The sequence below is a fragment of the Monodon monoceros genome, unplaced genomic scaffold, assembly GCF_005190385.1.
Source record: "Monodon monoceros isolate NGI ecotype Baffin Bay Population unplaced genomic scaffold, NGI_Narwhal_1 Super_Scaffold_18, whole genome shotgun sequence".
NCBI classification, from domain to species: domain Eukaryota; kingdom Metazoa; phylum Chordata; class Mammalia; order Artiodactyla; family Monodontidae; genus Monodon; species Monodon monoceros.
In genome coordinates, this window is record NW_021703774.1 from 89,623,823 (window position 1) to 89,695,911 (window position 72,089).

The 72,089-nt window shown below is 34.8% G+C and overlaps 1 pseudogene; it reads right to left on the reverse strand.

The window, feature by feature from the left end:
* Nucleotides 1–4,347: 4,347 nt before the first annotated feature.
* Nucleotides 4,348–55,348, reverse strand: LOC114897926 (annotated as a pseudogene).
* Between the last annotated feature and the right edge of the window lie 16,741 nt (nt 55,349–72,089).

Sequence of the window (72,089 nt, forward strand, 5' to 3'; positions counted from 1 at the left end):
TAAGGAATATAAATTAAGCCGTTCATACACTGGTTAATTATTCCTTGAGTACAAAATAGTTAATTTTAATTCCTGTATGATTTTGCATGGCTCATACCTTCTTAGCCCTTTGTACTACTACATGGAAAATACTAGGAATTGGTGGCAAAGAGAAGAGAGAGAGAAATGAAAGACCATTATTAGTAAACCAACTGTAGTCAATGAATGCTCCTCTTTGACAGTGAAATATATTTCTTACTTTGCCTTCCAGTGAACTCACAGTTTCCAAAATTGACATTGAACTAATTTCTTCCTTGGTAATAAGACCCTTCTATGTTCCCAGCTAATTTGCTTGGTTCTTTCATAATGAAGTCTAGGAGACCTTGTCTTTCAAATTTATTTCTATCTGCAAGTTCTATAATTTCAGAAAGATACTTAAAACTTAGGGAAAATGTGCCTATTCATTCACTTACTTCAACTTAGCCTAAAGGAGTAATCTTAATATTCTTATTTATCTAAAGTGCAACTAATATTAAATATACTGAGATATATAATGAAAACTTCGCTCAAGTTTCCCATATTTCCACCCAACCCACCCTCCCCCCAAAAAAATATCTCACTTGGGTAAATTTGCTTGTATAAATTCACTACATAGTTTTCCATTGCCAACCTGATCTATTATGCTTTGGCTTCAAGCCAATATTTTATTTTCCCTGTAATGTATGCATAGAAACTTTGCAATTGTACCATGTTAAATTTCCATACACTCATAGTTTACCCAACTCTTTTTTTTTTCATACTCCTAATTCACTAGAGTGTTTGAAAGAGAGGAATGCAAAGTTAGAAAGAAAAAAAAGTAACAAAGATGAAAAGCATTTTATTTCACTCTCTGGAATCAAAATAATTCTGCCCATTCAGGTTAATGTATTTCTATCCCATGTTTGTGCTAAATTAGATTATTCCCACTTTGTTACTCATTTTGTATCCCAAAATATTTTGTTTTTTTAAAATTTGTTTTAGAAATAATTCATTTCTTTTTCTATAGAAAGTTTACAATGTTGAGGTTTTTTTCCTCTGGATTATGCCTACTAATAGTTCAGCTTGATTCACTTAAACAAATGTTTATTGTCCTTTTCTATGTACCTAACAACATACTAAATAGTATACAACAAGAGTATAATGAAGTCACTGTCCCAAAGAAACTTACATTTTAGTGAGAAATATAGACATGTAAACACATTAATTCAGTTCTATAGTGTAGAAAAAGATATATGCTCATATATCAATAGCATAAAGGCAGAGAAGTAGAAGCAGGGAAGCTAATTACTGAAATGAGAACGTTGAAGAAAAGAAAGCAACAAGCCAAGGGTAGATTCCTGAAAAGCCTACATTTGAATGGGCAAGAAGAAAGCAAAGAGCTTACAAACAGTCATAGAATAAACAATCATGTAGAAACCATGAGATAAGAAGAGAGATGTGCCAAAGGAGTGAATGAGGAAAGAGTGTAATTAAGGGGGCATAGCTCAATAGAGTCAAATACCATAGAGAATTTCTGCAAGACACGGCTTTATAGGTTCATATATTGTGGCAATATGAATGCAATTGATAGCCCTTTACTATCTAAAGAACTCTCTCCCAAACGGTGGAGACAGCATATTGTTCCAAGTTGGAGGAAAAATAAGACAACAAAGGTAAACTGTGGGATCATAGATGTTGACTAATCTTTCAAAAAGCTGAGTCAGGAAGGGGCAATAAAACAAACAGAAACCCATGGATGATATTCTCTACCTTAAGGCTGAGATGCAGAATCCAGAGTCTATCAATACTTCAGGAGAAATTACACTATAATTCCCTCCTGAAATGGTCTCCAAACTTCAATGAAAATATTTATGTACATAAATGGATTGTTCTGATAGTCCTGAGGAAAGAATGAGGGGATAAGGAGAAAGAAGAGAGACCTGAAGTATTGTACTTCAGCTTTTTGCTGCCTCACATTGAGAAAGGGCATCCCTCTATCATGTGAATTAGCACCCCAATGTCCAGACAGAGCAAGGAGGCTGACACACAGCAGAGTTTAGGGAAGCAGGAAAGGACACCTGATTCAGAAAAACTCTTCAGAAAGGAAAACGTCAAGACAAGCAGCAAACAAAATGATTTGCTTAATCTTGATGGCTGATAATACTGACATGGAGAAGAAAAGTACTTGTACTACATTATGCATCTCTTTAATATCTTTGTCTTTCCCACAAAATGTTGAATACTTATGGTCATGGATCTTTTATTTATCTCTGTACCTCCAGTATTTTTACATGATAAGAAGGTGAATATAAGAATTTTTTTAACAACTTTATGGAACATAATTGTTTTACAATGATGTGTTAGTTATAATTGCTTTATAATGCTATATAATTAGTTACAATGTTGTGTTTAGTTGCTTTACAATGTTGTGGGGTTTTTTTTAACATCTTTTTTGGTGTAGAATTGCTTTACAATGTGAATCAGCTATATGTATACATATATCCCCATATCCCCTCCCACTTGCATCTCCCTCCCACCCTCCCTATCTCACCCTTCTAGCGCTGAGCTGATCTCCCTGAGCTATGCAGGTTCTTCCCACCAGCTATCTATTTTACATTTGGTAGTGTACATATGTCAATACTACTCTCTCAAATCGTCCCAGCTTACCCTTCCCTTGCTCCATGTCCTCAAGTCCATTCTCTACTTCTGCGTCTTTATTCCTGTCCTGCCCCTAGGTTCATCAGAACTTTTTTTTTTTTTAGTTTTTCTTTATTGCTAGTATTTAAAATTCTTATTGGTGAGCTAATAGGATGTTACCCTTAAAAATAATCTAACTTGCATATTGTTATTAATACAATGACATCTTGTGGTAGAGTATTGGAAAGATAAATCAAATTAATAATTATTTTAAAGGATAAAAAATGTCCTTGAAAAATAAATCTTGCTGAAGTTGGCTGATGTATTGTGATAACTGGTGACATTAACCAAACTTTGACTAAAAACAGTAAGAAACATAGAATGAAAAAATACTTAAATATTGCTTATGGTTTGAGGAAATAATAACAGAGATAACACTGATTGTTTATTACATGTCAAGCACTTTTTGAACTTTGCACTTAATAATTTTTATAATCATCACAATAACCTGAGACAGATACTAATTTATCCCCATTTACAAAAGAGGTAATAAAAGCACAGAGTAGTCAAGAAACATATTCAAGTCTGTGAGACTAATAAGCAATGGAGCAAAAATCAAACTCAAGTAATTTAGCTCCAAAGCCTACAAAATTAAACAGTATACCAATAGAGTTAAAAACATGGATATAAATTAATAAATTAATTCAATTAAAAAAATTAGAAATTAATTTGAGGGTACATACTGGCAATATTCAATCATGAATTATATGCAATTGTTTATGTCAAATACTAGTTTTAAAAGTGTGTTAGTTAAGGTTGTATGTCTCTGTCCATATAAATATGAGAGAGAGAGAGAGAGAGATTGAGATTTATTATAAGCAGTTGTCTCATTTGATTATGGAGACTGAGAAGTTTTAAGATCAGCAGTCCACAAACTGGAAACACAGGAATGTCAATATGTAGTTCCAATACAAGGCCAAAGGCTTGAGAACCAGGAGAGCTGATGTTATAAGATTTAGTCTGTAAACTGGCAGGTTTGAGACTGAAGAATAGCTGATATTTCAGTCTGAGTCTAAAGGTCAAAAAATTACCAATGTCCCAACCCATTTAGTCAGATGGGTTGGAATTTCTTCAGGAGGAATTTCTTCTTACTTAGCTTTTTTGTTCTATTCAGTCCTTCTAGCGATGGCTGAGACAGCCCCACTTTAGGGAGGAAAATCTGCATTAGTCAACTGATTCAAGTGTTAATCTCATTCAGAAGCATCCTCACAGACACACCCAGAATAATGTTTGGCCAAATATCTGGGGACCTTGTTGGCCCAGTTAAGTTGAAACATGAAATTAATCATCACTGACCTAACCCATGTCAACTTGGCAACGATTTGCACCAGTTAAACTACAAGGAAAGACAATAACAAGGTCATAATTCTCCCTAACATGATATAATGATCCTGTATACAGCTGAAAACTTACTAATCCTTTCCCCACAAGAGGAGAAAAAAGTCCTTGAATATTATTATTCTTCTCCTTGATATCACATAACTTAAATATTATGATGTAAAGTTAATATGCCTTTTGTTACATGATAAAACATTGAGAGGAAAGAAAATAAAGATATTTGCCATATGTTACATACATATACATATATTTGTATACCTAGACACACACACACAAAATATTCATAACAAAATAATGAGGACATACTCATGACAATTATAGTCCTTGTTTCCATAACTTGTTACATGGTTATAGCTGGTATTTATAACTCTAGCTTCTCCCACTACCCATTCTGTATTCTCTTTGCCTTCAGCAAGTACATCATCTCACTGTGGTTCTTTACTTGGTGGGGTGACCAATAAGTTCACCCTGAAAGGTCTCGGCAATTAGTAGTCCGCCTGGATTGGGTTTTTTCTTAAATTAATTTATTTTATTTTAGTTTTGGCTGCATTGAGTCTTTGTTGCTGCGTGCGGGCTTTCTTTAGTTACGGATAGTGGGGGCTACTCTTCGGTGCAGTGCATGGGCTTCTCATTGTGGTGGATTCTCTTGTTGTAGAGCATGGGCTCTAGGCATACAGGCTCAGTAGTTGTAGTTCATGGGCTCTAGAGTGCAGGCTCAGTAGTTTTGGTGCACGGGCTTAGTTGCTCTGCGGCATGTGGGATCTTCCCGGACCAGGGCTCAAACCTGTGTCCCCTGCATTGGCAGGCGAATTCTTAACCACTGCTCCACCAGGGAAGCCCAGATTGGGTTGTTGTAGTTTTCCACTTACCTTAATCATAGGGCAAAGTAAAACTAAAAAATGCACTAAAAGAAGCCCTCAAGGATCTCCTATATACTAGACATACTCCATTGTGGAGTAGTAGTCCAAATTCCCCTTCATAGTCAGGATCAATCACCGAGCCAGCACAGCAACTCCCTTCTTCGCCTGTTGATTCAAAAGCATGAGGGCCCCAAAGTGGCTGGACCAAAGTCTTAAATCTAGTTCAACGGAATCATTGCTGTGTCTCCTGGTGCAATCATTCCTCTTTTGGAGCTAGACCTCTAGGCTAGCAGAGCTTAAGGTTGCAGGAATAGGAAGCAAAATCTTGTTTGTGGGGCAGTAGGGGTTATAGTGAGTGGTGCTACTCCCACTTCCACTTCTGATTTCTCGACCTATGAATCCCAGCTATAGGAGAAACAGCACCATATATTGGAAGCTGATTAAGAGCATATACATCCTTCTGAAGAACCTTGCCCCAGCCCTGCAAGGTATTGCCACATAGCTGGTACTATAATTGAGTCTTCAAGAGCCCATTCCACTGTTCTATCAAGCCAGCTGCATCAGGATGGTGGGGAACATAGTAACACCAGTGAATTCCATGAGCATAGGCCCATTGCTGCATTTCTTTTGCTGTGAAATGAGTCCCTTAATAGGAACAATGCTGTGTAGGGTATCATGATGATGGATAAGGAATTTTGTAAGTTCCACATGGCAGTTTTGGAAGAAGCATTGAATGCAAGGAAAGCAAATCCATATGAAGAGTATCTATTGCAGTAAGAACAAAACATTGCCTCTTTCATGATGGAAACAGTTCAATGTAATCAACCTGCCACCAAGCAGCTGGCTGATTACCCTGGGGAATGGTGCAATATGGAAACTTTGGTGCTGACAGATTGATCACTCAGCAGTATCCTTAGTTAAGTTGACCTCGGTGTGAGAAAGTTCATGTTGCTGGGCCCATGACCTTGCCACCATGACCACTTTGTTCATGTGATTATTTGGGCAGTGATGGGATGACTGGGGAAAGAGGTTGCCTGGTATCCTATCCCTTCTCTGTGAAGTTACTATTTGATGAGCATTCACATAAGACACAAATATCTTCACATTTTTTTGCTCACTTAGAGAAGTCTATCCACATATCTCTTCCTCAAATTTCCTTGCAACTAATTTTCCAGTCACGTTCCTTACAAGTCCCTGATCATCCAGCCAAACCATTGGCCATAGCCTATGAATTGGTATATAATTGTGCATCTGGCCATTTCTTGTTCTAAGCAAAATGAAAAACCAGACTTATTGCTCAAAGTTCTGCCTACTGGGAAGATTTCCCTTCATCATAGTCCTTAGGGCTATCCAGAAAGTGTCTATAATGCTACAGCTGTCTACTTTTGGGCGGTACCTGCATACTGTACAAAACCATCAGTAAACCAGGCCTGTATCTTCTTTCCTCCTGTCAACTGATCATAGTGAACTCTCCTTGAGACCGTAGGTGCAAACTGAAAGAGAGAAAGAAATGTAGCAAGAGAAGGGACCAAGGGCATTTGGACCACTTCTTCATGTAACTTACTTGTGCCTTTAGGTCCTGCTTGGGCGTGATATCATATACACCTCTTCCATTTTATGATGGAAGGCTGCTGTGCATGCCTGACTAAATTTTGACAATGGGCTGGAGAGTTGATATATCCCAGAGGTAAGACACTGAACGTGTATTGCTGGCTTTGCCAGCTGAAAGCAAATAGCTTCTGAAAATCTTTATTGACAGGGATGACAAATAAGGCATTTTCCAGATAATAGTTGCATGCCAGGTACAAGGTGATGTATTAATTCACTCAAGCAATGAAATCATATCTCATATAGCAGCTGCAATTGGAGTCACCACCTGGTTAAGCTTATGAAAATCTACTGTTATTCTTCCAAGATCCATATGTCTTTGGCACAGGCCAAAAGACAATATGAATGAGGATGTAATAAGAATCACCACCTCTGCATATTTCAAGTCCTTCAGTATGACAGTAATCTTTCTGAAATCCCTCCAGAAAAGTCATATTGCTATGGGTTTGCTATTTTCTTAGGTAGAGTCAGTTCTAGTGGCTTCTCCTTGTCCTTTCCCAACATAATAGCCCTCACTCTACATGTCAGGGAGACAATGTGGAGATTCTGCAAGTGACTAAGTACGTCTATTCCAATTATGCATTCTGGAACTGGGAAAATAACACAGGATGGATTCAGGGGCCCACAGAGCCACTGTGAGACAGATTTGAGCTAAAACTCCATTGTTCACCTGACCGCTATAACCTCTTCTGACTTTAGAGCTATAGTGATGTTTTGGGTCTCCTGGAATCAAGGTCCGTTCAGAGCCAGTGTCCTGTAGTCCCTGAAAGAACTGAGTATTTCCTTTCCCCAATGCACAGTTCCACTGGTAAAAGTCCATAGGTCCCTTTGGAAAAGGAAGAAATCTTAATATACATTTATGGTAGTGTACTGGGGTCTTTCCTCAAAGAAGACCCAGTCTTCCCTTCATTCAAGGGTTCCTGGGTCTATAAACTGGCTGAAATCTGGGAATTAAGGGACCATGACTCTCTGTTTTTATGATTCAGGTTAGACTTGTGTTCACTTGACTTCAAATTTTTCTGGTTCTACAGATCAAGTAACAGTTGAATAGGCTTCCTGTCTATTCTACTTCTAGGAATACCATGATCAACTAACACCATAGGTCTGCACTAGTCAGACTATTCTGATTGCTGCTTTGACTCTGCTGTCCATTGCAGTAACCAGTCACATCTTGCCTTTGGTGGTTTAAAGCCAGCACTTGACCCCTGCTACCCTAGGACCCAATTACTACCATTGCATTTAAGTTTCTCAATTCAGTGACTGCAGTTCCAACTGTGAGATCTGTGAAGAACAATCACAGAACTCTTTAAGGATATGAGGCTCCTCTCACAAATTTATTTCTCATAGTTGTGGTGAAAGGTATGTCCTCTGGACCTACCCAATGTGGATGAGTAGGTCTTAAATGACAAATCCACCCTAATATTCTAATTTCCCTAAACCTCTGAATCCTTTTCTCTGCACTAAACCAACAAAGGTTCCAACTTGCTCACTGTGGGCCAGGTTTTGGTCCATATTTCAGTCAAACAACCAAAAGATCTGTTAGAAGGGGCTTCCCTGGTGGCGCAGTGGTTGAGAGTCTGTGGGACATGGGCTCGTGCCCCGGTCCGGGAAGATCCCACATGCCGCAGAGCGACTGGACCTGTGAGCCATGGCCACTGAGCCTGCGTGTCCAGAGCCTGTGCTCCACAACGGGAGAGGCCACAACAGTGAGAGGACCGCATACCGCAAAAAAAAAAAAAAAAAAAATCTCTTAGAGCCCTTTCTAAATTCCTGAGCTACATTAAATGCAGAATCTCTGCCATGTCAATAAATTTTGCCTGATCCAACTTTGTGTTCTTTCCACCATTATCCCACACCCTCAGTAGGCATTCCTACACATGTCCTCTGGATTTCAGTCTATATAAATTAGAAAACTCAAGTAGTTCTTTTGTAGTATAATGCACCTCCTCATGTACTTTGTACCTCACCTTTGGAGGACTGTTAGGATGTGAGTCTAATTATAAGACTAGAAGCATAGTGGAGTGATGCCAGTGGGTCCCAAGGACAATCAGTATGGTCTTGTATAGTATCTACCTGAAGGAATGCCATTATTGTTTCCCCAGGCAATATAGGGTTAATTCTCTCAGAGGAGGGTGGAGAGGCACTGGGGGGTAGGAAGGCCTCTTCCATTGGTAAGGAAAACTCATCAGAACTTAGGGACTCAATATCTCCAGCTTCATCAGAGTCTTCCCACATGTCCCTATTCCAACTTTCAGGACCCCATTTCTCCCCAGTCTGTGGATCACTTTAAGGGTAGACACACTGTGTGGCTGGGAGTTCAACTCTCATTGAAATTAGGTCAGGCAAGAATGAGATTCTGAATTGGATTTTCAGCAACCTAAGGGATGACGATGTTGACCTTTTCTGACCCTTGTGACTTCAATCAAATAAAGCTTGGACTCTGTCAACCTTTGCCCCAATTCTAAGCTGAATTCTCCTATGCTCCAGCCCTTTCATGAATATGCATGCACCACCCAAGCCCCTTCATGAGTATGCATGTACCCTTAGCTTAAAACTTCCCCAATTTTGCTGTTCGGGATATAGTGCTTTGGGAAAGATCCCTGGTGTTCTCCTTACTTGTTGCAAGCACAATACTATATCCTTGCTTCTCCTGATCTTTAGCTTGGTTGTATCTTTTGACTTGACACCTACAAGAGAAGAACCCAGTTTTTGGGTAACACTATGGTGATACTTTATATATTTCTATTGCCAGATCATGTCATATACTATCAGTTTTCTCCTTACTACTAGAAATAGAATCATTAGCATCTTTAAATCTAATCAGATTAGAGAGCCAATTCCAGAAACTCTAGAGCCAATCAGAAAACTCTTCCTTGAAACTGTATTTTTCTAGAACCATCTTAGATGCTAAAACCAATAGGGTGTGTGTGTCTGTGTAAATGTATAGAATTGGCACATATAGTTATGGAGGCTCTGAATTTCCATTACCTGTAGTCAGCAAGGTGGAGACCCAAGAAAGCTGATATCTGTGTCCACAGGCCTGAAAACCAGAAGAGCCAATGAAATAAGTTCCAGTCTGAAATCTGACAGGCCTGTGACCCAAGGAGAGAGATGTTTCATTTTAAGTCTGAAGTCCATAAAAGCCCAAGTCCCAGCAGGAGGAGTTCTCTCTTACTTAGCCTTTTGGTTTTGTTTTATTCAGGTCTTCTATTGATTAGATGAGGCCCATACACATTAGGGAAGGCAATCTACTTTACTTAGTCTTCTGATTCAAATGTTAATCTTGTCCAGAAACAGCTTCACGGACATACCCAGAATAATGTTTGACCAAGTGTCTGGGCACCCTGTGACACGGTCAAGTTGACACATAAAATGAACCATCACAGATCGTAAATATTCATTTGTTTAGTTTCAGATAAAAATAATCATGAGATAGTCTAACACTTTCTTCTTGTACCACAATAAAATATCTTGTAGTGTAGTGTAAAACTATTACACTATGCTAGACTGCTGCTCAACAATTGTCAAAATAATGACCACAACAATGTTATTGATGAAGTAGCAGGCAGAGCAACTGAGAAAAATAGTAATTGGAAATTAGTAAAAATTAACATGTGTGTTGAAAGCACATACTAGAAAATAAGTCATGTTTCATCACTGCATGAGGGAAAACATAATGATGTGAAGAATTTTTCATATAAAAAGAAATAAATCATTGTATTACAGAGAATGCATAGAGTAGAGAATGTAGGGGAAAAAATAACATGCATAGTTTTAAAATCTAGATTAGAAAGTTTGTGCAATAACCTGACTTAATGGGAAAATGTGGGGAACTTTAATTGCTTGAAAAAAACTGGTACTAGAAATGCTAGGTAACCTAAATGAATCTCATCATTCATTTTGGGAGAATTTCTTTAAATATGTAAGGCCCATTTATTGAGATGTCATTGAACACGGAAGAGCAAAATAAATTAAAGGTGGTGGGGGCAGTGGACAAAAGATAAGCTAGGCTAAAAAAGCACCAAAAAAAAAAAAAAAGAGAAAAAATATAAAGTAAAAGAGACCTATTAAAAAGGGAAAATAGGGCTTCCCTGGTGGCGCAGTGGTTGAGAGTCCGCCTGCCGATGTAGGGGACACGGGTTCGTGCCCCAGTCTGGGAGGATCCCACATGCCGTGGAGCAGCTGGGCCCGTGAGCCATGGCCGCTGAGCCTGCGTGTCTGGTGCCTGTGCTCCGCAATGGGAGGGGCCACAACAGTGAGAAGCCCGCGAGACCCCCCCCCCAAAAAAAGGGAAAATAATGTGTATGCATATAGCTTAGAATAAACATGAAATAATACTATTAGACAAAGCATTGATGAAATTATTCTAATCTCTAATTTTGGCTATTTGACTCATTTATTAATTTGAGCAGGAATTACATTAAATACAGTGGGGAAGTAAAAGTTGTAGAATGTGTTATTTTGGCCCTCATTACTTTTTTATTCCAGAAAGTGAAATAATAAATAAATAAATAAATAAATAAATAAATAAATATTCACATGCATAATTAGAGGTGTTGGTAGTAGTGGTGAATACTAAGCATATTAATTTGGAGCGGGAGTTAATTTGTGAAAAGAAAATACTTTAAGAATGAGAGAATTCAAGGATGAGTTAGCTGAGAGAAGGGGTCAGAAATTATAGCATATGATTATAAATCTCATTTTAAAGCAGTCAGCTGAATATGAGACAATTCATCCTTAACATATTCCTATATCCAACATACACTTTAAGCTAAACTGTTAGGAAGAAAGATTTCCTTGGTGCTGCCAGCATAAATTAGACTTTAAGATAAAATAGACAAATAAATGTTTTCTTATTTCTCATCAGCTGAATATTGGAATTCCTCCACTTATTAGGGTCACCAAACAGATCTAAAAAGGAAAAAATAATTAAATAAAATTATGGCTCAGTGGAAGAGAGGATTAGTACACTGGTTTTTAGTCAGATTAAAATGTCTACAATTAATCATGGAAAATCCTCCTCCAACTCCTTTATTGGGTGACTTAGAAGGCTGCAAGATTGAGGGAGCCCCAGAATAAAATAGTTTTACAGCTGTTCTAGACTGTGATGTAAGCTTCCCTGCTGCTTCTGCTCAGGTTATATGACTTAGAAGATCCAATGTTACTGGAGGAATGCATAATAGCTAGAAGTTTTTGTAAAGTCCTCAGCAAGCCTTGATAGAAGTCACAAATCTGACTCCCAGGGTTTTGGAAACAGAACACATCTCCTGATCCAAAGCAATACTATTTAAATAGCAGTTCCTGGTATGCTTCTGGGACCCATTAAAAACTAAGCATCTGGCTAGAGGACACTGACTATGAAGTCAATTGTCTTTCTTAAGTTGGATATTTGCAGGATCAATATATCATAAGGTAAAATGGATACAAAAATATCACTCTACAATGGTAAGAATATATTTGACATTTGTCCCAATCAATTCCAAATAGCACAAGTAAACTACACAAAGAGGTGGACCCAGACACCCATTTTACTTACCTCGGTTGTGCCAATGCCTGTCCTTCAACTCAATGCTTTTTGCTTGGTGGAAGTTTTCATGTGACCAGTAGGCAGGAAGGGGAAAAAAAAAGAAAAAAGAAAAACAGTCCTGGTTTAGTGATATATATTTGCTCGAAATGTAGGTATTTGCTAAAAATGAAATATCGTCACACTAGAGCCTCACTCAGTGGTGTTCCTAATGGACAGTGAGGAGTGGAAATAATTCAAATGAACAGAGATACATACAAGCAGTGTATGTGGCGCTTCCACTTTGTATGGAGGAGGAACTAGCCTGAGATAAGAAAATAGAAAATTCAAGGGCAATAATAAATGGTTTGGCTGATGGATCAGACATCTAACTAGCAGATCATACAAAAAGAGTTCTGGACAAAAAACAAGTGAATTGACCTGTAGAAGTGAGTAAAATTTCTGTGGATCTTTTCGTCTCAGTATCAAATCCCACCAGAGAGCATCCACTGGAGAAGAAGCACTCAACAACCAGGTAGATGAGATTTATTTCTCAGTGACCTTCAGTTAACTCTATTCTTAGATATGCTGATGTTTTGCAAGGGGCTGCAAATGGAGTAGCATGGTAACAAGGATAGAGGCCATGTAAGTGTTCAACAGAATGGCTTCTCTGACACCAAGACTGATTTAACTACTGCTGCTGTTGAGTGTTCATCTGGCCAGTAGCAATGAATGATGCCAATCCCTTCATATGATAACATCTTGTCAAAAAAACAGCCTGTGATTTAGAGGAAAGTTAATTACATCTGTCTCCTTCAATCCTGGATGATTCAGTGATTCATCTTTATTGGAAGTGACACTTTCTCTAGATATAGTTCTCTGCCTATAATTTCTCTGCAAATTATAAATTCACTGGCTTAGAGAATTCCTGACTTACATTCATGGGATACCATATGATAAAATCACCAACCAAGGGAGACATCTCATGATGAAGGAGATGCAAAACTGTGCATGACCACAGGATCCAATTATTTTGTACATCCTCATTCAGAAGTACTCATTCTAATAAAATAGTGAAATAGCCTATTAAAGACCCAAGTAAAGCTCCAGTTTAGATATGACACACTCTGTGAGATTGGACTGCAGTCCTCATAATGCAGTTTATACATGAATAAACAACAAATATATGATGTGTTTCTAATACTATAATACACAGGTTTGGGGGAAATGGGCTGAAACGGGATTATTTCCTTGCATCATCACTCTCTCTCAGTGAACAAACTTATTATTTGTGCTTCTCATTTGCAAAATCATGGGTCTCATTGGATTAAAGATCCTGAGAGAGGCTGTATTTTTCAGGGGAGCCTGTAAGGACACAGGAAGCTTCAGTGAACCTAAAGCTATTACCTAACTGATTAACTACTACCTGGCACTTACAGACCAGCAGACCAAGAAAAGAATTACTCTGCTGAAAGAGTTAATTGAATGTGTGGAGCTAGTGTTGCCGCAACACAATGGGGACCAAGATGAGTAGGCTAAAAATTCAGTGAATTCATCAAGATTTCTCTGTTAGTCTTTGCCTGATGATAACAATGAGCTGACATGGGCAAGGTAACTAAGAGCTTGGACTGTACAGCTTAGTGCAGTTGAGGTACTGAAAAAATTACGCAAAATCCAAGAAAGGGATGATGAGTATCAATTAGGGCTTTGAGACAAATTGCAATAATAGGGATTGTAGTTTGCTCCAATAACCACAATAGTTAAGTTTGTCTTTGAGAGATTCCTGCAATTTAAAGCTCATATGGCAGAGATTTATTGATGGAAGCATAGATTGTGGCAGGCATTTTTGCTGTACCTATCACATCCTTTCAGCTTACCATGATTTTAGCTGTATTTGGCAGCTGGTCCTGTAATGTCAGTTTCTTCCAAACTAAAATGAATACTGTGGACTTTTCCAATTTTTTCCTCAGCACCTTCTCCAAAACCACAGGATACAAGCTCACCCAAGAAAAGCCCAAAATTGATGAGGGAAAATAACAGTGTTGTAGTTAACCCTCAATTAATGGGCAAAAGGAGCTGGTGGATGAATGTCCCAGCCTTCTGCCTTTTGGAAAGACAGTGTGGAAATTATTCTATATATTTAAGATCCTCAAAAAATTTAGCCCCAACTGTTTAAAGCAATATTTCAATAATGTATCATTATTTTTTCTTTTCTTTATTAGCTGTGTCACTCTGCCTACTTCCTGCTCTATCTTTGAAATCATCATGCAAATAAACTACCTACATCCCAGTCATTGTGTTAGGCACTACTATCAGGGGACTCCAAACTGAGAAAGGCAGAGAATATCTTATTTGCCATTGTATTTCCAGTTTTCTAAAAATCAATTCCTGGTATATGGTAGTACCCAGTGGTTATTTATTTTCAAATACTAAAGATTATTGACCATAGGGGAAACAAATATTTAAGAGACCAAATAGTCTGACTAGAGTGGAAACAATAAAAACATTGTCTACATGTGTCCCTAAATTTTTTTCTGAACAGAGCAGAAATTAGAAGGATATAAAAACTGAGATAAATATAATTAGATGATAGATAGGGTACTGAATAAAAGTCCCCAAAAAACAAGAGAAAAAGAAAGGGAAGGTAGTAACAGTCCTAAAGAATTGGAAAAAATAGTGATTAAAATGTTACTCTTTAATCTCTCACCTCACCACCACTCTCTAATTTCTATTTGATTCATATGCCCGTATAATTACTCTATTCCTATGCACATCACTTTGCTGTTATTGACTTTGTTTTCCCTTGCAATATCCCAATGTGACTTTCATAGCTCTAGTTTTATATTGATATCAATTTCTAGTTCAAGTTTACAATGAGACTGTCTGAACTACAAATCTTAATTTATGAAAAAGCAAGTTTTCTTGGTGTAACTGTGGCTATAGCAGTGTGGTCCCATATCCTGCTTCCCACTCAGCAGTGTAGAACAGCAGAATTCCACAAGAACATTGGCATTTCTCTCTCTCTCTAAAAAAAAAAAAAAAATTATATATATATATATATATATGAAGAAAATGATTGCTAAAGATACTTCATAGCAAAATAATATTTTTCAATTTTAATAGTGGATCTTTATCTGTATAACTATAAGTATTAAATAATATTGAATTTCCTTTTTATAAACAAGTGATTCTTTAAAGCAATTAGTTGAGAAAATTTGAATTTCACAGCTTAAGGAAGTTTTACTTGGACTCATGAGACAGCTATACATAATTTTATTGAATCTTTGTTATATTCCATGAATATTATAACTAATATGAATGTGATGCATCATCTTTGATATGGTATTTTAAAAGAATTACAGAAAATTTGATGTTCACGTGTGTAGTAAAGTTTAATGCTTAAGAACATATTGATAATTATATTATATACATATGTATTTAATTTATATGTGCAGAAAATACCCAGCAAAAATACCAATATTATGCTAGAATTTTAACAACAACAACAAAAACCTGGTGAATTCCTTGAGCTATTCTTGACCTAAAACAGATTCTTTTTAAGCAAAATTGTATATGCTTTATGGTGGTTGGCTGGAAAATTCAAAATCTCTTTGTTCAAAAATTGGTTCATCATTGTTTCACAGCTACAAATTTTCCTGTCTATACTATTGTCAGGTCAAGAGACTTTGTATTTTATTTTTCTCTTTTTTTGCTAAGCAAGGATGACCGATTAAGGATGTTAGAAAGAAAATGTTTTCCTTCTAGAATTTAATTAGTTTGACTTTAACTCAAGAAAAGAGATTCTGCTAGCTGTCAGCTACTACTTGGATAACTAGCTAATTAAAGCTCCAAGGAAACCTATTAAAATTGTTCAAAAGTCAAGTCCCCTTTAAAAAATCTCTAACTTTGCCATACGAGTGATGGTGATATTATTGTTCACATATCTTGTTTATTGCATTTGTGTTGAAAATGAGCCAGGATATACCATCTATTTAGCTCTCCCCTTTTTTTCCTTTTTGTAAAATGCTTTGAAATGCATCAACATTTGATATACAGCATTTTTATTAGGCTGAAATATATCGTGATAAAACAGATGTAAGAGCAATTTAAAGTCCCTTTCTCTGGGACAGTTGCCAAGATATTCCATTTTGTGTATGTGTGCTTTCAGAACACTAGTTATTACACTAATAAAAAATCCTGTTAAAATAGAAAATGGAAATTATTTACCTATTTTTCTTATTCAAGGCACTATCAATTTAATAATTTGGATCTCCTGGGCTCAGAGAGGAGGCAATATCTAGAGTGAGATTTTTAAGCTTGAGACTTGTTAAGGAAATAAAATGATTTGCTGTCCATGACATTTGTACATTTTAGAGTATAGAGTTTGTCCTCTAATAGATGTCTCTGGTTTCCCCCTTGAGAAATAATGTGACAGTCTCCATAGAAAAATAAAAACATAGCTCTAGGTAAATTCACACACACACATATGTATCCTTTCCATTTTTTTCCTATTTCTACTAGTTCTGCTCTATGTTGTGGTATCTGCTTTCTACCTGGGGACATTGACTATGAGTCTTAGTCTTTGTACATGCATGTGCTCAAAGATTAATTTTTTTTTACAGTTTTAACTTCACTGTTTTAATACCATGAAATACTACAAAACATTGTACAAGTATACTCTTTACTACATGAAGATGGAATAATACATTTGTGTTTTTACCAGAATCTGTATCACCCAGTACTAGCCACTGTACCAATGGCTTTCCATAGTGACCTTCTACTACTCTTACAAAGTTTTATCATGAATAAAAAAGCTATAAATTGATTTCTATGAGAAGCTTTCCTTTCTCCAATATTTTCTGCAGGGTGATAGCTATGACTTTGAGATATTGCAGCTCTCTTTCCCTCTGAACTTACCACATGGGCTGCATTGTCTCTGGAAAGCAAGTCAGCTCAAAATTCATAAACTAACACACTAAAGAAGGCGGCTGTAAAACCCTTTCTGGCAGGAGAAATTCACTTCTATTTAGAATGACACCTGGAATCCAGTGCTTAGTGTTTTAGCAATAGAAATGCCAATATAATTTCTGGAAAAGATAATCAAACTGTCCCTAGGAATGCTGGCCAAAATTTTACTTGTTTATAACTCCATGTAAATCAATGCTTTATTCCTAGTATAGTAACAAGTACCAAGTAGCAACTTCATAAACATTGGTTAATAAAGTGGTCTAGCCTCTATGGCATCGCCAAATGAATGCTTCATATTTCATTTTATAACTGGTATGAAGGATAGCATAGGCTTCTAATTTAAGAGGGCTAAATCTGGGAGTCAGTGGTTACAAATTATATATTGATAACAGTATTTATATATATAAATTTTTTGAGAAGAGAGACAATCTTCTCTAGATTCTTAATAAAAGCTTTATTATTTAGAAATTTTTATTGTTTTAGAGCATTATTTCTTTGCATTAAAAGCCCTCTTCACAGTTGCCTAATTGGAAAGAGATAATATGCATTTTATTCACCAAATCAAAAGATGGGAGAGGCCAGCTAGTGGCCATAGGGAGGACTGGAACCAGAGACTTAAACTTTATTCTCTCTCTGTCATATCACCCTAGCCTTTCACTCTGTGAGTTAGCTTGTACCAGAAGCTCTGAGTTTAACTCTTTATAGACTTACATCCAATAAAAGGAAAAAAAAGCCCTTTCCCTCCTACAACATTGTTTTTAATCCCAGAGAAGGTTTCTGTTAGTCCAGTCTCGATCATTTACACCATGTGCAAGAATGTCTAGGGAGTTTGATACATGAAGAAAGATACTGGTCAGGTAAAATCATAAATGTTCTAAACACAGCCCAATACATATTAACTGACTATTTGAAATGATGAATATAAGAGAAGGAATTTTCTGTATTAAAGGATTCAAATTGCTAAGATAAGTGAAGTTCAAACAGTCTGAAAGAATAAGTGTAAGACGATAGTGAAACACAAAATATAGATATCTACATACAGTTGGCAACTCAGATCTGGAAATTGGATTGTAGTCATCAGCATAAGGATCGTTTCTAGTAACATGAATAGGAGTGGCATGCAAAAAAATCCACAGACTGATGATGGGGGAACATACAGCATAATGAGGATTAACAAAGAAAACACATGTGGTTAAAGAAATAAGAGAATCAAGAGAGTGTACTGTCAACAAAAGTCAAGGGTAAAGTGAGTTTCTGGAAGGCAAAATCATAAAGAGTTGCCAAATACTACTTCAAGAGCATTCTCTATACTTGAAGACTAAGCAAAGTTCATTAGATTTGTTTACTAGTGAGCTTGTAAAAAGGTTATTTTGTTAGTGAGTGTGGGGGAAAAATTGAGTGGAGTGAATGAGTACTTTTACAAAGTAATATGTGTGTATGGTGGTGGTAAAAAAACAAAACAAAACTTTTTTCCCCTGAAATTATAGAGTTATCAAGAAAAACTGGTGAAGGGGAGGAAATTTAAAAATATATTAGGGCAGAGAAATGGTAAGTAGAAGAGAGAAGATTCCAGTGAAAAGTGAAGGATTAAATATTAAAGGACAGCAAATTCTGGAAGATAAAAGAAGGAATTCAATCAAGAGGATAGATTAAAAACATTAGTATTGAAAAGCATGGCTGTTGCTTTTCCTCAAAAATTAAAAAAATACAATATTTAAATTAATAATCATCTAAAACTGATGAAAACTATGAAACCATAGTCCAGAAAAGAAGTATCTCAAGCAGAAGGTAATAAAGAAGTCTACAAATAGCTTTATGGACATCAAAGGCAGGGAGAGAAGACAGATCACCTAGAAAAGAATCACAGGTCAGAAGACATAATCTGGGAGGGAAAAAGCAAAACAAAAACATTCAATTGGAATTGTATACTCAACATACCTAAAGTTAAGGAACCAAAGTCAAAAAAATCACAGATTAAAACAATAACAACAAAATTAAAACTAAAGAAGAACATTAGCAGAAAATTTAAGAAATAAAACTAGAAAGAAAATAATTCTAGAAAGCCAAACTAGAATGCAAGAGAGCATGGTGAACAAACATGAAAGGTAATGATTAAAGTAAATCCAAAAATTACTGCCTGTATAAATAGTAACAAATAGAAAATAATAGAGTATGGGTGTGTGTGTAACAAAAAGTAACAGTATTAAAATAGTTTATAGCAATGTTATTTAAATCAGGCTAAAGTTTTATAAATATTATTTTTCAGGAGGGACTGAAAAAGTTATTGTTTGATTTAATGAAAACTCCTTTAGGTTAGTACACTTATAAACAGTAATTCTACTTCTAGGAATTTTTAATGATAATTAAGTGGAACCATGAAATGCTAAAAAAAGAAAGAAAGAAAGAAGCCTGCATGTTAGTTTAATTAGACAAATATCAAAACTATACAACCCAACATAGGAAATGGTAATTGATGTTCTTATAAAACACAATATTATCAACTATTTTAAATTATTGTAACTCAAATAATAAAAAGGGAACAAAAGTTTATATGTATACATTCATTATAACTATTATAAAATACAACAAGAATAAAACTGGTTTTCACTAAAGATAAAGACTAAGAAAATATATCACTAAGTGTATTGTACTTATCTTCACTAGTAAGACTAAGCATTATAGGTTAATTTTGTGGATGTATCTAATTTTCTCTTTAGTTCTATTAATTTTTACTTCCTGAATTTTGAAGTTTTTAAATTAGATTTATGTACAGTTAGAATATTTTAGTTTACTTAATGAATGGACATACTTTTCATTATTAATTGTCTTTATCTTTGGGTATTCCTCCTCTTGAAGTTTCCTTTTTATGAAATTCAGAGAGTAATATCAGTTTTTTTCATGCATAGTATCTGCATGTTATATTGTTTTTCATCATTTAACTTTCAACTTTTCAGTGTCTTCACACTTAAAGCAATTTATTTAGTCAGCATATTATAAGGTTATGCATTATTATGGAACCTGACAATCTGTCTTTTAACTGGAGTACTTAATGCAATTACACTTAATGTGAGTATTGAGATTGCTGGTTGTAGATTATTATTTTACCCTTTGCTTTCTCTTTTGCCTGTTTTTTTGTTTCCTTTTCCCTGTCTTAAATTGGGTTAATCAAGCATTTTTTAATATTCCATTTAATCTTATGTTTTAATCTTTTTAGCTATACCTCATTGTGTTAGTTTCCAGTAGTTATGTGAGATTTAAATGTGCTTTAAATATGCATCATTAACTTAAAATAATCTACCTTAAAATCTATTATACTACTTTACAAAAATTCTAATGTCTTTATCAGAGTCTGTTTCCATATATCCTCCCATTTTGTGCTCCTATCCTCATGTATTTTACATCTCCATAATTTACAAACGATACAATATATTGGTGTTTTTCCTTAACCAGTCAATAAGCTTTTTACTATTTTACAATATAAAAATTAAAGATGTATTAATTTGGGTACATATATACATTTCTATAATTATACATGGCCTTCTGGATATTTGGGCTTTTTCTTCAAACTTAAGAACTTCCTTTAGCATCTCCTGTAGTAAATACTCACAGAGATCAATTTTCTCAGCTTTTTATTATCTGAAAATATGTTTATCTCCTCTTTTTTTTTGTGGTTCTCCTAAATATACCCTATTACAATATAATTTATATACTTTTCTGAAAGTTTTGACAAATGTATACAGTTGTATAACAATGATCATAATGAAAATGTAGAATGGTTCTATCACTCCTCACATTTTCCTAGTGCTCATTTATAGTCAAACCTTCCCTCAATCCCAGCCCCGGGCAATTCATGGATCTGTTCTTTCTCCATATAGTTTTGCCTTTTCCAAAATTCATATAAATCGAATCATGCAGTATGTGAACTTTTCAGTCTGCCTTCTTTCCATTAATAGTATATTATTTGTTATTCAGCCAAGTTGTTGCTTGTCTCAAGAGTTTGTATTTTATTTTATTGGTGAGTAGTATTCCATTTTATGGATGACAGACAATTTGTTTATCAATCCACCAGAGAGCAATTATGAATAATATGCTATAAATGTTATCATGCAGGTCCTGTGTGAATATAATTTTTCATTTCACTTAGAGAAGTGAATAGGATTGCTGAGTCATGATAAATATGTTTTACTATATGAGGCACTATCAAAGGATTTCCAAATTGGATGAAGTACTTCACATTCCCACCAATACCGTATCAGAGTTGCAATACTGTTCTACACCCTTCCAGCATTCTCACCAGCAATTGGTATTGTCAGATTTTTTAAAATTTGATTTTAATTATTCTAATTGGTATGTAGTAATATTTCATTGTGGTTTTATTTTAAATTTTTCTGAAAATCAACAATATTGAGAATTTCTTCCTGTGATTATTTGCTATCTGTATATCTTTGTTGATTTATCTATACAAATATTTTGCCCACTTTTTAACTGGGATGTCTATATTCCAGTTATTGAGTTAGAGAGTTATTTTTATATCCTAGATATAATCACTTAGCAGATACTTCATTTCTAAGTATTCTCTCTAAATATGAGGCTTGTAGTTTCATTCCCTGAAGAGTGTCTTTTAAATAGCAAATGCTTTTATATTAGGAGTCTAATTTATCTTTTTCTTGTTTTCCTTCTGTGGATTATATTTTTGAAGTTGTATCTGTAGAATCCTTGCCTAATCTAAAATCACAATAGTTTTTACTTCCAGGATTTATATAGACTCAAGTTTTATTTCTAGATCTAGAATCAATTTATAGTTTATTTTTTCTACCAAATGAATTGGTAAAAATTATTTATATATTGCACAGGATGTATACTTAAGAATTTTTAGCAGTGTTTTTGTAATCTCAAAATTTATGAAGCAATTAAAATAATCTAGAGTTTAAGTAACAAGGATGAATTGCACAAGCATATTTTGGAAAAAATCTGACAGGAAACACATACAATATGTCACCAATTGTTATAAAGAATTAAAATATGCCAAACATCTCTATATATCAGTAAAAGTACTGATAAGTGAATCTGGACTATAAACCACTAATTAAAGGATACTATTTCATTCTGAAGATGAGAGAAGAGAATAAAATTGGGAATGTGTACAAAAAGACTTAAACTATATTTGAAATGTTTGTTGCTTAAGCTATTTTATGGTTATGTGGAGATTCATTATACTGCTTTTAAAAATTTTAAGTGATATAAGTTTGTAAAATTCCAAGGCATTAAAAAAGAAACCAATCATATATATATATATAAAATTTTTAAATGTATACATATAATATTTAATATATATTACATAATACTGAATATATAATATAATATATTAGCTATTATAAATTTGCTAATTTTAGCAATTATAGTTATCTTTCATTAGTTTCTCAAGTTTTTTGTATTTTATCCAAGTATAATATTCTAGAAACAAGTTTATAAATAAAGCAAAAATAAACTTTCAAAAAAAGTTGTTAATAATTTCTAATGTTATGTCATCCAATGAATCTAAACCCAAATATCTATAAAACAGATGGAAATTAATTTGGATTCATGAAACATTAATGTTTCTGTTAATTGGTCTATTTTATCTATTATTAGTATTTCTAAATATCTTCAATAATGAAAGGAAATATATATTGCCTTAAATTCCCTTGATATTGTTCAATACTGTTTCATGTCAGGTATAAAATTAAATTTAAAATTATAAGCATGCATTATTATGAGAAAGAATGGCATTAATTAGAAATAAAACTATGTTCTAAATTATATTTTCAGTGAAACGTAAATGACTTGGGACAGTAATTTGATAATAGCATCCTAAATATACTTGAGTTACTGAAGACGCTTAGTTAATCCTACAAGTGCTTGTAAAAAATTAATTAACAGAAATTTCAATTTCCCAGCAAGAGTTAGCCAATGAGAGACTGTCACAACCCAGTGAAAAGCCATGGACTCTTTGTTTACTATAGCCCTCTCAAATTCCTTCTCTGCTCTGTAAGAGTTCTCTTTATTTCTGCTGGACACTTGCACTTGGCTCACCGTGGTTAATGACCCCCCAATGTTGCAATTCTTTTCTGATTCTGAGAAAACACATTTTTTGGCTGAAGGAATAATTGCCAGTCTATTTGTTTTAGATAAACATGCTCAAACATTTAAATTATCAACAAAAGTCATATTTTTGGATGGCCGAACTAGAGATATAACTTCATGTAAACTTAATATTGCTTCAACTAGATCTCTCAAGTTGAGATCAAGCTGGCCAGAGGAAGTTAAAAATAAGTAAGCTAATCGCAGCTCTACCTTGATTACATTGACTTTGTTTTATTGATTGATGATAGCAACTAGGATTTTTGAATTGTCACAGATTATCATCTGAGTCTATCATTGTTGTAGTTTCTTGGAATTGTGAAGTTTTCCTACAGGTATGATTGAATACTTTTATGTGTAGCAATAAATATAGGTTTCAAAATAATGAAGTATCAAAATGAGAGTAATTTAAAATAATTTTAGACGATATTTGAGATGTATACATGCATCTTTTCTATTTTTTTGACATACATCTTTTTGAACCATTTTTTAAATTGAAATATAGTTAATTTATAATGTTGTGTTAGCTTCAGGTGTACAGTATAGTGATTCAGATTGTTTTCCATTGTAGGTTGTTACAAGATATTGAATATAGTTTCCTATGCTATTCAGTAGGTCCTTGTTGTTTATTTTATATATAGTAGTGTTTATATGTTAATCCCAAATCCTAATTTATCTCTCCCCCCACCCTACTGTCCCGTTTGGTAACCATAAGTTTGTTTTATATGTCTGTGAGTCTAGTTCTGTTTTATAAATAAGTTCATTTGTATCATTTTTTTCTTAGATTCCACCTATAAGTGATATCATATGATATTTTTCTTTCTCTGACTTACTTGACTTAATATGATATCTTTAGGTCTATCCATGTTGCCACAAATGGCATTATTTCATTCTTTTTTATGGCTGAGTAATATTCCATTATATATATATATATATAAAATAGAGCTGCAATGAACATTGTGGTGAAGGTATCTTTCTGAATTATGGTTTTCTTTGGATGTATGCCCAGGAATGGGATTGCAGGATCATATGGTAATTCTATTTTTAGTTCTTAAGGAACCTCCATACCATTTTCCAGAGTAGCTTCACCAATTTACATTCCCACCAACAGTGTACAAGGGTTCCTTTTTCTCCACACTGTCTCCAGCATCTATTATTTGTAGACTTTTTTTTTTTTTTGCGGTACATGGGTCCCTCACTGTTGTGGCCTCTCCTGTTGCGGAACACAGGCTCCGGATGTGCAGGCTCAGAGGCCATGGCTCACAGGCCTAGCTGCTCTGCGGCATGTGGGATCTTCCCAGACTGGGGCTCTCAACCACTGTGCCACCAGGGAAGCCCATATTTGTAGACTTTTTATGATGGTCATTCTAACTGGTGTGAGGTGATACCTCATTGTACTTTTGATTTGCATTTCTCTAACAATTAGCGATGTTGAGCATCTTTGCATGTACCTGTTGGCCATGTGTGTATCTTCTTTGGAGAAATGTCTATTTAGGTCTTCTGCCCATTTTTTATTAGGTTGTTTTTTTTGTTTTTTTGTTTTTTATATTAAGCTGTATGAACTGTTTGTATATTTTGGAAATTAATCCCTTGACAGTTTCATTTGCAAATATTTTCTCCTTTTCCTTAGGCTGTCATTTTGGTTTTATATTGTTTCCTTTGCTATGCAAATGCTTTTAAGTTTAATTAGGTTCCATTTGTTTATTTTTATTTCCATTACTTTAGTAGATTGATCCAAAAAAATATTGCTGTGATTTATGTCAAAGACTGTTCTGCCTGTGTTTTCCTCTAGGAGTTTTATAATATCTGGTCAGTCTTACATTTAGGTCTTTAATCCATTTTGAATTTATTTTTGTGTCTTGTGTTAAAGAATGTCCTAATTTCATTCTTCTACATGCAGTTGTCCAGTTTTCTCTTAATGAAGAGACTGTCTTTTCTCCATTCATATTATGACCTCCTTTGTTGTAGACTAATTAATCATACATGTGTGGGTTTATTTCTAGGCTTTCTATCCTGTTCCATTGACCCATATGTCTATCTTTGTGCCAGTGCCATACTGTTTTGATTACTGTAGCTTTGTAGTATAGTCTAAAGTCAGAGAGCCTGATTCCTCCAGCTCTGTTCTTCTTTCTCAAAATTGTTTTTGCTTTTAGGAGTCTTTTGTGTTTCCATACAATTTTTTAATTCAAGTTCTGTGAAAAATTCCATTGGTAATTTGACAGGGATTGCACTGAATCTGTAATGCCTTGGATACTATGGTCATTTTGACAATATTCATTTTTCCAGTCCAAGAATGCAGTATATATCTCTATCTGTTTGTGTCATCTTCGATTTCTTTCATCAGTGTAAATTTTCAGAGTGCGGGTCTTTTGCCTCCTTAGATAGGTTTATTCCTAGGTATTTTATCCTTTCTGATGCAGTGGTAAATAGGATTGTTTCCTTAATTTCTCTTTCTGATATTTCATTATTAGCATATAGAAATGCAACAGATTTCTGTATATTAATTTTGTATCTAGCAATTTTACCAAAATCATTGATGTACTCTAGTAATTTTCTGGTAGCATCTTTAGGATTTCCTATGTATAGCATCATGTCATCTGTGAACAGTGACAGTTTTAATTCTTCCTTTCCAATTTGGATTCCTTTTATTTGTTTTTCTTCAATGATTGCTGTGGCTAGGAATTCCAAAACTATGTTGAACAAAAATGGCGAGAGTGGGCACACTTGTCTTGATCCTTATCTTAGAGGAAATGCTTTCAGCTTCCCACCATTAAGTATGATGTTAGTTGCGTGCTTGTCATATGTGACCTTTATCATGTTGAGGTATGTTCCCTCAATGACCACTTTCTGGAGAGTTTTTATCATAATTGGATGTTGAATTTCATCAAAAGCTTTTTCTACATCTATTGAGATGATCATATGGTTTTTGTTCTTCAATTTGTTAATGTTGTGTATCACATTGATTGATTTGTTGATATTGAAAAATCCTTGCATCTCTGGGATAAATCCCACTTGATCATGGTGTATGACCCTCTTAATGTATTGGTGGATTCGGTTTGCTAGTATTTTGTTGAGGATTTTTGTGTCTATGTTCATCAGTGATCTTGGCCTATAATTTTCTTTTTTTTGTGGTGTCTTTGGCTTTGGCCTCAGATCAATGATGGCCTCATAGAATGAGTTCAGAAATGTTCCTTCCTCTGCAATTTTTTGAAATAGTTTTAGGAGGATATGTGCTAACTCTTCTCTAAATGTTTGATAGAATTCATCTCTGATGCTTTCTGGTACTGGACTTTTGTTTGTTGGAAATTTTTTAATTACTATTTCAATTAGAGTGCTGGTAATATGTTCATATTTTCTATTTCTTGCTGGTTCAGTCTTGGGAGATTGTATTTTTCTAAGAATTTGTCCATTTCTTTTACGTTGTCTATTTTATTGGCATATAGTTGTTTGTAGTAGTTTCTTACGATCCGTTGTATTTCTGTGGTGTTGGTTCTAACTCCTCTTTTTTCATTTCTTTTTTAAAAAATTTATTTATGTTAGTTATTTATTTTTGGCTGCATTAAGTCTTTGTTGCTGTGTGTGGGCTTTCTCTAGTTGCGGCAAGCAGGGGCTATTCTTCATTGTGGTGCGCAGGCTTCTCATTGCGTGGCTTCTCTTGTTGCGGAGCATGGGCTATAGGTGCATGGGCTTCAGTAGTTGTGGTGTGTGGGCTCAGTAGTTGTGGCTCATAGGCTCTAGAGTGAAGGCTCAGTAGTTGTGGTGCACGGACTTAGTTGCTCCACAGCACGTGGGATATTCCCAAACCAGGGATCCAACCCGTGCCCCTGCATTGGCAGGTGGATTCTTAACCACTGCACTGCCAAGGAAGCCCTCATTTCTGATTTTATTGATTTGGGCCTTCTCCCTTTTTTTCTTGATGAGTCTGGCTAAAGGTTTATTAATTTTTTTTTTATCTTTTCAAAGAACCAGACTATAGTTTCACTGATTTTTTTGTTGTCTCTATTTCATTTATTTCTGCTCTGATCTTTAGATTTCATTCCTTCTACTAACTTTGGGTTTTGTTTGTTCTTTTTTCTCTACTTGCTTTGGGCATAAGGTGGCTTATTTGAGATTTTTTTTTTTGTTTCCTGAGGTAAGCTTGTATCACAATAAACTTTCCTCTTAGAACTGCTTTTGCAGCAACCCATTGGTTTTGGGTCATCGTATTTTCATTCTTATTTGTCTCTAGGTATTTTTTGATTTCCTCTTTGATTTATTCAGTGATTCATTGGTTGTTTAGTAGCATATTGTTTAGCTACATGTTTGTGATTTTTTGCAGTTTCTTTCTTGTAGTTGACTTCTAGCCTCATAGCATTGTCATCAGAAAAGATGCTTGATGTAATTTCAGTTTTGTTAAATTTTCCGAGGCTTGCTTTGTGGCTTAGCCTGTGATCTATCCTGGAGAATGTTGCAGGTGCACTTGAAAAGTATGTATATTCTGCTGCTTTCAGATGGAATGCTCTGTAAATACCAATTAAGTCCATCTGGTCTAATGTGTCATTTAAGGTCTATGTTTCTTTATTGATTTTCTGTGTGGATGATCTATCTGACATGAATTTTTTTTTTTTTTCAGTACGCAGGCCTCTAAATGTTGTGGCCTCTCCCATTGTGGAGCAGAGGCTCTGGATGCGCAGGCTCAGTGGCCATGACTCATGGGCCCAGCCGCTCCATGGCATGTGGGATCTTCCCAGCCTGGGGCACGAACCCGTGTCCCCTGCATTGGCAGGCAGACTCTCAACCACTGCACCACCAGGGAAGTCCTGACATACATTTTTAATAAGAGCTAGTTGGAAACTGAAAAAGAGCATTGGGTGTTTTTTTCTTCTTAAAATGTCAACTTGTCAAATTAAAAGATAATTCATATAGAAAAAACTTATTTTGAAAACTATGAATGTATAGATTGAAATGTTAATTCCTAGTGTGGTAATATGATTTTCATCAGAAAAACTACATGAAATGGAATAATGAGGATAGATATTAATTATGAGCAAATTTAAAATTAGTCACAATTTTCTTCCTTAAGTCTCCCTCTCAATTTACTTATGACTCAGTTAATATGTCATATAAGGCCATCAACAGAAAAAAAAATGTTATTAAGAAAAAGTCCCATTTTATGATCATTTTAAGGTATATCCACTTATTTCTACTTTGTAGTATTTTTGCTTATTTTTTGTTATGTTTTATTTTATAAAACAAAAGATAAATAAATCTAAGAAATCAGTTTTAACTATTTCATGTATTTCACAATATTATGACCACTTATAGGAACATGGAAGTGAGAAAAATCTTAAGTTTTGAACAATACTATTGTAGCAAATTCAATTTTCTGTGAACAAGTTGCAGGATTGATAGAAAGTCGAGTGTTTGGGTCTTAATGTATCAAGGACAATAGGAAAGTTAAGTGGAGATGGCTATGTCTGCACTTATAAATGTTTACATTGTATTATTCACAATACACATGCATTTAAAATACAATTAAGTATGCACAGAAATTCAAAGGAAAATTATGTATGGACTATACAGAAGTCATTAAAGGTGGGTGTTATATACAACAAATAACAGTTATTTACTATATACTTCGATATTTTGACATACTTGTACACCTGTGAAGTCATCACCAAAAGCAAGATTATGAACATAGCCATTATCCCCAAAACTTTTTTTGCATACCTTTGTAATTACCCTCTCAAGCCTCTCCTATTCCCATGACTGATCTGCTTTCTGTGTTTTCTAGAATTTTACAAGAATATAATCTTACAACTTTGGAGATTTTAAGATTAGCCTCAAAAATGCCAATTTGTATCAGGAAGTACACATCTCAATAGTTGACTAAACTCAGAGTTAAAATTTACATAGCAAAAGGACACAAAGCCAGAGCCACAGGAAAAATGAATGAATTAGGTGATGACCAAGGAAGCCATACACAGGTTTCCACATTCTTTTCCCTCTGGGATCTCAAAGGGTGTGCTTTTCTCTTTGGCTATGAATTAAAGGGATATGTGTGCAGTATCCTTCCCCAGAGAAGTGCACCTGAGAGTCAGGGTCCAAGGTTTTTATAAAACTGAAGCTCAGAACCACAACAATGAAACCAATTAAATATCAAAAATGTAAACAGTCCTGACAAGCTGGTACAGCATGGTCTTTTGCTCCATATGTGCACAACAAACTCATCAATCATTAACATAAAAGACTTGCTGAGGTCTAGATTCCCTGAGGTTCACCAAAGTCAATCTTGGGTCCAGGTTCTCTTGGAGACATGAAGGGCTAAGCAACAAGACCTGCTGTGTTAATCCTTTTCTCACAAATACATACTCTTTTTTGTTTGGCTTCTTTCCCTAAGCATATTTCATTCATCCATATTATTGTGTTTATCCACTGTTCTTTCCATTTTATTACTATAAAACATTCTATCATATAAATATACAAAAATGCATTCAGTTGTTGATGCACATTTGGATAGTTTCCAGGTTTTTTCTCTTAAAAATAATCCTCCTATGAATCTTTGTGTACAAACTTTATCATTTATATATGCTTTAACTTTATTGAATAAATACATAAAAGTAAAATAGATAAGTCATATAATAGTTGAATCCTTAACTATATAAACAATTCCAAAACATTTTTTTCAAAGTAGTTATCCCATTTTATATTTCCACTAACAGTAAATGAGATTTACAGTTGCTTCACATTCTTACCAACACTTGGTATGGTCAGACTCTTTAATTATATTCATTCAAATAAATATTTCATTTTTAACTTGCATTTTTATATTAAAGAATAATGTTGGTTATTGTTTCATGTGCTTATTTGCCATCAACATTGTTAACTTCTTTGGTGAAGTAACTGTTTAAACTATTTACTTATTTTTTATTGAGTTGCTTGTATATTTATTATTTAAATTTTTAAAGAAGAAAACTAAACATAGTTACAGTTTATTAAGCACTTTCTGTTAACCAAGTACTAGAACAGATATTTTACATTTGTTTGTTAATTTTCTGCCCATTACAACCCAGGAGGACTGATATATATACATATACATGTATATGTATCAATAAATATTAATTTGTATACATTTAGTTGAGATATAATTCAAATCTCATACAATTCAAATAACATAAAATTTACCCATTTAAAGGGCATAATTCAGTAATTTTTATATTAATAGAAATGAGGAATAATCACCACTATCTAATTTCAAGACATTTTATTAACCAAAAAGAACCCGCATAGCCATTAGTAATCAGTCTCTCTTCTCCTCTTACCCCAGCCACTGGTAACAACTAACCTACTTAATGTCTTAATGAATTTGCCTTTTCTGGAGATATCATTATAAATACAATCATACAATATATGGTCCATTATATCTGGCTTCATTCATTTAATTTTTTCAATATCTACCCATGTTGTAGCATGTAAAAATACTTTATTCATTTTATAGCTGAATAATATTCTATTGTTTGGATATAACATATTTTTGCTTATCCATTCACTGAATGATAGACATTCGGATTGCTTCCAGTCTTTAGCTATTGTGAATAATGTTCTATGGTCATTTGTGTATAAATTATTCAAGGATACATGCTTTCATTTCTTATCAGTATACACCTAGAAGTGGATGTGCTGAATCCCATGTCTAACTTTTAAAGTAACTGCCCAACTGTCTTTCAAATAAGCTGCCATTTTACATCCCCACCATTGATGTATGAAGATTTTGGTTTTCCTCATGCTCACAAACACTTGTTATTGTCCATCTTTGACTGTTTTAATTTTGCCTTCCCAATGGGTGTTAGTGGTAGGTATCTCCTTGTGGTTTTTCTTTATTTAATTTTTATTATTATTCTTTTAACATCATTATTGGAGTATAATTGCTTTACAATGTTGAGCTAGTTTCTGCTGTATAACAAAGTGAATCAGCTATACATATACGTATACATATATACCCATATCTCCTCCCTCTTGAATCTCCCTCCAACCCTCCCTATCCCACCCCTCTAGGTGGACACAAATCATAGAGCTGATCTCCGTGTGCTATCTGGCTTCTTCCCACTAGCTATCTATTTTACATTTGGTAGTGTATATATGTCCATGCCACTCTCTCACTTCATCCCAGATTACCCCTCCCTCTCCCTGTATCCTCAAGTCCATCTTCTACATCTGCAACTTTAATCCTGTCCTGCCCCTAGGTTCTTCAGAACCTATTTTTTTTTTAGATTCCATATGTGTGTTAGCATATGGTATTTGTTTTTCTCTTTCTGACTTCACTCTGTATGACAGTCTCTACATCCATCCACCTCACTACAAATAACTCCATTTCGTTTCCTTTTATGGCTAATATTCCACTGTATATATGTGACACATCTTCTTTATCCATTCCTCTGTCAATGGACATTTATGTTGCTTCCATGTCCTGGCTATTGTAAATAGAGCTGCAATGAACATTGTGGTACATGATTCCTTTTGAATTATGTATTTTTCAGAGTATATGCCCAGTAGTGGGATTGCTGGGTCATAGGGTAGTTTTAATTTTAGTTTATTAAGGAACTTCCAAACTGTTCTCCATAGTAGCTGTATCAATTTACATTCCCAGCAACAGTGCAAGAGGGTTCCCTTTTCTCTATGCCCTCTCCAGCATTTATTGTTTGTAGAATTTTTGATGATGGCCATTCTGACCACTGTGAGGTAATGCCTCATTGTAGTTTTCATTTGCATTTCTCTAATGTTTAGTGATATTGAGCATTCTTTCATGTGTTTGTTGGCAATCTGTATATCTTCTTTGAAGAAATGTCTACTTAGGTCTTCTGCCCATTTTTGGATTGGGTTGTTTGGTTTTTGGATATTGAGCTACATGAGCTGCATGTATATTTAGGAGATTAATCCGTTGTCAGTTGCTTCATTTGAAAATATTTTCTCCCATTCTGAGGGTTGTCTTGTTTATGGTTTCATTTGCTGAACAAAAGCTTTTAAGTTTCATTAGGTCCCATTTGTTTATTTTTGTTTCTATTTCCATTTCTCTAGGAGGTGGATCAAAAAAGATCTTCTTGTGATTTATGTCATGGACTGTTCTGACTATGTTTTCCTCTAAGTGTTTTATAGTGTCTGCCTTACATTTAGGGCTTTAATCCATTTTGAGTTTATTTTTGTGTATGATGTTAAGAAGTGTTCTAATTTCATTCTTTTACATGTAACAGTCCAGGTTTTCTAGCACCACTTATTGAAGAGGCTGTCTTTTCCCCATTATATATTCTTGCCTCCTTTATCAAAGATAAGGTGACCATCTGTGCATGGGTTTACCTCTGGGCTTTCTATCCTGTTCCATTGATCTATATTTCTGCTTTGGTACCAGTATCATACTGTATTGATTACTGTAACTTTGTAGTGTAGTCTGAAGTCAGGGAGCCTGATTCCTTCAGCTCCGTTTTTATGTTCTCAAGATTGCTTTGGCTATTTGGGGTCTTTTGTGTTTCCATACAAATTGTGAGATTTTTTGTTCTAGTTCTGTGAAAAATGCCAGTGGTAGTTTGAAAGGTATTGCATTGAATCTGTAGATTGCTTTGGGTAGTAGAGTCATTTACACTATGTTGATTCTTCCAATCTAAGAACATGGTATAGCTCTCCATCTGTTTGTATCATCTTTAATTTGTTTCATCAGTGTCCTATAATTTTCTGCATATAGGTCTTTTTTCTCCTTAGGTAAGTTTATTCCTAGGTGTTTTATTTTTATTCTTTTCATTGCAAAGGTAAATGGAAGTGTTTCCTTAATTTCTCTTTCAGATTTTTCATTATTAGTGTATAAGAATGCAAGAGATTTCTGTGCATTAATTTTGTATCCTGCTACTTTACCAAATTCATTGATTAGTTCTAGTAGTTTTCTGGTAGCATCTTTAGGATTCTCTATGTATAGTATCATGTCATCTGCAAACAGTGACAATTTTACTTCTTCTTTTCTGATTTGGATTCCTTTTATTTCTTTTTCTTCTCTGATTAGTGTGGCTAAAACTTCCAAAACTATGTTGAATAATAGTGGTGAGAGTGGGCAACCGTGTCTTGTTACTGATCTTAGTGGAAATGATTTCAGTTTTTCATCACTGAGAATGATGTTTGCTGTGGGTTTGTCATATATGGCCTTTATTACGTTGAGGTAAGTTCCCTCTATGCCTGTTTTCTGAGGGTGTTTATTATAAATGGGTGTTGAATTTTGTCAAAAGGTTTTCTGCATTGACTTAAATGATCATATGGTTTTTCTCCATCAGTTTCTTAATATGGTTTAACACATTGATTTGCATATATTGAAGAATCCTTGAATTCCTGAGATTGATCAACCCCAGTTGATCATGGTGTATGATCCTTTTAATGTGCTCTTGGATTCTGTTTGCTAGTATTTTGTTGAGGACTTTTACGTCTATGTTTATCTGTGATATTGGCCTGTAGTTTTCTTTTTTTTGTGACATCTTTGTCCGTTTTTGGTATCAGGGTGATGGTGGCCTCATAGAATGAGTTTGAGAGTGTTCCTCCCTCTGCTATATTTGGAAGAGTTTGAGAAGGATAGGTGTTAGCTCTTCTCTAAATGTTTGATAGAATTCGCCTATGAAGCCATCTGGTCCTGGGCTTTTGTTTGTTGGAAAATTTTAATCACAGTTTCAATTTCAGTGCTTGTGATTGGTCTGCTTATATTTTATATTTCTTCCTGGTTCAGTCTCAAAGTTTGTGCTTTTCTAAGAATTTGTCCATTTCTTCCAGGATGTCCATTTTATTGGCATAGTGTTGCTTGTACTAGTGTCTCATGATCCTTTTTATTTCTCCAGTGTCAATTGTTACTTCTTTTTCATTTCTAATTCTATTGATTTGAGTCTTCCCCTTTTTTTTCTTGATTCGTCTGGCTAATGGTTTATCAATTTTGTTTATCTACTCAAAGAACCAGGTTTTAGTTTTATTTATCTTTGGTATCGTTTTCTTCATTTCTTTTTCATTTATTTCTGATCTGATCTTTATGATTTCTTTCCTTCTGCTAACTTTGGGTTTTTTTTTCTTCTTTCTCTAATTGCTTTAGGTGTGAGGTTAGGTTGTTTATTTAATATGTTTCTTTTTTCTTGAGGTAGGATTGTATTGCTATAAACTTCCCTCTTAGAACTGCTTTTGCTGCATCCCATAGGTTTTGGGTCATCGTGTCTTCTTTGTCATTTGTTTCTAGGTATTCTTTGATTTCTTCAGTGATCTTTGGTTATAGCATTGTGGTCTGAAAAGATACTTGATACGATTTCAATTTTCTTAAATTTACAAAGGCTGGATTTGTGACCCAAGACATGATCTATCCTGCAGAATGTTCCATGAGCACTTGAGAAGTCTATTCTGTTGCTTTTGGATGGAATGTCCTATAAATATCAATTAAGTCCAGCTTTTTAAATGTATCTTTAAAGCTAGTGTTTCCTTATTTATTTTCATTTTGGATGATCTGTCCATTGGTGAAAGTGGGGTGTTAAAGTCCCCTACTATGATTGTGTCACTGTTGATTTCCCCTTTTATGGCTGTTAGCTTTTGCCTTATGTATTGAGGTGCTCCTATGTTGGGTGCATAAACATTTACAATTGTTATATCTTCTTCTTGGATTGATCCCTTGATCATTGTGTGTTGTCCTTCTTTGTCTCTTGTAATAGTCTTTATTTTCAGGTCTATTTTATCTGATATGAGATTGCTACTCCAGCTTTCCTTTGATTTCCATTTGCATGGAATATCTTTTTCCATCCCCTCACTTTCAGTCTGTATGTGTCCCTAGGTCTCAAGTCGTTCTCTTATAGACAGCATATATATGGGTCTTGTTTTTGTATCCATTCAGCCAGTCAATGTCTTTTGGTTGGAGCATTTAATCCATTTACATTTAAGGTAATTATCGATATGTATGTTCCTATTACCATTTTCTTAATTGTTTTGGGTTTGTTATTGTAGGTCTTTTCCTTCCTAGGTCTGTTTCCTACCTAGAGGAGTTCCTTAACATTTATTTTAAAGCTGATTTGGTGGTGTTGAATTCTCTTAAATTCTGCTTATCTGTAAAGGTTTTAATTTCTGCATTGAATCTGAATGAGATCCTTGCTGTGTAGAGAAATCTTGGTTTTAGGTTTTTACCTTTCATTGCTTTAAATGTGTCCTGCCCTTTCCTTCTGGCTTGCAAAATTTCTGCTGAAATTTCAGCCATTCACCTTATGGGGATTCCCTTGTATGTTATTTGTTGCTTTTCCCTTGCTGCTTTTAATATTTTTCTTTACGTTTAATTTTTGATAGTTTGATTAATATGTGTCTTGGCCTGTTTCTCCTTGGATTTATCCTGTATGGGGCACTCTGTGCTTCCTGGACTTGATTGACTATTTCCTTTCCCATATTAGGGAAGTTTTCAACTATAATCTGTTCAATAATTTCCTCAGTCCCTTTTTCTTCTCTGTTTCTTCTAGGACCCCTATAATTCGAATGTTGGTGCATTTAATGTTGTCCCAGATGTCTTGGAGACTGTCCTCAATTCTTTTCATTCTTTATTCTGCTCCATGGTAATTATTTCTGCTATTTTATCCTCCAGGTCACTTATCTGTTCTTCTGCCTCAGTTATTCTGCTATTGATTCCTTCTAGAGAACTTTTTAATTTCATTTATTATGTTGTTCATCATTGTTTGTTTGCTTTTTAGTTCTTCTAGGTCCTTGTTAAATGTTTCTTTTATTTTCTCCCTTCTATTTCCAAGATTTTGGATCATCTTTTCTATCATACTGAATTCTTTTTCAGGTAGACTGCCTATTTCCTCCTCATTTGTTTGGTCTGGTGCGTTTTTACCTTGCTCCTTCATCTGCTTTTTATTTCTGTGTTTTCTCACTTACTTATCTGACTGTGTTTGGGGTCTCCTTTTTGCAGGGTGCAGTTTCATAATTCCTGTTGATTTTGGTTTCTGCCCTCAGTGGCTAAGGTTGGTTCAGTGAGTTGTTTAAGCTTCCTGGTGGCGAGGACTGGTGCCTGAGTTCTGGTGGTTGAGTTTGGATCTTGTCTTTCTGATGAGCAGGACGACATCCAGTGGTGTGTTTTGATATGTCTGTGAACTTATTATGATTTTAGCAGCCTCTGTGCTAATAGGTTTGATTGTGTTCCTGTCTTGCTAGTTTGGCATAGGGTGTCTGACACTATAGCTTGTGGTTCATTGAGTGGAGCTGAGTCTTAGCATTGAGATGGAGATCTCTGGGAGAGCTTTTGCTGTTTGATATTACATGGAGCCAGAAGGTCTCTGGTAGACCAATGTCCTGAACTTGGCTCTTCCACCTCCGAGGCTCAGGCCTGACACCCGGCTGGAGCACCAAGACCCTGTCAGCCACATGGTAGACTTAGAGGCAAACTTGTTGCAAAAAAGGTCATGTATTAATACTCTATCTATTTTCATTGTATTGCTTAAGAAATCTGAAATTTTATGAATGTCCATCAGGATTCAGTACAGGAAGTAGAAACCTCCATACGCTGGAACTCCACATTCCAGAGGCCCTCCTTTCCATGTACTGTCTCTCCCCTTCCATGCCTGTGGTTTTTACTTGAATTTTCCTTTTATTTAAATTTCACAACTTACTGCCCATTTGTATATTTTCTTTAGAGAAAACTCTATTCGAATAATTTGCTCATTTTGACCTCGTTTTTTTTTTTTTAATTTTTACAACATTTATTTTATATCATGATTTTTTAGTTCTTATTAAGTTGATATAATTTGGGGAAATAAATGCTCCCTTCCATTTTTTGTTGCATATGTATTTATAGGGGTAGGAAGAACAGAATATGAGAGAATAGACAAAGGATGTAGAAAGTGGAAAGATAAAGATGAAGAGAGGGATAGAGTGTGCATATGAACCCTTCTATTAGCAATATCAACCCACAAAGTACAAACTTATCAACATGAAGTGTTTTCTTTTCACATGGACTTTGGAAAGAATGAATATGGGACCATATCTGACGTATGTTAATTGTATAGCATCATGGTTCTTGTTTCCTATCAGACATGATATGTATATTCTTTTTTTCTCACTTTTTAAGCTCCATAGATGACATTATTCATGAAGCACTTTTAGTATATTATTCAGCAAATATTAATTTGATCATATCAAACCAATCTTGGTTAGTGGAAAGCACTGTCAGATGCCATATAAAGGTCCTCCTTTCAAGTAACACTTTGTTCTACACTTGGAGCTTCCTATCAGAAGAAGGTCTTGAAGGGCATTCTTCTTTTAGTTGGGTTTACAACTCATCTATATTTCTTTATATATTCTGCATACTACTTCCTTAACAGTATTTGATTTGTATTTCTCCCAGGATGTGGCTTCCCCCACCACATTCTTAGTAGTGTCATATTTAGCAAAACAATTTTAATTTTGATAAGTTCCAACTATTTACTGTTCTCTTCTTGCTTGTGTGTTGTCATCATATCTAAGAATTAGTGCTTAACCCAGATTGGGAAGATTTATATATGTGTTTTCTTTTAATATGTCTATAGTTTTAGTTGTTAAATTTATCTATAAATTGTTTTTGTATTTAGAGTAAGGTGAGAATTAAACTTTCATTCTTTTTGCATCCAGATGTCCCAGCACAATTTGTTAAAAAGACTTTCCTTTTCCTCACTCAATTTTCTTGGCACCTGTGTCAATTTTTAAAATTTTTACCATAAACATAAGTGTTTATTTCTGGACTTTAACTTTTATTCCATGGATTTATATGTCAATACTTAGCCAGTGCCACACTGTTAGTGTAGCTTTGTAGTACAGTTTGAAATTGGAATGTGGATCATGTATTATTTGACATTTTTCAAGATTATTTGGGCTGTAATAGGTCACTTCACTTCTCATATGAATTTTAGGGTCTGCAAAAGTCAGCTGGAATTTTATATGGGTTGTGTGGAATCCATATATACAATTGGGTGGCAATGATATCTTAACAATATTAAATCTTCCAATCCATAAACATGGGATATCTTTTCATTTACATAAATTTTCTTTAATTTCTTTCAGTGATGTGTTGTATGTTTCAGTGCACTTGCTTTGATAAATGTAAATCTTGCACTTGCTTTGTTAAATTTATCTTTTATCCTTTTTGATTGCTAGTGATTTATGAAATATTTTCAGATTGTTTATTATTAATGTACAAAAATAAAATTGACTTTTATGTAGTGATCTCGTGTTCTACAACCTAGCTGAACTACTCTATGAAATCTAATTCTCTGTGTGTATGTGCGTGTGCATGTGTGTATCTTTAGGATGTACTATATAAAATATTATGTCATCTTCAAATCAAGACAGTTTTACTTCTTCCTTTTTAATTTGGATGTCTTTATTTATTTTCCTTGCCTAATTGCCCTGGCTAAAACTTTCACTTCAGTTTTGAATAGAGTGCTGAGAGTGGACCTTCTTATCTTGTTCCTGATTTGGGGGAAAGTTCAATCTTTCATCATTAAGCATGATGTTAGTGGTAGGATTTTCATAGATGCCCTTTATCAGGTTGAGGAAGTTATTTCTATTTCTAATTTTTTTCAGTGCTTTAGTCATAAAAGTGTGTAGGATTTTTTTTTAAAGTCACCATTTATTGTGAGGATCATTTCGTTTTTGTACTTTATTCTATTAAGATAATATGTTACATTGATTTTCATTATGTTGAACAAAATTTGGTAATATTCTGAATTCAGTTTGCTAATATTTTGTTGTGATTTTGCTTCTATATTTATAAAGTGTATTGGTCAGTAGTTTGTTTCCTTCTGATAACATTGTCTGGTTTTGGTGTCAGGAAATATTGGCCTCATAGAATGGATTGGAATGAGTTCCTTCCTCTTCTATAATTTAGGATTATTTTGTGAAGTTTTATTTTTAATTCTTTTTCAAATGTTTGGTAAAATTCTCCTATGAAGCTATTTTGGTATGGGCTTTTACTTGTGAGAAGGTTTTTTTAATCACTAATTCAATCTAAATTCCTTGGATAGATCTATTTAGATTTTCTGTCTTTTCTTAAGCCACTTTCATTACTTTATTTCTAGAAAGTTATTTCATCTAGATTATCTAATTTGTTGGTGTACAATTGTTTATAGTGTTCCTTTTTAATCTTTATTATTTCTACATGTTTGGTAGTGATGTTTCCTCCTTCATTCCTCAATTTAATAACAGATATTTAAAACAAATGTTTAAAATAATAACTATTGGTTTCAAATTTTCACTTGAGGTTATGAAGAGCTGGAAAGAGTACTACTTCAATTATTCCAAGAGAAAAAGCTGCAAATTTATGAGTTTCCTTGATCTCTTTGGAGAGCTGAGCTAGTATTGGAAAAGTTTTTCAATTCAAATGTTTCCTTTGCTCATTTACCTTTCTGGGTTCCACATTTTCCTTCAGTTTTCATCCAGTAATTCCTTACTCACTGACAGTTCTTCATTACATTTAAATTTTGAAATTTTATTCTGAATTTTATATGCTATCAGCAGAAACAGATCCAAATAACATAACACATCACAATCAAAATCAGAACTTCATACTGAAACTAGGATACCAGCCTCAATCAGTTTTGCTAACTGACTCTATTTGTCATATGGAGATTAAGTTTAACTCTAAAAACCCAAAGCACATACAGTAATATTAGGTTTAGAATGTCTGAGAATCTTAGGTGTTTAACTGGTAAATTCATGCATGTTCTTAATTCTCTCTTTCCCTTCATAGGTATGAACAATAAAAAATGATTCTTATCCTTTGAACATTCATCAGTAATAACTGAGGGCCAAAATTGTTTTTATCTAAAGATACAAAAAGTAGAAATAACTTTTAAAAAGAAAGTAAATGGTAATTCAGTTAATAAAATAAATACAACCTTTAATAGAATGAAGGCTAAATAAATAAATTTTAAAGGTGAAAACATCACCAAAAGATCTTCGATTCAGCATTTCTTTAACTTATTGTGATATATTTTTACAAGTTGGCAAACACTGGCAAAAATTTCTTTCTCACATCTAAAAACAATGTTTAGAAGTATAAGTATATACGTGAAATACACTACTATTCGTGAATATTTTCTCAATTACGCAATGAAATATTATGAAGGATCTAATATTATTTTCAAATACTCAAAAGCCAGAGAAAATAGTGGATGCTGATAGTCCCCTGCCTATATTCCCTTAAGCCAGCCTTTGCACTCAAGCTCAGCTTTTATTTGTGTTGGTCTATAATAGTCCATAGCTGTTCCTTTTTCTGAAGGATTACCAGTAGCTAAATGGTAGCTTCCTTACCTAGGAGGTAAAATACACCACTTTTTCCAAGTGTGCAATTTTTCCTCCAGATTTCACCATGGAATTCTGATGAGGAATTCTCACTCCAACTGAATGTGCACTTGAATCCCTGTCTCAGACCCTGACCTAAGATAATAACTCAACCTCATTCATTTCCAAGTATCTAGGAAATAAAAGCTGATTTAATCAACTTTGAACAATCATCCTACTTGTTCCAAAGAGCCTTGGCCAGAGATGTTAATGGTAGTATAATAATATAAGGCTAGAAGCAAAGAAGGGCAGAGGTATTCTCAAATTCTCCAGAACAAATTATAACACTCTTTCCTGTTAGAGAAATAAGTAAACTTGATTCAAGAACAAATTATGCTTTCTCTTCATTGATCAATTATTAATTTTATTGCTAACCCTCTTCATTGTTATGACTCTGTGCCTCTGATAAAATACAAGTTTCTGAATATAGGATCTCAACTTTGAACACTTTTTGAAAGAAAGTATTTCTTATATTAAATTTTATTTTCAAACACAGGGTGAACATAACAAAGCAAACATATTTCTCTTCTTCAGTGTAACAAAAAATAATAAGTACCAGGCTAATGCCCTAAGTACTATTTCCATTCCTAGTTAAGCCACAAATCAATTGCATGCCTTTGGAATTTTTTTATCTGTAAAATAAGAGAAGGGTATTGGTTTGACTTAATTCCAACAAATATTTATTCAGTGTCTATTGTATGTTGTTGTGGTCTTTTGACTTCAAGATTAAATACAGTAAGGAAAATGGGCTACTGAATCAAGATCAATATAAATTCTGTAATAGAGATATTTTTTTAAAATTCAAGAGGAATTGAATCAAATGGAAAAATTAACATTGATTGAAGGTCAATGGAAACTTCAGATGGAGCTGATATCTGAGGTGAATGTTGACGAATGTGTTGAATCTCAATGGAAAGAGGAGGGAAAATTAATACAAGATTAAATAACAGTGAAGTAAATGAATGCAGACACAAAGGATATGGGATATTCAGGTACATTTTCAAAAGGTAAATATAATAAAAATAAATATGAATTTGTGTGTATCATTACTTGTACATGTCAAATTATATGAAACATTATATTTTTGTTACATTTTAATATTTTATTCAAACTCAAATAAATAGCATGATTCCCACTGTCATTAAAAAATAATATAAATTAAAAAATGGAGCATCATCTGTTTCTCATGTTCATGTCATTACTATTTCAAACACTTTATGGGCCGGTCTATTTCTAGAAAAAGTGACCTTAAAATTTGTTCTGAAAGAGATAACAAAATGAATAAACAATGAATCAGTTATTTCAAAGCTTCCTAGATTATTCTTGATTTCAGGTATGGGCAAGGAGTACAGAAGCTTTTTCAGAAATAGTACATTAGCCATGCAAATTAAAATGCATATTATATCATTGTATATAATTGAAAATGACAATGATATACTTGAAACATGTCTTTACATGAAAAGAAGAAAGCATCTTTATAAACATTCCATTATAAAAGCAAGCCTATAGTCAAAATCATTTTGTTGGACTGCTCTGTAAATTTCTAATGCTTTTTTAGTAAAGCCTTTATTTAGTTTAACAGAATGTTCCATCTTTCAACAAAATGTTTTTGAAAAAGTTTAAGCTAATAATAAGTCAAACATTATAATATAATATGGTTAATGAAAATGCCCCACGCCAAAGAACAGTAAAAGAGAGATTTATCCAATACATTTAAAAGGTAATACAAAGAAAGATTCTATCTTATTAATCCAGAATTTGCTGCAATATATTATGAGCTCAAGTGTTAACCACTTTGGCCAGAATTATACATTTTGACAATTAGGACAAAATCATATCATTAATATGACTGTGACAAAATTTGGATTAGAAAAACAAAGATCCAGGATATTGCCTTAGTTTGCTTTGTAAAAATGTGACCCTACTCAGTTTGCATTTTCTGAAATGATCTAACCTAGTTTCACTGTAGTAATATTCATGTTTGGTTTTCCACTTATATGTTTTGTTTAAAAATTTTAATATATATTAACTTTAATTGTATTATGTATTGATATATGTTATATTAAAGTGATATATCATATATCATAATGTATGCATTAATATATAATATATAGCTATACTATATATAATATCTATTATATAATATTTATTACATCTATATAATTATATAAAAAGTACAACTAATATAAACATCTTAATTACAAACAACTAGGTAAGCATAAAACTAAAATGATTGAGATCAAATAGATATGAATTTAGTAGAATAAAGAATAGTTAAATATCCACAAGCATTTTTCTTTCAATGAGTGTTGTATTTTTTAGGTGCCTTACAAAACACATATGGTCAGGAAAGACAGTTGTTATTTAAGAACACTTCTATGAAACACATATACTCATTTAAATTAAACAGATAAATCTTGGTTATACCAAGTCAACTTATCCTTGTAAATCTCTATATTATTATGTCAATAGAATGTGAAGTGAACTCTGAAATTCACCTGGCCACATCATGGCCAACTGTCATATACTGAACAAGGCCAGACTGAAAGAGACTATTATATAAACTATTATTTTCTGAGTTTGTGAACAGTTTAAGCTCATAGACAAAAATAACTTTATTACAAGAAGACTTCATTTGGTTTTACAGAAACTACTCCTTTTACGGGTAGTACACGTCCTATGTACAAAATGCATTTATATTTAGGTATAGCAATTATTCCAGCAGAGTCAGCAGTAACTTCTGCCTATTTCATTTGCTCAGAGTGTGAATAAATAAAGCTTTCTTGTTTGTGGTCATAAATCCTTCAACTTATAGAATGTTTTTTAATCTATTGTGAGATGTACTCTATTGAACTTGATTACAATAAAAGTGAGAATTTATAACTTCTATTGATTTTTCAACTCATTTATAATATTTTAATATATTTGTTATCATGAATAAGTAAACATTCTAACCTTCTAACATAGTAAATTAATTTTAACAAGTTTAATAATGTCAGTCACCCCAGTGTTTATCAATATCCCTTTGAGTTAAAAATAATTAACTCAAAAATAATTTTTATATTATTATTACTTTACAATAACTGTATTTAACTTAGTAGAAATCCTGGGAGTTTCTGATTTCATGTTCTTTCACATGTATGTGAGTGGGGTCAATCTCCAGATCAAAGCACAAGGCTATTCTCAAATGATTTTAGAAAGTTATGAAACATGAAACAACACTTTTAGGAATTAGATAATAGAAGGTATTGGTTTTTGCCTATAATAACATCTACCTACATACTACATTTGCTGCATTCTATTTTTATAAGAAATAATCTGCTATTTAAAAAGGAATATAATCATTTAAAAATGATAATCTGCTATTGCATAAGTTGATTTAAAAAGGAGTGTAATAAGAAGACATATACTGGAAGAAGGTAATTTCCATGCTGTTTTCCAAGAAACCAAAGTAAACTAGAAACAGAAGGTAGAGAATACAGCAAGAAGGAGATATCTACGGGAAACAAAAGAAAAGGAAGGCTTTTAGTTGTGGAACAAAATTATAGAAAATTTAGGAAAGAAGAAAGACAATCGGTATAAACAGGAAAAGTACTGGAAAAGTTTGCATGTTATTGAAAAAAGAGCAACAAAATATTAGAATAAAGAATAATTGAATTATTCAGTTGGATAATGTAAAATACAGAAAATAATTAGAATAGTAATTTTAAAATATTGTGAATATAATAGATATAATTTTAGTTCTACATTACAGTACTATTTTGGGTAGTTTTTAAAATGTATTTTTTAGTAGTTCAATAATTAAAATAATATAACTCATGTGCCATAGTATCATTTATTATGTTAGGATGTTAGTGGAATCTAGAATAGAGGATGCAATGAGAAGGAATATGTGAAAGTGTTTTAAATAAAAAGTGATATAATTGCAAGCTATAAGCAACATGACTCAACATTTATCGTATAAAAAGTTCTTTCCGTGGAAATCAGTGAAATGAAAATAAGTATCTAGGAAATTATTAGAATAGATGATACTTGTTTCTTATTCCTATGACCTAATACAGTCATCCTTAGGTATCCATGAGGGATTAGTTCCCAGGACCACAGCGGATACCAAAATCCGTGGATGATCAAGTCCCTTATATAAAATGGCTAGTCTAGTGGGCCCTCTGTATCTGCAGGGCCTGCATTCACAGTATGGAGCCCTCACTGTATGCTCATCAAGATGAGAAATTATTATTTCTTTGAGGCAGTCTTTTATTTCATTTTTGTTTGCTTCATTATTTCTCCATAGGACCATAATTTATTTTAATCATCTTCTAAAGATCTCTCTCTACAACAGGCAACACCCTGGTTGGTAAATCTATAAGAAATCACTAATCCTTTTAGTTATTTTTTAAAACAAGTTCAAGAGGAATTGGAAATCTATGTCAAAAGTCACATCACATTAAATGTATTCCAATGAGTTAAAACTGCAGGGACTTATCAATTATACAATTCTTGCTGGTAAAACAGAACAGGCAGTGTTCATATAAATATCTACGAGAAAATTGTATAGGCCTCTATCTATTGACAGTATGCTAGAATGATACCAATTTCTTGTAAATTATCAACACAATAGAACAAATGAGGGTTAACAGATCTTGTTAGTATATTTATATATTTATGAATGCAAAAACATTACTATTACAATAATTGTGCCCCTACTGTCAACATCTTTTTTAGTACTGATGAATAAGAATAAGCATTATCACTGATGTAAATGATAAAGAATGTTGAAATCTGTTATCTGTAAAATGATGATTGCTTACAGTATTTTAGTTATTAAGGTGATATGAATCTTTTGTTTTATTTTGAAAAGCATTAGTATCTAAGGAAGAGAGTTTCCCTCCTTTCGCTTGGAATTGTGACATCCTGTACTCCTGTAGGCATAGGTAACATACAGAAAAGTAACTAAAAAGCAGCAAGGGAGAAGAGCAGAGAGTTAGAATAACATCCATTTGATTTAATGACACATTCAAATAATGCATAAACAGTGAAATACTTAGTATCATATATGCATGAGGAGATAAAAAAGTTAAAAACCTATCATTTATGAATTCAACATATAACTCCACAAGTGGCAATCCTGAGTTAAACATATAATACAAAAAAATCTCAAATCCTAACTGAAAGTCCTAAGTAATGAAATAAAGGCAAGTTTTTCATTGCCAGCTTATTTTTATTTTATTATTTTTTCCAGACTTTTAATTAAAAATTTTAATTAATTTTTGTTGGAGTATAGTTCATTTAAACAATCTTTATCTCCTCTATTATTTATTAGTATTTTTTTAAATCATGTTGAATATAACTAAGGTAATGTAATTAGAACCTGCATTGGCTGCATTTTTCCTTGAAGAATTCTTCAATTGTAATGAGCTAAAGTGCTCATTTTTAATCAGTCCTCCCATTTGAGAACCATCAATTAGTGGTCTGATTGTATCAACTTGCCTTGAATTCTGAGCAAAGATTTCCATGCTTTTACTAAGTCCTAGGAGAAAACATAGAGGAAATGCGCAATCCAAGTGTTTTACTATTTGAAATACAAATTTTTCAGCTCAGAGCAGGTGCTGAAAATAACACCCTATATTATTTTCCCTTTGAAAATAACACCCAAAGATGCTTCCCCACCAGAAGCTTGAATGTTGGCCTAAATAGCATAATCGTGATTATATTTATTAATATAGATATAATAACCTAGCTGAGATTACCTTAAAATAGAAAGAGGTTTGTTTGTTATTGATAACTGAGGGGAAAAGAGATCAAGTAAATCAGAGGAGTCTTAGGTTTCGAATTAAAAACAAATGCCAGAGGGCTTCCCTGGTGGCGCAGTGGTTGAGAGTCCGCCTGCCGACACAGGGGACACGGGTTCGTGCCCCAGTCCAGGAAGATCCCACATGCCGCAGAGCGGCTGGGCCCGTGAGCCATGGCCGCTGAGCCTGCGCGTCCGGAGCCTGTGCTCTGCAACGGGGAGAGGCCACAACAGTGAGAGGCCCGCGTACAGCAACAAACCCAAACAAAACAAAAACAACAACAAAAAAACAAATGCCAGAGAAATCTATCCCCCACAACCCAGTTGCTATAATCATAGCCCTGAAGCAAGATCTAAGATTAAAAGTTTCAAAAACTACAGGTCTCTAACCAACCCTATATAAAATTTACTTAGCTTACAAGAAAAGGATACCAGCCAATAATAACAAAAAGGACCCCGAAAAGCAAAACAGAACCCCAGTAAGCCAACATCAGAGTTAGGGATGTTTTAAGTATCCTTACTGGTACCCAATAAATGATTGCAGGTATTTGAAGCATGGACTGAAAATGTAATACCATCCCCTTAATTTGTTTCTCCACCTCAGTTTCTGACTTCAGCTTGAAAAATGTCCCTACAATCTGTCCAATTTAATTGTCTACTCTTGACGTCACCTGGGCCTTTTTGCTTGTTTGTTTGTTGCTTTTAATAAGAAGTCTCTTCTTATGCCTAATGGTAAAATTTAACCCTCCTGTGGTTACTGTATTTAGACCCCTATCCTCTTCAAGTTAACCTCAGCTTTACACTTGTAACTGAATTTGACTGTCTTTACCATCACTTGTGTACAGAGGACAGCTCCCAAATTCTACCCTTAGATTTTAGTCTTCTAAGTCATACACACAGCTGCTAAGGATAAATGGGGCAGAACTTCTTGCCAGTATTTAACCAACTCCTGAATTTATAGACATTTCTCTTTTGGCTTTCCACAGCTTTTCTGCTTCTCTTTTTGTGGGTGCTAAAGGAATTTCCCCTGACTTGTCATCCCAAATCCAAAAATCTTCTATTGAAGGAGGCAGAAGGGAAACTGCTGAAAGATTAGAACACTCCAGTCTTTCATTCAGAATTTAGAGAACTATTACTGGAAAAAATTCGGAAGTTTCCATTTCTTTTAAAATTAGCTCATGATTCTTGGTTTTCTGCTCATTTTACTTCAGGGCTAGGAACTGGGGGAAAAAATACCATAAATATTAGTGTTGTCCCATATGTCAAAAGTCAAACGGAACCCACAATGTTACAAACTAAATTAAATGCAAGATTTGGAATGTCATGACTGTAAGAATATACTCTCAGAGTAGATTTTTTAGAAAAAAATTGTTCAGGGCTTCCCTGGTGGTGCAGTGGTTTAGAGTCTGCCTGCCGATGCAGGGGACACGGGTTCGTGCCCCGGTCCGGGAAGATCCCACATGCTGCGGAGCAGCTGGGCCCGTGAGCCATGGCCACTGAGCCTGTGCGTCCGGAGCCTGTGCTCCACAATGGGAAAGGCCACAACAGTGAGAGGCCCGCGTACCGCAAAAAAAAAAAGAAAAAACTTGTTCATTCCCACATGTACCAGTGCAACTTACCTCTGTGTAGGGGTACTACCTTCTGTTAATGAAACAATAGTTTTTTCAATATTTATAAACTGATACATTTAATAATTATTTTCCTAATGTATCAATTATATATCCACCTGCATTTAAAATAACATATCTGTCTATCAGGTCTCCTTTGGCATCTCCATTTTGAATAGCCTGTCATCATTTCCACTATCAAACTCATCAGAAATAATATATGTCAGTATTTATGTATGTGTTGTCATACTTCAGTATTAAATCATTACAAAACTACACTTCTGGATAGTATATATCAACTTTTAACTTCCATTAATACCCATACTACATTATGATAACATTACACAATCAACATTTATTGAAGATTTATTTAAGAAGTGTAATGTGCATGCAACTTCAAAGTGTTTTTGTAAAGAGAATAACTGATATGATTCAGTTTTATATACGGTTTTATTTCCAGAATACAAATGTAGATCATCACATTCCTCTCATACTACAGAACTGGAAAGAAAAACAAGACCATGATTAAGAGGTATACTTTTTGTTAGATAATTAAAATTATATGATACATGGCATTTTTTCTGGACTGGTTTCAGAAAAACAGAATTAAATTCTCTTACTTTTTTCTTAGCATAGATGTTCAAACAAATCTAATTTTTATTGAAGTAGAGTGATTTACAATGTTGAATATTAGTTTCTGGTGTACAGCAAAGTGATTCACAGATGTGAATATATATTTATGTATATATATATTTGTGAATAGATATATATATTCTTTTTCAGATTATTTTCCATTATAATTTATTACAAGATATTGAATATAGTTCCCTATGCTATGCTGTAGTAACTTGTTATTTATCTTTTTTTTTTTTTTTTTTTTTTGCGGTATGCAGGCCTCTCACTATTGTGGCCTCTCCAGTTGCGGAGCACAGGCTCTGGACGCACAGGCTCAGCGGCCATGGCTCACAGGCCCAGCTGCTCCGCGGCATGTGGGATCTTCCCGGACCGGGGCATGAACCTGTGTCCCCTGCATCGGCAGGGGGACTCTGAACCACTGCGCCACTAGGGAAGCCCCTATTTATCTATTTTATATACAGTAGTGTGTATCTGCTAATCCTACACTCCTAATTTATCCCTCCTCCCCCTTCAACTTTGGTAACCATAAATTTGTTTTCTATGTCTGTGAGTCTATTTCCGTTTTATAAACAAATTCATTTGTATCATTTCTTTTTAGATTCCACATATAAGATATATCATATATTCCTCTCTCTGTCTGACTTACTTGACTTAGTATGATAATCTCTAGGTCCATCCATGTTGCTGCAAATGGCATTATTTCATTTTTTTAAGACTGAGTAGTATTCCACTGTATATATGTACCACATCTTCTTTATCAATTCATCTGTCATAGACATTTAGATTGTTTCCATGTCTTCTGTATTGTGAATAGTGCTGCTATGAACACTGGAGTGTATGTATCTTTTTAGATTATAGTTTTCTCCAGACATATGCCCAGGAGTGGGATTGCTGGATCATATGACAATTTTATCTTTTAGATTTTTAAGGAACCCCCATACTGTTTTCCATAGGGGTTTCACCAAATTATATTCCCATTCCCATTCCCAGTAGTAAGGTTCACTTTTCTCCACACCCTCTTCCTCATTTGTTATTTGTAAACATTTTAATGATGGCTATTCTACTGGTGTGAGGTGATACCTCACTGTAGTTTTGCTTTGCATTTCTTTAATAGTTAACAGTGTTAGCATTTTTTATGTGCCTGTTTTCTATATGTATGTCTTCCTTGGAAAGATATCTATTTAGGTCTCTTGCCCATTTTTGATTGAGCTGTTTGGTTTCTTGATATTGAGCTGTATGAGCTGTTTGTATATTTTGGAAAATGAGCCCTTGACAGTCGCACTGTTTGCAAATATTTTCTCACAGTCCGTAGGTTGTCTTTTTGTTTATGGTTTCCTTTCATGTGCAAAAGTGTATAAGTTTGCTTAGGTTTTATTTGTTTATTTTTGCTTTTATTTCATTTACCTTGGGAGACTGACCTAAGAAAACATGACTACGATTTACATCACAGAATATTTTGCCTATGTTCTCTTCTAGGAGTTTTATTGTGTCATGTCATATGTAGGTCTTGAATCCATTTTGAGTTTACTTTTGTGTATGCTGTGAGGGAGTACATTAATTTACATGTGGTTGTCCAGCTTTCCCAACACCACTTACTGAAGAGACTGTCTTTTCTCCATTGTATATTCTTACTTCCTTTGTCAAAGATTAATTGGCAGTAAGTGTGTGGGTTTATTCTGAGCTCTCTATTCTGTTCCATTGATCCATATGTCTTTTATTAGACAATACCACACCATTTTGATTACTGTAGCTTTGTAGTATTGTCAGAAGTCTGGGAGGGTTATGCCTCCAGCTTTGTTCTTTTTCCTCAGGATTGCTTTGGCAATTCTGGGTCTTTTGTGGTTCTATATAAATTTTAGGATTATTTATTCTAGTTCAGTGAAAAATGTCATGTGTAATTTGACAGGGATTGCATTAAATCTGTATATTGCTTTGGGTAGTATGGCATTTTAACAATATTAATTTTTCCAATCCAAGAGCATGGGCTATCTTTCCATTTCTTTGAATTATCTTCAATTTCCTTTATCAATATTTTATAGTTCTCAGCATATAAGTCTTTCACTGCCTTGGTCAGGTTTATGCTTAAGTATTCTATTTTTTGAAGCAATTTTAAAAGGAATTGCTTTTTTTTTGTTTTTACTTTCCCTTTGCTATTTCATTGTTAGTGTAAAGAAATGTAATGGATTTCTGTATATTAATCTTGTATCCTGCTACATTGCTGAATTCATTTATCAGTTCTAGTAGCTTTTATATGGAATCTTTAGGGTTTTCTATATATAGTATCATGTCATTTGCATATAATGACAAGTTTACCTCCTTCCTTCCAATTTGGATACCTTTTATTGTTTTTCTTGTCTGATTGCTGTGAAGAGGATTTCCAACACTATGTTGAATAGAAGTGGTGAAAGTAGGTAATTTTGATTGTTCCAGATTTTAGCAGGAAGGCTTTCAGCTTCACTGTTGAGTATTATGTACCCTTTGTCAGAAATAGCTTTTATTATGTGGAGCTATGTTCCCTCTGATAAGAGTTTTTATCATGAATGGATGTGGAAAAATATCAAATGTTTTTTCTGCATCTATTGAGATGATCATGTGTTTTTTGTCTTTTGTTGATGTGGTGTATCACATTGATTGATTTGCATAAGTAGACCATCTTTGTGATCCAGGGATGAATCCAACTTGATCATGGTGTATAATCTTTTATATGTGTTATTGGATTCAGTTTGCATATATTTTGTTGAGGATTTTTGTATCTCTATACATCACAGATATTGGCCTGTAATCCTTTTTTGGTAATGTCTGTCTGGTTTTGGTTTCAGGGTGATGGTGGCTTCATAGAATGACTTTGGGAGTGTTCTGTCCTCTTCACTCTTTTGGAAGAATTTGAGAAGGACTGATATGAGTTTTCTGTGTATGGTAGGTAGAATTCCCAAGTGAAGCCATCTGGTCCTGGACTTTTGTTTGCAAGGAACATTTTAATTACAGATTCTATTTCACTACTACTTATCTGTCTGTTCAAATTAACTATTCATCCTTGATTCAGTTTTGATATGCTGTATATTTCCAGAAACTTGTCCATTTTTTTTAGGTTGTGTGACTTATTGGCATATAATTGTTCATAGTATTCTGTTATGGTTTTTTGTATTTCTGCAGTATCAGTTTTTATTTCTCCTCTTTCATTTCTTATTTTGTTTATTTGAGTCCTCTCTTTTCTTCTTGGTGAGTCTAGCCAGAGGGTTGTCAGTTTTGTTTATTCTTTCAAAAACCAGCTCTTGATTTTATTGATTTTTCTGTTGTTTTTTTAATCTCTATTTATTTCCTCTCTGATCTTTATTATTTTCTTCCTCCTGCTGAATTTAGGTTCTGTTTGTTCTTCTTTTTTAGATTCTTTTAGGTGTTAGGTTATGTTGCTTATTAGAGATTTTTCTTGTTTTTTGAGGAAGGCCTGTGTCACTATGAACTTTCCTATTAGGACTGCTTTTAGTCCTAGTCTCCATGTAATCATTTTTTACTTGATTCTTTTTCTGTGGTTGATTTCTACTTTCATGCTATTGTGGTCAGAAAAGACATTTAAAATAATTTCTATCCTCTTAAATTTTTTGAGGCTTATTTTGTGTCCTTGTGTATGGTCTATCCTAGGGAATGTTTCATGTGGACTCTGGGTTTTTTTGATGGAATATCCTGAAAGTATCAATTAAGTCTAACTGTTCTATTGTGTCATTTAGAATCTCTGTTGTCTTATTAATTTTCTGTCTTGAAGGTCTGTCCATTGATGTCAGTGGAGTGTTAAAGTATTCTACTATAATTATATTCTTGTCATTTTCTCCCTATATGTCTCTTAGTATTTTTTTTTTATGTATTTAGGTTTTCTGATTTTGGGTACATGTATGTTAATGAGTGTAATATCTTCTTCTTGTATTGATCTTTTTATCATTATATAGTGTTCTTCTTTATCTTCCTTTAGGGCCTTTCTTTTAAAGTCTATTTTGACTGATATGAGTATTGCCACCCCCGCTTTCTTGTCATTTCCATTAAACATCTTTTGCATCCCCTCACTTTCAATCTATATGTGTTTTTTACCCTAACATGGGTCTCTTTTAGGCAGCATATTGTAGGCTCTTGATTTATTATACAATCTGCCACTCTATGTCTTTTGATTAAAGCATTTAGTCTATTGACATTTAAGATAATTAATGATAGATGTATCTATTTCCATTTTAAACCTTGTTTTACAGTTGATTTTGTATTTCTTCTTCTTTTCTTTTTCTTTTTCCTTTTGTCATTTCATGGTATTCTTTTGTGTTATGCTTGAGTCTCTTATTATTTTTGTCTTTGTGAATCTATTGTATGATTTTGATTTGTGGTTACCCTGTTTTTCAAGAATGTTAAACCATTGCTATATCTACTTGTGTTAGGCCAGCAGTCATATAAGCTCAAACACATTCTAAAAAAAAAAAAATCTTCATTTTCTTACTCCTCTCCCCAACATTTTATGATTTTAATGTCCTATTGTATCTTCATGTTTATACTTTTGCTGATAATTTTAATTATCATTGTTTTCATAAACTTTTTTATTTTTACTTTTTAATCTGTGTACTGGCTTATTAAAGTGATTACTTTCCAATTGTTATATTCTCGTTCCTATAAGATCTAGCTTCTTTTCTATTTAGAGAAGACATTTCAATATTTCTTTTGAATAGGTTTAGTATTTCTGTATTCTTTTAGTTTTTGCTTCTCTGAGAAATTCTTTATCTCTCCTTCTATTCTATATGATAATCTTGCTTGGTAGAGTATCCTAGGTTGCAGGTTTTTCCCTTTCAAGACTTTGAATATGTCTTGCCGTTGCCTTCTGTCCTGTAACACTTTTGTAAAGAAATCAGCTGATAACCTTATGGGGGGTCTCTTGTGATTAACTCTTTGTTTTTCTCTTGCTGCCTTTAGAATCCTCTCTGTATCTTTAACTTTTGCCATTTTAATTATAATATGTCTTGGTGTAGGTCTATTTTGGTTCATATTGTTTGGGACCCTCTGTGCTTCCTTTTCCTGGACATCTGTTTCCTTCTTTAGGTTTGGGAAGTTTTCAGCCATAATTTCTACAAATAAATTTTCGATCCCTTTTTCTCTTTCTTCTCCCTCTGGGTTCCATATCATGTGTAGATTGGAACACTTCATATTATCCCATTGTTCTTGTATATTGCTTTCACTTTTTCCTATTTGTCTTTTTGTCTGCTATCCTCATTGAGTGATTTCCGTCATTCTATCTTCCAGATCACTTATTTGTTCTTCTGCATTATTTAGTTTCCTATTTATTGTCTTTAGCTCAGGTTGTATCTCAGCAAATAAGCTTTCTAATTTTGATTGGCTCCTCTTTGTACTTTCTAGTTCTTTGTTACAATGATCTGCATTTCTATCAATAGCCTTCTTAATTCCTTCAGTATTTTTATTACCTTTTTTGAACTTGTGATCTAATAAACTGGAGATGTCTGTTTCATTGCTCTTTCAGGGGAATTTTCTTGGGAATGGTACCTCTGCTTCTTCATTCTACTTACATTTCTTTGACTCTATGAATTTAGGAGAAACAGTTATCTACTTTGGTCTAGAAGGGCTGTTTTCAGGTAAGAATGTTCTTGTGTAGCCCATGTGAGTCTAATATCTTTGGTGCAAGGGCTGTTTTTACTATGGATGCCTGTCACATCTTTTCACAGTGTATGCTGACCATTATCCCTTTGATAGAGGATGTGATTGTTGTTGTGGTGACCAGAGACTCCACTGGATATTGGGAGGGGGCTCCTCTTTGCTCTGTGATTGTCACAGCACTGTCTGGGGCATATTCTCCTTCTCATTTTTCATTGCTGAAGCCCCCAGATCCATTTCTGAGCTGCAGTGTGATGTAGGAAGGACTGGAGCACTCCTGCTGGAAGAGGAGCCACTGAGTATTCCTCTGCAGGAGGTGTCCACTGGGAAGTATGCTCTATTGTGTCACCTGTCACCCATTCTGTGGGCTCATGAAGAACATTGTTGGGACTGCCTTTGTCCCTGCCTCAACCGTGGTAATGCAGGCAGTCAGCCTGCATTTTCTTTAGGCACTGTGCTCACAAACCCACTAGCGCAGATCTGCAGAAGTTAGCCACCAGGACTGCTGTAGTTGTATACCTGGACCTGCCATGGGAGCTATGGCATCTGTCCAGACTCTAGCCCCGCCTCTGTGTGCTTGAGCCCACAAAGCCCACAGCTGCTAATGCTGGAACTGCCCCAGTCATGGGAGCACCAGTAATCCACTTGGATATCCTGTAGGCATTGAACTTACAAAGCCAATTGTGGCAGTGCAAATCCTTGGAATTCACAAAGCCAGTGGGACAAGGCTCAGATTTCAGCCCCACTTTAGAAGTTGCATGGCCCCTGGAGATCAGCTAAGATTTCAGCACCGTCTCTGCATGTGGGCAACCTGATGACCCTTGCATGTTCCCAGATCTCATAGAGGTGGAGTTGTTGTCACTGTGAGCATGCAGAAAATGAATCTGTTATGGCAGGCCCTGCCCCTCATTTCATCAGCATGTTAACAATGGGGTTTCTATGGCAGACAGAAGCTCCAAACTGCACACACCCTCACTTGTCACCTGGACCACACTGCAGCCCCCTTGGGCTGCTTCCATGTAGCCAACCTCAGTCCTACCCCAAGTCTGTCTCCTGAAGCCAAAGTTTTAGCACCTAGCACCCATTCGCAGCATGTGCTTGTCTCTCTCTCTTCTGCCTGCTGCAATACAGCTGCTGCAGTCTCCTCTGAGCCTCTGAAGTTCCCTATCTGTCCCAGCTGATCTTCCAACCGATGAAAGGCATTCCTAGGGTGAGGAACAATTCCTCTTTCACAGCTCCCTCCCAGGGGTGCAGATCCCATCCCAATTCCTTTTTTCTTTTTCTTTCATCCTACCCAGTTACATGGTGATCCTGTAGTTTTTGTTGTATGAGATCTTCTGCCAGTGTTCAGTAGGTATTCTGTAGATCCACATGTAGACCTTTTTTCTGATGTTTTTGTGGGAAGGAGGTGAGTTCCATGTCCTTCTATTCCAGTATCTTTGTCTCTCCCTCCAGAAGTTTTAAATTTTAATAATGTCCAACTTAATTTTTTTTCTCCAACTTAATGTTTTTTTCACATATCATGTTTTCCGTGTTGATCTAAAAATTCATTGCCAAACACATAGCCACATAGACTTTCTCCTGTTTTCTTCTAGAATGTTTACAGTTTTGTAATTTACATTCAAGTCTATTACCCATTTTGAGTTAATTTTAGTGACAGATGTAAGGCCTTATCCAGATTCATTTTATATATATAATAAATTATATGTAATTATATATAATCAATTATAGGTATGTTTTGCATATAATTCATTATATATAACTTTACATAAATTGTATATAATTATATATTTTATATAATATGAATTATATATAACAATATATATATAATGAATTATATTATATATTTTTTGACATTTAGATGTCTAATTTCCAGCACCATTTATTGAAAAGACTATCCTTTTTCCATTGAATCATTTTTGCTTTTTGGTCTTAAAAATTTTTAATTATATATGTATGGGTCTACATCTGGACTTTTTTCCACTGATATATTTTTCTTTTCTTGGGCCAGTACCACACTGTCTCAATTATTGTGTTTTATTTTAAGTCTTGACATCAGAGAGTACCTGTGTTCTGATTTTGTTCATCAGTACTTTGTTAGCTATTATAGGTCATTCATCTTTCTATACAAACTTTAGAATCAGATTGTCAATATGCACAAAATAGGTTGCTGTGATTTTAAGTGGACTGTATTGATCTATAGATCAAATTGGAAAGAATTTGACATCTTAGTAATAATGAGTTTTCCATTGAATAAACAAGAAATAGCTCTTTATTAGATCTTTGATTTCTTTAATCAGTTTTATAGTTTTCTGCAGTATAGGTTTTATACATATTGTTTTAGATTTATACCTAATCATTTCCTTTTACTGGTCCTATTGGAAATGATCTTGTGTGTTTAATTTCAAATACCAAATTTTCATTGCTTATATACAGCAAAGCAATTGACTTTAAAAAATATATATATCTTTGCATGTTACTCCACTCTCTTTTTGCTTGCATAATTTCTTATGAGAAATCCAATATATCTATTATTCTCATTTCTTTGTAGGTAAGATCTTTCTTTTCTTTGTCCCCTCTGTTTTCTCTTTATCTTTAATTTCTTACAGTTTGAATATGATATAACTAGGTTTACATTTTTTTTGTATTTATTGACATTTGCTATTTTTTCTGCTTGACATTTTCTGAGTTTCTAGGTATATAATTTCTTGTCCTTTATTAATACTGGAAACTTCTCAGTAATTATTGGTTCAAATATTCCTTCAGCTCCATTGTTTCTTATCCTTCTGGCTTCATTTAAAAGAGTATTTCACTTTTACCTTGTCCCACAGTTCCTGGATATTGTGTTCCTTTTATTCTTTTTTTTCATCTTGGCCTTTTCTGTGACTTATCTACAAGCTCATTGATTCTGATTCTATCCTCAGGTACATCTAGTCTACTGATAAGTCAATCAAAGAAATTCGTCATTCAGTTACAGTTTTGTTTTTTTATGCCTCTATTTCCTCTAGATTCTTCCTTAGTTTCTGTTTCTCTGTTTACATTGCTCATTTATTTTTACATGTTATCCACATTTTCTGTTAAAACTCTTAACATATTAATCCTACAGATTTTAAATTCTTGGCCTGATAATTCAATTTGTCATGCCAGATAGTCCAGTGTCATACCTGAGTCTGTTTTTGATGCTTGTGTTTTCTCTTCAGATTGTGTGTTTCCTTGTTTTTCAACATGGTTTGTATATTTTTGTTGTCATTAAAAGCTGCAGATGACATATCTGGTGATAGGAACTGAGGTAAATAGGCCTTTAGTATCAAATTAATAGTAATTGTCTAGGACTTGAGCTCTGTTTAATGTTTGCTGTAGTTGTAGGTGGCAGAGGCCTCCCCTTCCTCTAGTGTCCTTCTTTATGTGTTCCCTGTTAATTTTGGTTTTCTCTAAGAACCCTTCAGTAGCATCTATGTCTTGCAGCTGTAATCCACAGTTCTTATACTAGAGCCCATTTGGTGTGGTGGTACAGTGTTGGAGAAAGTAAGCATTCTATAATTTTATGATTAAACCTTAGTATTTTAGTCAGTCTCTGTCCTTGAGCTGTGACCTTCACAAGTGTTTCTCAACCTTTTCCTCCCCTTAGGTGAGAAAGAAAGGCTAGGGTGTTTGGCATTGGGCAATAGTCTTTCCTCCAGGTCTGATATGTCTCCAGTAAAGTCTTTTCCTTTGGAGAGTAGGTTTTTGTTACAGAGACCATCTAGGGCATATTTCAAAATGATTACATTTCCCTCCTCTTGCCTGAAATATGAAGGTTTTTTTCTCATATCTTTTCCATGAGGACCTGTTGGGGTTCCTGGAGGTAAAACTAACAAATGTGTGGTGGCCCCTCTCAGACTGGGCCCCAGCCTATGTCATATTTGAGTCTGGTTCTGATGATTGCTTTGTTCCTTCAGTTTGAATTTTTCTTTTTCTTTTTTTTTTTTTTTTGCCTTTTAGCACACCTTGTAGCTTTTTTTTTTTCTTTAAGCAGAAATGTTATACTGAGTAATAGTAACTGATATGAAAATACCTTTAGTGTGAGGATTTATGTTATTCTCACTAGGAGTTGAGCTGTGTTGAAGATTTGTTGGAAGTAAAGCTAACAGGGGCTTCAGTTGCCTCTACTGTCCTGGTTTTTGTCTCCTCTGTTGACTTTGTTCTTCCCAAAGTGTGACTCCTCATAGAAAGTCTGACTCTTGCATCTCTTTCAGCTGCAATCTCTTGTTATTATACTGGACCCTGTTGATGTGGTGTTAAGACATTGGCTTGGGGAAGCAGTCTATAATCTTATGATTAAATCGGTCTTTCAGTGGACCTGTGTTTCTGGGCTGTGAGTTTCACATGTGTCTCTCTAAGGCTATAGCTTTTTACCCCTCTGACCCTTAGAGAAAGTAATGCTGAAAAGGGCCAGAGAGTGAGGAAATTCCTTTCCCCAACTGGAGTAAAGCTCTGATAAAGTCTTTTCCTCTGAAGAGAGAGCCTTTTTTTTTTTTTTTTAACTTTTCATTTTATATTGGACTGTAGTTGATTTACAATGTTGTGTTCCAGGTGTAAAGCAAAGTGATTCAGTTATATATTAATATATATTGTTTTTCAAATTATTTTCCCATTTAGGTTATTACAAAGTATTGAGCAGAGTTCCCCATGCTATAAAGTAGGTCCTTGTTGGTTATCTACTTTAAATATAGTAGTGTGTAGGTCAATCCCAAACTCCCAATTTATCCTTCCCCCACACCTTTCCCCTTTGGTAACCATAAGTGTGTTTTCTACATCTGTCAGTCTGTTTCTGTTTTGTAAATAAGTTCATTTGTATCATTTTTTTTAGATTCCACATATAAGAGATATCATATGATTTCTTTGTCTGACTTCACTTAGTATGATAATTTCCAGGTCCAACCATGTTGCTACAAATGGCATTATTTCATTTTTTAATGGCAAAGTAATATTCCATTGCATATGTATACCACATCTTCTCTATCCATTCATCTCTTGATGTACATTTAGGTTGTTTCCATATCTTAGCTATTGTAAATAGTGCTTCAATGAACATTGGGGTGCACATATCTTTTTGAACCGTGGTTTTCTCCAGATATATGCCCAGGAGTGGGATTGATAGATCATATGGTAGCTCTATTTTTAGTTTTTTAAGGAATATCAGTACTGTTCTCCATAGTGTCTGTACTAATTTACATTCCCACCAAGAGTGTAGGAGAGTTCCCTCTTCTCCACACACTCTCCAGCATTTATTGTTTGTAGACTTTTTGATGATAGCCATTCTGACTGGTGTGAGGTGATATTTCACTGTAGTTTTTTTTTTTTTTTTTTCTGATACACAGGCCTCTCACTGTTCTGGCCTCTCCCATTGCAGAGCACAGGCTCTGGATGTGCAGGCTCAGCGGCCATGGCTCACAGGCCTAGCCACTCCATGGCATGTGGGATCTTCCCGGACTGGGCCACAAACCCATGTCCCCTGCATCGGCAGGCAGACTCTCAACCACTGCGCCACCAGGGAAGCCCTCTCACTGTAGTTTTGATTTGCATTTCTCTAATAATTAGTGATGTTGAGCATCTTTTCATGTGCCTGTTGGCCATCTGTATGTCTTCTTTGGAGAAATGTCTATTTAGATCTCCCACCCATTTTTTTGATTGGGTTGTTTGTTTTTTTGATGTTGAGCTGCATGATCTGTATGTAAAATTTGGAGATTAATCCTTTGTCAGTCACATTGTTTGCAAATATTTTCTCCCATTTTGTGTGTTGTCTTTTCATGTTGTTTATAGTTTCCTTTGCTGTGCAAAAGCTGTTGAGTTTAATTAGGTCTCACTTGTTTATTTCTGTTTTTATTACCATTACTTTGGGAGAAAGATCGAAAAAGTTATTGCTGTAATTTATGTCAAAGTATGTTCTGACTATGTTTTCCTCTAAGAGTTTTATAGTATCCAGTCTTACATTTAGGTCTTTAATCTATTTTGAGTTTATTTTTGTGTATGGTGTTAGAGAATGTTCTAATTTCATTCTTTTACATGTAGCTGTCCAGTTTTCCTAGCACCACTTATTGAAGAGACTCTTTTCTTTATTGTATATTCTTGCTTCCTGTGTCATAGATTAATTGACCATGGTGTGTGGGTTTATTTCTGGGCTTTCTATCCTGTTCCATTGATCCATATTTTCATTTTCATGCCAGTACCATACTCTTTAGCTTTGTAGTATAGTCTGAAGTCAGGGAGCCTTATTGCTCCAGCTCCGTATTTCTTTCTCAAGATTGCTTTAGCTATTCAGGGTCTTTTGTGTCTCCATATAATTTTTAAGATTTTTTGTTCTAGTTCTGTGAAAAATGCCATTGCTAATTTGATAGGGATTGCAGTCAATCTGTAGATTGCCTTGGGTAGTATACTCATTTTAATAATATTGATTCTTCGAAGCCAAGAACATGGTGTATCTCACCATCTGTTTGTATCATCTTCGATTTCTTTCATTGGTGTCTTATAGTTTACAGAGTACAGGTCTTTTGCCTCCTTAGGTAGGTTTATCCCTAGGTATTTTATTCTTCTTGATGTGATGGTAAATGGGATTCTTTCTTGAATATCTATTTCTAATCTTTCATTTTTAATGTATAGAAATGCAACAGATTTCTGTGTACTAATTTTATATCCTGCAACTTTACCATTCATTGATGAGCTCTTATAAATTTCTGGTAGCATCTTTAGAATTTTCTATGTATAGTATCATGTCATCTGAAAATAGTGACAGTTTAACTTCTTCTTTTCAAATTTGGATTCCTTTTATGTCTTTTTCTTCTCTGATTGCCATGACTAGGATTTCCAAAACTATGTTTATAAAAGTGGCAAAAGTGGACATCCTTTTCTTGTTCCTGATCTTAGAGGAAATGCTTTCAGTTTTTCAATGTTGAGTAGGATGGTGTCTGTAGCTTTGTCATATATGGCCTTAGTTATGTTGAGGTATGTTCCTTCTAGACCCACTTTCTGGAGAGTTTTCATCATAAATTGGTGGTGGATTTTGTCAAAATCTTTTTCTGCACCTCTTGAGATGATCATTTGATTTTTATTCCTCAATTTGTTAATGTGGTATCTCACACTGATTGATTTGCAGATAATGAAAAATCCTTGCATTACTGGGATAAACCCCACTTGTTCGTGGTGTGTGATCCTTTTAGTGTATTGTTGGATTTGGTTTGCTAGTATTTTGTTGAGGATTTTTGTTTCTATGTTCATCAGTTATACTGGCCTGTAATTTTTGTGTGTGTGATTTCTGGTTTGGGTATCAGGGTGATGGTGGCCTCATAGAGTGAGTTTGGGAGTTTCTTTCCCTGCCATTTTTTGGAATAGTTTCAGAAGAAAAGATCTCTAAATATTTGATAAAATTCTCCTGTGAAACCATCAGGTCCTGGACTTTTGTTTGTTGGAAGATTTTTAATTACAGTTTCATTTTCCATGCTTATGATTGGTCTGTTTATATTTTCTAATTCTTCCTGGTTCAATCTTGGAAAATTGTACCTTTCATCTAAGAATTTGTCCATTTTATTGGTGTATAGTTGCTTGTAGTAGTCTCTTATGATCCTTGTATTTCTGTGGTGTCCGTTGTAACTTCTCCTTTTTCATTTCTATGTGTATTGGTTTGAGCCCTCTTCCTTTTATTCTTGATGAGTCTGGCTAAAGGTTTATCAATTTTGTTTATCTTTTCAAAGAACCAGCTTTTAGTTTCATTGATCTTTGTTATTGTTTTCTATGTCTCTGTTTCATTTATTTCTGCTCTGATCTTTATGATTTCTTCTACTACCCTTCTACTAACTTTGGGTTTTGTTTGTTCTTCTTTCTCTACTTGCTTTAGGTGTAAATTTAGGTTGTTTATTTGGGATTTTTCTTTCTTCCTGAGGTAAGACTGTATTGCTATAAACTTCCCTTTTAGGACTGCTTTTGCTGCATCCCATACATTTTGGATTGTTGTGCTTTGTTTTCATTTGTTTCTAGGTATTTTTTGATTTCCTCTTTGATTTCTTAAGTGATCCATTGGTTGTTTAGTAACATATTGTTTAGTCTCCACGTGTTTGTGTTTTATTCAGTTTTTTTTTAAATTTATTTTCCTGTAGTTGATTTCTAATCTCATAGCATTGTGGTTGGAAAAGATGCTTGATATGATTTCAATTTTCTTAAATTTACTGAGGCTCCCTTTGTGGCATAGCATGTGATCAATCCTGGAGAATGTTCCATGTGCACTTGAAAAGAAGGTGTATTTGCTTCATTTGGATTGAATGCTCTATAAATATCAATTAAGTCCATCTTGTCTAATATGTCATTTAAGGCCTGTATTTCCTTATTGATTTTCTATCTGGATGATCTTTCCATTGATGAAAGTGGGGTAGTAAGTCCACCACTATTATTGTGTTACTGTCAATTTCTCCTTTTATGGTTGTTAGCATTTACCTTTTATATTGAGGTGATCCTATGTTAGATACATATATTTACAATTTTTATATCTTCTTGGATTGATCACTTGATCATTAAAGTCTATTTTGTCTAATATGAATATTGCTACTCCAACTTTCTTTTGATTTCTATTTTCATGGAATATCTTTTTCCATCTCCTCACTTACAGTCTGTATGTGTCCCTAGCTCTGAAGTGGGTCTCATGTAGACAGCATATATACAGGTCTTGTTTTTTGCATCCATTCAGCCAATCTATGTCTTTTGGTTGGAGCATATAATTCATTTATGTTCAAGGTAATTATCAATGTGTATGCTCTTATTGCCATTTTTTTGTTGTTTTGGATTTGTTTTTTTAGGTCTTTTCTCTTCCCTTCCTCTTTTGTTCTCTTGTGATTTGATGGCTAATTTTGCTGTTGTGTTTGGATTCCTTATCCTTTTTGTGCTTGTATGTCTTGTATATTTTCAGTTTGTGGTTACCATGAGGTCTTGATATAGCAGTTTATATATTAACAAGATTGTTTCAAGTTGACAGTCTTTTAATTTTAAATGCATTTCCAATATCCTGCATTTGTACTCTCTTCTTCTCACAGTTGCTGGTTTAGATAACATATTTGTGTGTGGATGATTTCCTGCCTTTACTGTATGTTTGCCTTTACGTTTTCCATTCATAATTTTCTTGCTTCTAGATGTTTCTCAGTGTGTTTCTTCTTGGTTTTATCCTGCCTGGGACTCTCTGCACTTCCTGGACTTGGATGAATGTTTCATTTCCCATGTTAGGGAAGTTTTCAGCTATTATCTCTTCAAATATTCTCTCAGGTCCTTTCTGTTGCTCTTCTCCTGGGACCCCTATAATGCGAATGTTCATGTGTTTAATGTCGTCCCAGAGGTGAGAAAGCCTTTTAATAGAGAATATTCTGGGTATGTGTTGTAACGTTTATTTTTATGGTTTCTTTGCCAGTGTCACAAGATCATTCTGGATCTTTACTCTGAGAACTTGATAGGGTTCCAATGTCCAGCATTCATCAAAATGACCATGTTAGTGTTTCTACCAGTTTGTAGTTACAGTAGTTTTTGCTCTATGTAATCAAATCTTGGCTGTGACTCTCTGAATTTGCCTGTTCCTTCCAGATTTGGGGTGGCAATTTGCCTTTGCAACCTCAGTTTTTTGATGGTTTAAAAAAAAGTAATTGACATTTTCTTTGTTCAATGCTTTACTTCTGTAAGGACAGGAGTGAGGCCTTTAAAATGTCAAAGTTGAAAAAGGAAGTCTTTTTGACACATTATTTCATTGTTTTTGTGCTCCATTCTGAATTTTTTTGACATATAATGCAATTCAAACATTCGTCTAATTTGTCTAATCTGTCATATAAACCCATCTTGTTTTGTAATGTTAGCTTTGGTTTTCCAGTTGTAATATTTACATTGATTCCTTGTTTTTATCTTTTTTTTTCTGAAATCCTATATCTTGTCACTTAAAAACCTTAACCATATCAATCACATTTATTTGAAAGTTTATATATGACAGCTCCAATATCTGGATATCCCATCACAATATCTTTGCTCCCATCACAATCATTTGATTTTTCTATTTTTTTCTTATCAATTCTTGTTATTTTTACATATCTTTGTTAAATACCAGATATTTAGTTTTTAAACATCATGATGATTTTAGTCTCATAATTATGTTACTTTCCTTCATAAGGAGTTTACTCTTTTCACTTTTTGGAGGTAAATTAGTCACAGAAAACTAGCCACTTAGGGGTTGAGAAGATTGGCAGGTTTGCTGATCACTGCATTATTGCCCGTTTTTCTTTACCACCAAGGCCTATTTCTTCCAATGCCTTAAGAGTCATCTTTGCCCTCTACATTATATATGGAACTCCAATTCTTTGGCCCAACCCATAAGACTGTAAAAAGCTCTGATAGTTTTTGCCTTTCAGGACCTATTTTAGAATTGAAACAAGTAGCTCAAGGGAAAAGGCAGAACTTGTCTAGGCTTCTATTTATTCTTCAGTCTTGGTACCTCACATCTTTGCTGTCTTCTGAGCTTCAATTAGATGATTTTGATATGTTTGTTTAAATATAGATTTTCTAGTAATTTTCTCTGGGAGAGTTGTTCTCAGATAAGATATTCTTCCATTGCCAGGAGCAGAAATTGTGTAGTATTTATGCAAACTGTGTCTAACAGTTTTATTCAGTAAAATATATACATAAATAAAATAATATGAAAATGGTTCCTGTGTAAAATTATAAAATGTAGTCAAAATAATGAATTTTGAAAACAAATCTATATAATATAAATATCAATTGAGAACAAATTTGTTTCAATTGTCATCAGGTATTGAGGTCTACAAATGCCTAAAGTGTCAAAGTGTCTGCAAATTTCATGTACAGAACCCATGTTGTTAATGTGGAAGTTATGTAAAAACTGGTACATCGCTATTTTGCAGCAGCACAAAAATATTTTTAGAGGCCTTAGATGTGACCTTTAAAATTCATCTCACTTTATTTGATACATTTCATTTTTCTAGGAATTAGCATTTGATTTTCATAACAACTATTATTCCTTCTTATACATTTCCCTTAGAAATAATAGTTCCAGGACGTTCTAGGAATATCTAACCAAAATGTTCCACAAAATGAGAAAATTAGACTTCCTTAATGTAAAGGTTTGCATATGACATGTTTTTATATTAATGGGAACATGTAAAATTTAGCCATTAGGCTTGTGACAATATATCCTGAAGAATATGATCTCACCTTTAATTTTCAGCCAGTGTAAATAATAATAAAATAATGTGAATGATCATACAGTAATTGTCATAAAAATCAGAGTGGGCTTCTAACATCTCAGAGCTTCTTTCTCCACTGTTCTAATGGTGATGTGCATGTCTTTTTGATAACAAAGTAGATGTTTTTCTTGATTGATTCTCTAAGCATTAAATCACAAAATCAGTGTTGGTGACTTGTTAGCACTGGCATATGGAATTATGTGTATGATTTTTATTATATATGACAAATGTCCATGGCATTGACTTCTGTCATTTCCTTCATCTTTCTTTCTCCTTTAACAATGCTGCAGCCCTTTACCTACCATTCTCAATCACAGAAATTTACTTTTGATTCCTTAAGCAAAGATAGCATTAGTCATATTCTTTCTCTTTCACAATCCACTGACCAAAGTCTTTATCTCAGAGGACTGAAAATGCAATAATATCTCAATTTATTTTTATGATGCAAAAACATACTTTTTCTAATCTGTAGTAATTTCCACTTATTGCAAATTACCAATTTTCCACTCATATTTATACACATAACTTCTATACTTTCCTACTTATTTTAATTAATAGGTTAAACAAAAATTCTATTTTGTATAAAATGCAAGAAATGTTTCCTACTCCAGTTACCATCTACCTTGCTACCCTGTTCAACACAGTTCGTTGTGAAAATAGAAACATGAATCATTGTGCCACTTCAAAAAATTGTAGCCTACATAATTCTAAAAAAGAATTTTATATAATTTACAAAAAAGTTTATGGATAAAACAGAACAAAAAGCCACATAGAAAATTAAAATACATGAACTAAATATCAGAATGGATATGGAGAGAATAAAACAGTAGACTTACAGGGGCGGAGATCAAGATGGCAGAATAAAAGGACATGGAGAGAATAAAACAGTAGACTTACAGGGGCGGAGATCAAGATGGCAGAATACAAAGACATGGAGCATACCTCCTCCCACAAATACGTCAAAAATAGATCTACATGTGGAACAGTTCTTACAAAATAACTACTGAAGTCTGGCAGAAGATCTCATACAACCAAAGCTGCAAGAAAGATCACCATGTAACTGAGGAGGACAAAAGACAAAAAAATGATTCATGATGGGACCAGCACCCCTGGGAGGGAGCTGTGAAAGAGGAAAGGTTCCCTCATCCTGGGAAGCCCCTTCACCAGATGGGAGGCCAGATGTGACAGGGATCTTCAGAGGCTCAGAGAAGAGTGCAGCAACAAGCCTGCAGGCAGAACAGTGACTAGCATGGATGGCCCTGGCCGCCTTGCTGTACTCCCCAGCCTGGGATGTGCATCTGCGGGTGCACACAGGGACTGGGTGGTGAAACTCAGGCTTCAGTGGATAGACCCAGTGAGAGGACTAGGGTTGTCTGTGTGGAGATGGCCTGAAGGGGCTAGACTGTGGTCCTAGCCCCAACTAGGGATATGCACCTTCAGAGGTCAGATCTGCCACCAAAGCCCCATTGTTAATGCATGACAAAGCAGCCTAATTCTCAGTGTGCTCACACTGGACATTCCTCTGCCTCTGTGAGCTCTGGGAGAGTGCAAGAGCTAGCAGGTTGCCAACACACAGATGCAGAGCTATCATCTGAGCTGACTCCCAGTGGCATTGTGACTTCAGATTTATACCATCAGAGGGTTTGTGAGCACAGCACCTGAATGAGATCCAAGCAGGTTACTGGTGTTCCTGTGGCTGCAGTGGGTACAGATTTAGCAGAGGTAGGCTTTGTGGGTGTGCACATGTGAAGGCAAGGCTGGGCTCTGAGCTCATTCCCATATCTCCTACAGTGGGCCCAGGTACACAGCTAAAGCAGGTTTGGGTGCCAGACTTCAATGAATCTGCTGTGGTGGATTTATGAGCACAGCACCTGAAGAAGATCTGGTCCTATTGCCAATGTTCCCACAGCTGAGATGGGGGCTGAAGGAAGTGCCAACAATTGTGTACTTTGTGAGCCTGCACAACAGGTTACAGGTGACACCACAGAGCACACTACCAGATGGACAGCTCCTGTGGAGAAATATTCAGTGGCTCCTCTTCAAGCAGGAGTGCTCCAGTCTTGCCTACCTCAGACCTTATCTTAGAACTGGATTCGGGGCTTTCCACTCCAAAAGCTAGGGAGCAGACCCTGCCCAGGCAGGGCTGTGACAACTACAGAGCAAGGAGGAGGCCCCACAGTAGGTAACTGTTTCTCCGAAACTCAGAGTCATAAGTAGAATGAAGAAACACAGGAACCACTCTCAATTAAAAGAATAAAACAGACATCTACAATCTATCAGAACTTGAGTTTAAAATGAAGGTAATAAAAATACTGAAGGAATTAAGAAAGGCTATTGATAGAAATACAGATCACTGTACCAAAGAACAGAAGCTACAAAGAGAAGCCAATCAAAATTAGAAAACTCATTTGCTGAGATACAACCTGAGCTAAAAGTGATAAATAGGGAACTAAATAATGCAGAAGAACAAATAAGTGATCTGGAAGATAGAATAATGGAAATCACTCAATCAGGATAGCAGACAAAAAGACAAATAGGAAAAAAATGAAGGCAATATACAAGAACTATGGGATAATATAAATTGTGTCAATCTATACATGATATGGAACCCAGAGGGAGAAGAAAGAGAAAAAGGGATTGAAAATGTTTTTGAAGAAATTATGGCTGAAAACTTCCCAAACCTAAAGAAGGAAACAGATATCCAGGAACAGGAAGCACAGAGGGTCCCAAACAATATGAACCCAAATAGACCTACACCAGGACATATAATAAAAATGGCAAAAGTTAAAGATAAAGAGAGGATTCTAAAGGCAGCAAGAGAAAAACAAAGAGTTAATCACAACAGACCCCCCATAAGGCTATCAGCTGATTTCTTTACAGAAATGTTGCAGGCCAGAAGGAAATGGCAAGATATATTGAAAGTTCTGAAAGAGAAAAACCTGCAACCTAGGATACTCTACCAAGCAAGATTATCATATAGAATAGAAGGGGAGATAAAGAATTTCTCAGAGAAGTAAAAACTAATAGAATACAGCAATACTAAACCTATTCCAAAAGAAATATTAAAATGTCTTCTTTAAATAGAAAAGAAGGTAGATCCTATATGAAAGAGAATATAACAATTGGAAAGTAACCACCTTAAATAAACCAGTACACAGATTAAAATATATATATATTTGTGAAAGCAATGATAACTACAATTATCAGCAAAAGGATAAACATGAAGAGGTACATTAAAATCAGGACATTGAAAATAGGACCTGAAAATAGGACATTAAAATCATAAAATTTGGGGGAAAAGAGTAAGAAAAAGTAGATTTTTTTAAAGAATGTGTTTGATTTTATATGACTACTATTCTGAAGCAAGTAGATGTAGTAATTGTTTAACATACTTGAAAAATATGGTAACCTCAGATCAAAAGTATATAATAGATTCACAAAACCAAAAAGAAGATAACTCAAGCATAATGCAAAAGAAAACCATCAAACCACAAAAGGAAAAGAAAAAGAAAGGAACAAAGAAGAAATAGAGGTATGGGAACATATGTATATGTATAACTGATTCACTTTGTTATAAAGCAGAAACTAGCACACCATTGTAAAGCAATTATACTCCAATAAAGATGTAAAAAAAAAAAAATCAACTAGAAAAAAAGGTTTAAAATGGCAATAAATACATGTCTATCAATAATCATCTTAAGTGTCAGTGGATCAAAAGACATAGAGTGGAAGGAGCAGCTAAGATGACAGAACAGAAAGACCCTGAATTTGCCTCCTTTCAGGAACACACCAAAATCACAAGTATCTGCATAACAACCAACAATTAAAAAGACTGGGACCTATCAGAAAATATCTTCTACAACTAAGGACGTAAAAAGGAACCACAACAAGATGGGTAGGAGGTGTGGACTCACAATATAATTAAATTCTATGTCCCCCAGGTGGGCAACCCACAAACTGGAGAATAATGATGTTGCAGAGGTTCTCCCACAAGAGTGAGAGTTCTGAGCCCCACATCAACCTCCCCAGCCCGAGGGTCTGGCACTGAGGAATGGAGCCTGCAGAGTATTTGGCTTTGAAGGCCAACAGAGTTAATTGCAGGAACCCCACAGTACTGGGGGAAATAGAGACTTCAGACATAAAGGACACACAAAAAATATCAAATGCACTGGGTCCTAGGGCAAAAGCAGTAATTTGATAGTAGCCTGGGCTAGACCTACCTGTTGGTCTTTGAGAATCTCTGAGAGAGGCAGGGGGCGGCTGTGGGTCACCCTGGGGATATAGATACTGACGTCAGTCATACAGGGGAACATTCAGACACATAAACAATCCTAGTAGCTGACATCTTGGATCATTAGCACCAAGAACTGGCCCCACTAATAGCTTGTACACTCCAGTGCTGGGATGCCTCAGACCAAACTAACTGGGCAGGGACACAGTCCCACCCATGAGCAGATAGCTGCCTAAATACTAAAGAGCCCAGAGCCACTTCTGAACATACCCCTAGGCATAGCCCAGCCCACAAGAGGGCCAAGACCCAGCTCCACCCACCCATGGACAGACACAGGCCCCTCTTACCAGGATGCCAGCACAGGCCTCTGGACCAGGGGACATACACCAGAAGCAAAAAAACTAAGATCATACAATACAGGCCAGACTCTACCCCGGGACCAGCTGGACCCTGACCCTGCCCACTAGCAGGCCAATGTAACCTTCTGAACACCCCAAACTCCATACACAACTGTATTAGGGACTCTCCCCACAACCAACAACCTGAAATGAGCTTTGGGATCCCTGGGCCTAGAGCCAGACTCCAGGAACCAGCTCTGCCTTCCAGTAGACCAGCACTAACCCCAGGATTTGGCTTCACCTGCCAGTGGATAGGCAACAGTCCCAGAGTCTTTGGGACCCTGACTCTGCTCACCAGTCGGCCAGCACTAGCCCCAGGGTCCCCTAGGATTTCATAATCAGCCACCTTGTGACCAGGCTGTGCTTAAGAGCAGCCAGCAGAATGAGCAGAAGGCAGGGCATGGCAGTCAACCAGATTAGCAGCCAACCAAGCCTACCAGACTGCCCACATAACCCACCATATCAGAAGGACCCATGCAGCCCTCTTTAGGGGAACCCTAGAGCATATAGCTTGGGAAATGAAAGAGGAGTACACTGCTGGGATGCATAGAACACCTCTTACAGAGGGTCACTTCTCCAAGGTCAAGACACGTAATTAACCTACCACATAAATAAAAATACAAATAGCAACTTAGGCAAAATAAGACAGCAGAGGAATATGTTCCAGATTAAGGAACAAGATAAAAACTTGAAGAACTAAGATAAAAACAAGAAGAAGAACTAAGTGAAGTGGAGATAGGCAATCTACTGGAGAACGAGTTTAGAGTAATGATGGTAAAGATGATCAAAGAACTCAGGAAGAGAATAGATGTAAGGAGCGAGAAGTTAGAAGTTTTTAACAGAGCTAGAAAATATCAAGAACAAATAAACATAAATGAAGAATACAATATCTGAAATGAAAAATACACTAAAAAGCAATCAATAGTAGACTAAAGGATTCAGAAGAATGAATCAGTGAGCTGGAAGACAGCATATGGAAATCACTGCCACTGGACAGAAAAAAAAGAGAAAAGACTGAAAAGAAGTGAGGACAGTTTAAGAGACCTCTGGGACAACATAAAGCATGTTAATATTTGCTTTATAGGGTCCCAAAAGGAGAAGAGAGAGAGAAAGGGCCTGAGGAATACTTGAAGAAATAATAACTGAAAACCTCTCTAACCTGGGAAAGGAAATAGTCACCCAAGTCCCTAAAGTGCAGAGTCCCATACAGGGTTAACCTGAAGAGGAACACACTGAGATACATTGTAATCAAAATGACAAAAATTAAAGATAAAGAGAGAATATTAAAAGCAGCAAGGGAAAAGCAACAAAGAACATACAAGGGAATTCCGATAAGGCAATCAGCTGATTTTTCAGCAGAAACTCTGCAGTGCAGAAGGGAGTGGCAAAATACATTAAAAGTGATGAAAGAGAAAGACCTACAAGTAAGAATACTCTACTCAGCAAGTGTCTCATTCAGATTTGATGGAGAAATCAACAACTTTAAGACAAGCAAAAGCTAAAAGAATTCAGGACAACCTAACCACCTTTACAACAAATTGTAAAGGAATTTTTCTAGGTGAAAAAGTAAGGGCTGCACCTAGGGGGCAAAAAAAACATTAAAGAATGAGAAAACTCACTGGTGAAGGAAAACATACAGTAAAGTTAGGAAATCACCCACACAAAGCTAGTAGGGAGGTTAAAAGACAAAAGTAGTAAAATCATCTGTATCCACAATAAGCAGTTAAGGGACACAAAAACAGTTAGATGTAAAATATGAGATCAAAAACAGTAAAAATGAGGGGAGGAGAGTACAAAAGCAGGGTATTTAAAATAGATTTGACCTTAAGAGACCAGGAACTTAAAACACTCATGCATACATATAGACTGCTATACAAAAGCCTCCTAGTAACTGCAAACCAGAATCTATAATAGGTATACACACAAAAAAGAAAAAGGGTCCAAACATAACACTAAAGATAGTCATCAAATCACAAGAGAAGAGAACAAAAGGAGAAAGGGAAAAAAAAGACCTACAGAAATAAATCCAAAATAATGAACAAAATGGCAATAAGAACATACATATTGGTAATTACCTTAAATGTAAAGGGACTAAATGCACCAACAAAAAGATAC